The 72,089-nt window shown below is 32.3% G+C and overlaps 1 protein-coding gene across 1 annotated transcript; it reads right to left on the minus strand.

Moving 5' to 3' along the window:
• Positions 1-15,842: 15,842 nt before the first annotated feature.
• On the minus strand, positions 15,843-56,622 carry LOC127729945 (mucin-4-like). The gene is made up of 18 exons (XM_052237929.1): positions 56,003-56,622; positions 37,913-38,209; positions 35,344-35,481; positions 32,205-32,364; positions 31,390-31,641; positions 30,827-30,960; positions 29,895-30,055; positions 28,776-29,048; positions 27,109-27,371; positions 25,932-26,075; positions 24,950-25,108; positions 23,470-23,613; positions 23,127-23,252; positions 22,218-22,448; positions 19,716-19,913; positions 18,586-18,718; positions 17,638-17,727; positions 15,843-16,604 (listed from the first exon to the last, which is right to left on the minus strand). The coding sequence occupies exons 1-18, from the start codon at positions 56,231-56,233 to the stop codon at positions 16,520-16,522; spliced, it is 3,219 nt and encodes a 1,072-aa protein (XP_052093889.1). The 5' UTR covers positions 56,234-56,622; the 3' UTR covers positions 15,843-16,519.
• Positions 56,623-72,089: the final 15,467 nt, after the last annotated feature.

A 72,089-nucleotide genomic window follows, 5' to 3' on the forward strand; every position in this document is an offset into this window, starting at 1 on the left:
TCCCCTTCTCATAACTGCTCCTTAATAAGCATGTATGATGACTAATCAAAATGTATCAATTGGTATCGCATCCTTGAGAAAACTATATTAGAAGAGTATAGAATAGGGAAGATATTCAGGAAGCGTTTCTCTCCGACTATGTGGATTACCAAATAGCTTCCCTTTACATATCTGATAGAAAATTGATGTCAGTACAGAATCATAACATTTAATTTTCTTTTTTCATTTAAACTGTTGATGCTCCTTAATTTTTTCTGTGATTATACATGTTAATGCACCTGCTTGGCAATGGTATTAAACAGTTTTGTTTCATCCCTCCCGATCTATCCTTAATTTGCATACCTAGTCTAACACATAGTATGGATATTTTTTGCTGTATTTTTTGCTGATGGTATATTTTTTGCTGATGGTATGTTTGTAAAGCATCGTTAAAATGCAGTTTCATTTAAAATTAAGGGATCGAATCAAAAAAGGAATGAAACCGGATGCGTCGACGGAGTATGTGTCCTGCTATGCAAAACATTTTTTACAAAAGCGAAATAATTTTACATAACTTCCTATCCTTTTTTCTTCACAGAGTTTTACATTCCACTCTATATATGATGATCTGTCACTAATTCAAAACTAAGTGACTATGTTCATTGGACATACCCTATAAAACATACATGACATACATAAGACCGCCTCTGGGTGATGAATTTTTCTCGCTGCGTTAGAGACCAATTGGTTGCCTTGGACTGTTTTCTGCTGTTTGGTTGGGTTGTTGTCTCTTTGACTCATTCCCTGTTTCATTCTCAATTCTATATTTTGTTTTATCTTACACTTTAATTGTTTTGATATTATACCATATACTTTTTTATTGTGTCAATGCACAAGACGTACCGGTACCTTCTGCGACAAAATATACCAATTTAAAGACAAACATGCGATAAAAGGATCTTTATCGTAACTTATATTGATCGTCTAGGATAAAATTGAGAATGGAAATGGAGAATGTGTCAGAGACAACAACCCGACCAAAGAGCAGAAAACAGCCCAAGGCCACCAATGGGTCTTCAACACAGCGAGGAGAAATCCCGCACCCGGAGGCGGGCTTCAGCTTTCCCTAAACAAAAATGTGTACTGGTTCAATGAAAATGGACGTCACACTAAACTCCAAAACATATAAATGAACTAATATTAAAAACATACAAGACTAACAAAGGCCAGAGGCTCCTGACTTAGGACAGGCGCAAAAATGCGGCGGGGTTAAACATGTTTTGTGAGATCTTAACCCTCCCCCTATACATCTAGCTAATGTAGAATAAACAAACACACAGCAATAAGCACAGTAAAAATCAGTTTAAAAGACGTCTGAGTCCAATGTCAGAATAGGTAACAAAAGAAACTAAGTAAAATGACAATGATACATAAATTAACAAAGGACTACCAGTAGTTACTGACAAGCCAGCTCCAGACCTCAATTCAACTGATTGAAAGATTATGTCTTCATCATACGAAAATCAAGCACAATCCCTCCCGTTAGGGGTTTAGTATCATACTATCATAAAATATATGAGAAAAACATAACCCGTATAATGCCAAAAACTGGTTTTATTTCATATGCAAAGACCCGATGAGTGAATCAATATTAATACCAAAATATGCCATCTTTAATGACCTGACAACAGTATCGTAACTTTATCCCTTCTGAATAAGTCTGTTTTATGGTTTGGTTAGCTTTTGAGGTGAATGTCGACATTTTTGTGCTTTGTATAGAATATTACCATAAAAGATTGGATGTAAAATATTTGTTTGTTTTAGTTGACTAACTTAAGCGTAACATACATATAGGTTGACATGTACTTGTACTTTAACCGTTTCCTTAAATAATTTCATGCACTTGAAGATTTGTAATTTGTATGCTTTACATGTATTTCTACACTCATTTGTTATGACATAAAATGAATCTTAATACAATTATGGAAAAGTACTTGTCTTTCATCATTCACGATGACACATGAACAAGGAACTATAGCAGACCCGAACCTTACATCATGGTCCTAACCACTTGTACGTACAGTTAAATTATATATGTTTCCTTATCCCCGGCTTAGTATATTTCTAGGATTCTTATTGGTTAACGCACGTCGTTACAAAACCCATAGCCCCTGGGTGTTGCTAACCCATATACCCGGGCGTTGCTACCCATTACGCCGGGTAACTTCACGCGCGTTTTCCTGAGTTCCATGGTTGTTCCTTGTGAAATATCGAATTCTGTTGATTATCCATAATGTCTGTTATTTTAAAATATGTAATCAACTAACGATTTTATCTTTTATGTCGATCATTTGCACTCATTTAGTAAATGCATTACTTGGCTGACACATTGTCAATGAATGGGACTGCTGACCTAGCTATGCAAATGACCCACGTTGACGTCACAACGTCTATGATGTATAACATTAAGCGCCAAATTCGACCCATTCCCGTTTCCCTATATCTGGATTACAAACGTCCTATATTTGACTACCAGTAGGGTTCTACCAAAGGTAGTACCCTAAACCCCGTTAAAAATATGTCAAATTCCCAAAATTAAATAAAAGATTTTTTAAAAATGAAAAAAACGTTGCTTTCACGTTAAACTTTGCGGTCCAATGTCTCTAAAAATCGCCAGATTTGGACTTAGACCGGGGATAAGTTCGTTATCTACGTTCATATCCGTAGATATGGATATTTTAACACCCTTCAGTACCCTGTACACCCTTCGGCTTCGCCTCAGGATGTACTTGGATACTTCAGGGTGTTAAAATATCCATATCTACGGATATGAACGTAGATAACTTATAATAGCCGAGTACCCCAATTCTGTCACAGCACAAACAACCTACTAAGGTAAAACAAGATACCAAAACATACGCATTTCGATAATTGGATTCCAAGAAATTGTATTCTGAACAACTACACAAAAATTTGCATTTTCACATAATCCTACTTGTCGTTAAAGGTGCTGCAACCTGCAAGAAAATTTCGGACGAATTATTTTATTGCTGGCGTATAGTGTTCTTTCAGCAGATATTGAAGCACAAGAATATTGTTTGAATTTTCTTCTTTCGAATTATATGACTACCTTAGTAATTAGTAACATTTACATCTTCATCTAAATACAGAATTCTTTATCTTTTAAAATGGTCGTTTCGAAAACTATGGTGATCTAAATCAATAGGATGAATAAAAATACCGAACTCCGAGGTAAATTATTGATTGATTGACTGGTGTTTAACGCCACTTTCAGCACTTTTGTGCTATTTCGTGGCGGTCAGTTTTTATTGGTGGAGGAAGCCGGAGTGTCCGGAGAGGACCACCGACCTTCGATAGCGAAATTGACAATCCTAGTGAATTAAAATTGAATTCGAGCGCACCCCCCACGGTAATTAAAAAAGAGGGAAAGTTCTAAAAAACGGACAAGACAAACGCTCGCTAAGATCTACCAATATCACAAATGAAAAACAACTGTCCTAATGCTGACTTGGTAACGCCTTTTTTCTAAAGAAAATGGGTAAACCGGGTGTTTTGTCTTGTTAAACCTCCCACTAGTATGAAAGTTGTTTATTTGACAAAATTGGGTAAGCAAAGCAACACAAATAGACCCTAACCTCCAAAAAATTCTTTTTCAAAAGAGTATTTTGCAATGATGTTATCCCTTATTAAACTGACAAACAGAACTAAAGTTAACCTTTGTATTACTATGAAATTCCGAACTTTAACTGCTCCTAAATAAGCATTTATGATGACTAATCAAAACGTATCAATTGGTATCGCACCCTTGAGAAAACTATACTAGAAGAGTATATAATAAGGAAGATATGCAGGAAGCCCTTTACATATCTGATAGAAAATTGATGACAGTACAGAATAATAATATTTAAATTTCTTTTTCATTTGAAATGTTTATGCTCTTTAAAATGTTTTCTGTGATTATACATGTTTATGCACCTGTTTGGCAATGGTATTAAAAAGTTCTGCTTCATCCCTCCCGATCTATCCTTAATTTGCATACCTAGTCGAACACATAATATGGATATGTTTTGTTAAGCATCGTTAAAATGCAGTTTCTTTTAAAATTAAGGGATATATAGTCTTACAACTAGATATTGGCTAATAGTGTGGGTTAAAATTAGTCCATACAACAAACGAGATTATTTCAATTTTTTCAGTATGAACTTTCCATTTTCAAGTAGCAACATTGGAACATCACCTGCGTATGGTGTATATGATTCTGATTTCATACGATATTCCAGTACTTTCATATCCTGCCATTATTCTTTGAGACGGAATGGCTCCTTTAAATATAAGATATTGAACCAACATTTTTATGAAAGCCATCATGATTTTGATTAATCGTTATAATATATTCGTGTAGCAGAAAATAACCAATACGTTTCGCTTGTCATGACCACAGTACTGTACTTCCTTCTTCGGTTATAACATCGGCAAATGCGACTGATCAACCATGTTTGCCTGCCGTAGGTGACACAATGTATACAACGTTTGGAGAAGGAACATTTACTGCTTACTCTTCTTGAGCAGCTAATATTCAATAACGAAATGTGGTTTGATTGCTTATAAAACAACTATCAACTAGAAATCAAAAGACGTGGATCTAAGCACCTCTAGTTGACCGTACGGCCTTCAACATTAAGCAATCCTCGGGCCTTTTATAGTAAGTCATAAAAGGCCAAGACATGACAAGTACTAGGAAAACATTTCAAATGAGAAAACCGACAGTATGATTTATGATAAAACAACAAACGAAAAATAAATATGAGAGGCAACAACAAATAATAACCACTGAACTACAGGCTTCTTATTTCGGACAGGCAGATACAAAATGTGGCGGGGTTAAACATGTCTGCGACTGCTCAACACGCTTCCCTTCAATTTAAAAAGTGGTGTAACAAATAAGAACAAATTGTAAAATTCAGTTCAATAGAGCGTGACTCATCAGATTGGCACGAAACACATAAATCACAAAATTAAAGACAAAAAGATCAAAATACACAAAAAACGAATCTTAGAGGACCCTCAAGTATTGAAATCTAGATCAAAGCAATAACAACTAATAACTAAAGTATAAAAAACATAAGGTATAAAACGTGATGTTACCTCTTTGTAATGGGAAACGTTGCTGATGTTAATAGCATCAATGCCTTTATTAGGAAACTGAAATGGAAGGAATTTCCTATTTTCTTCATGAAATAGTTCCGATCTTACTTGTTGAAAAAGACGGAAAAAGCTACATTACAAATTATACTGACAAGTCTGTATATTGGAGAAAATGTATTTATGCATCCCTTGTCAAGTGCATAATCTCTCGAACATTTTAGAAAATTAACAGGCAGTGAAAAGCATAGTTCTAATGTAATGAAACCATAGTGAAAGAAGGTCATCAAAGCTCACAGGGGGCAATCTAGATTTGGAAGATTTTTTTACATTTGGTCGATGGTAATCAATGTGTTTGCCCATGACTACGCTGGGGTCTTAAGTTAGTATTGAATGAGGTCATTGCATTTACATCACTGCAGGCTAGACTTGACAAATGTACTTCTTCTCCTTCGATGTAATGATTGCAACCATATGTAAGTGAGGGACATCAATGTATGTGTCAAGTATGATAAACATAGGTTATGATACATAATTTGGATATAGTTGCTATCCACACAAATTAAATGTAATGCGGTATAGGAAAATACGTAAACAAGTATAAATTCCCCTTCTGTTAAAAATATAAATTTGTGAAACAATTTATGCATTTTAATTGTCGAAGATTACGTAACATGTTAATTGGAATTTTTAAATGTTTTGTAAAAAATCGTTTCACATGGCGAACTTATAGTGCGTTGTAGAAACATTTAGAATGACCAATCAAAACGTTTGTAAATCCATGAAAAAACTATAGTACAAGAGTATATATACAATATTCTGTAGCTATACTTTCCAGGTATTAACAGTTTCAGATCAACTGTAAGTATATTTAATGTGCAATAAGCTTTTAAACGTTAATGTTAGTGTCACAATTTGCTGTTATGTTCGGAACGTAATTGCAAACTTTTTCCGACTATGTTGTATGATAGTCACAAATCTGTAAAAAAAACACCTAAATCTTTGACAGTCGAAGAAGTCAACAAGGTTTGTTGCAGAATTAATATGTTTAATAATGTATTGAGATTTTCATGTTTGTGTCATCTGAAGAAACCATGTTCGTGTTTCTTTTTGTCTTAATCAGCTGTCCATTTACTCGTCGCTACACCAGTATGGTGTTCATTGGCTTAAGCTGTTAGTGCAGCACTACATATATACATGTAACTAGCTGATTTTACTATATTTTGAAGCTTATATTATAACCTGGTTTGTCTTGTAAAACATGATTTACTAGTATCAATTAGTTGCAATTTGCATTTGAACTAGCTTTGAGTAACTGCGCTTAGCTTAGATCGGTACCTTGTGGTTTTTGTCTTTTTGTTAGTTTTTTTGTTCGCTTAGTTCCGATCTGACGAGTTAAGTTATTTTGTTTATGTTAGCCACATACAAATAGTATATGTTTGATAAGTGTCGCTAATATGAACTCGACTGTACAAATACTGTTATATATATATTTTAAAAGGGGGATATTTGATACATAAATATCGGTTCACCTTTCATCAAATAGACGTTCTAACTATTAAATGTAATTGTAGAAAACACAAATACATATATACATAGCTATAATTAGAAGATGCATTGATAATGAGTATTAGATTCAAAATTTCAATTATTTTTACAGATATTTGCTTTTAATAATTGGCCGTCACAAAGAAGATGAAGTATTTCGTCGTTGTGTTGATATTGTCACTCTGCATAGCAGGTAAACAATGTAGATGTTAACTTTGTTTTGTACATAAGGAAATGCCTGTACCAAGTCAGAAATATGACAGTTGTTTTCAATTCGTTTGATGTGTTTGAGCTTTTGATTTTTCCATTTCATAACTTACTTTCCGCTTTGAATTTTCCTTGGAGTTCGGTATTTTTGTTATTTTACTTTTTTATTTTGTAAGCATACATATATAAATTATACATATACTCGTACGGTGGTAATATCCTAGGTTACATGCAAAGTTTAGAAGTCATCGAAATTATTAAATGGCATGAATTTGCAGTTATTTCAAGAATTAAAGTTAGTTAGAATAGAACAAAACCTAATTTGATCTGAAAGGTCATTTGGATCTGAACAGCTCCTAAAAAATGAAAAGCTCTTAAAAACTGAACAACGAATCAGTAAGTCATTTTTAGTTTTTAAGTCAGTCTTCAGACTTTTCTTACTGCTAAGACTATTTGCTTGCAGTCAATTAAGATCTGTTCAGTAGTTGCCGTTTACCTGTATACATCATCATCATATTCCTATTCAACATTTTCACATCAATTTGAATGAAAGCAAATTTACAATTATGTTACCTTTCATTAAGTTGTCACATTTACATAACTTTAAATTATCCATTATGCAATCAGCAAGCTTACTTGTGGAATTCCTCCGAGTAAATGTGTAAATATGTGTGCATAGATGGGTGAGTGTTATATTGCTCCGTTCTGTCAAGTTAATAGACTTTTCAGTAGAAAACGAGATCGTCATTGAGAATCATTATTAAAATCTACCTTTATTGACACTATTTTTTTTTAATATTTTTTAATCATTGGTTGCATACTATTTGGAATAGTTTTGCTAAATGGCTTGTGTATGAAATTGCATGTTAAGTTTATAAAACATCTGAAATGACAAGCCCTGTTTATAAAAAGAAAATGTGCCTACATGTATGTGTTTTTATCCAATTTCAGCTGAGGTCAACTGAACATAGAACCTACTAATTTCTGCAGGCAGGATATTCATACTACATTGTCAAAATACACGTGTTTTTCTCATAACAAACTTGAGAGAAACCGTCCAATCTTCTTCTGTATAAATCGATCAATCGAATTTGAGGAATATTTTTTTATTACAGTATAACAGCAGAGACATCTATTACATTATATTGTATTACATGTCTCTGCTGACAGCAACAGGAAGTACAATTGTGAAATTAGCTTCAAATGCCAACATGTACAAATTTAAATTGCCACTGAAATGTTGCTTAACTTTATTTTTTTTTTTTAATTTCATGTCATAGATTACAACAATATGTAAATAATTGTTTTTCCTGTAAGCAGTCTGCTTCGTATGCGTGCATGACTAGGCGTATTTAAATACACATGCCTTCCCAATCGGACACTCCATCAGGATGACTTTTAATGGCGGATTAGAAAAATCCAGATGACCATATTTCTACACCCAAATCAACCCTTTGGGTAACTTAATACGTATATTTTATAAATTGTAATAGTACTGCAGCCTTTTATATAACGTATACCAAATAAAACTAATATTTTCAGGATTGCATGCCAAAAAGGCGCATATGGGCAATTATGGATTCGATCAGTTTTGTCCTCATAGACCTCATAGATGTAATTGGTATTGTAAAGACTGGGGATATCATGAAGGAAAGTGCTTAGGACACAGGAATAGGGAGTGCTGGTGTTATTGGTTTGGAAGGTAAGTACAGTAAATGAAGACAAATTTGAAGTTACATGTTGTATTACTATTTGTCAAAGAATGGAGTATAATAAAAAAAAAAAAAAACATAAGGTGTATTACACACAAAAAAATCATTACACGAATTGCCTACAATCAATTCGCAAAACCTAAAGCAACCAAACCCCGGTTTCTTTGCAGTTCTGATAGTCGTGTTGAGTTCTTCAAGAAGGGGCATATATTTGACAATTTATTAAAATCCTTTTGCTATTTTATTCCACGAAATAAGAGGTAAATAGGAATTTCGAATAACAGGAAATTTTTTTTTTTTTAAACATGTACTGTCTGACTTTAAATTTTACAAACATATATATTTTATATCAATTATATAATCACAGTCTGAATGGTGTCCTGTGTTAAACGTGTCATTGTACATGTATTTCTGGTATGATTTGACTATGGTGTTGCATGAAATGATTCTATGGAATGTGTCTTTGTGTTACCAATAGGTATTATGAATGCATTGTTTATTGAGTGTTTCGGTGAAATGTGCCTCCGAATTTTTGGTCTATGGAACCATTTTTTATGCTGTCTGTTTAATATATTCCTATATAATAACGTAATGTTTTCGATATAGTTGGTAAAGTTTCGACTGGATAACTTTTTACTTTAATAGTACTAAACTATGGTTACAGCTTGCGCGTTCTCGACGATCTGTTCTGTGATTTTACTAAGTGTCATTGTTAATGTTCAAAAATATGTCTTTTAAAATATTTTTTGATAATCAAATTAGATGAAAATCTATCTTGTAACAATGGTTTAATTTAAAAAACGTTTTTGTGATAAACCTTTTTTAATAGAATGTAAAATATTTACCAGTGGCAATAATCATGCATCGCCTTTTGACGTTCGTCCGTAATAAGCTCCGAAAGGGTTTGTGTCTCTAATAGTTAATTGTATAGTTATCATAGACATTTCTTCCCGGTTCTTACCCGGTTTATTTCCAGTTGCTATGAGTAACACATTGTTGCTGCATTATATCTCAATTTTCAGAATAGTCATTCTTTAGTCGTCATGTTCAGCTCAAATAAATATGATAACAAAAGTCATTAAATTGATGGTTTTTAATATATGTTCCCTGAATGCGTCGGATATTTTTATTAAAGATAGTACTTGTTTGCACTTAAATAATATGAACAAAAGGAAAATTGGGTACTTGTAAATGAGATATCAATCAAAATACTTGAAAAAATGACATCTAGAAGGCAATTTAACTTTTCATCGGAGAGAGCGAATATACGGTGATGGAACACTAAAAAGAACAGTGATAGAAATAAATAAAATCATTATGGTACAGATAAGTAAACAAATACACAAAACTTCGATGCATTCAATAAACCAATTAACTAGTAAATTAAACAGCAATCCTGTATTTGTTTAAGTAAAAAACAAAGTCTTAGGTAAAAGCAAATAGCTTAAAAATAGGAAGATGCAATTCTAAGAATATTAATGGTAGAGTTTAAATGTTTCTTTACTGTAAAAATATATCCGTATTTTGCAACAACCAAATATGCATGTATGTTATATATGAAATATAAGTTTACTTGTTCAGTATGTGTTAACAATGTTAATTAATGGAAAGTTTATAATATTTTCAGAAAACCAAGTATGGCAGGAAAGCATAAACTTGCACATCATTAAATATTTGTAAACACAAATTTTGTATTGTTATGTGTAAAAAAATATCCATTTTTAAGCATGGTGTACTGTTAATGTAACCAAAGGAGGCAAAAAGGGGGTTCAAGTTTAGCAATTTTTTTAGGTGCCATGTAAAAACAAAAAAAACATCTCATTTTAAGTATTCAAGTCATCTATGAAATTTAAAAAGGAATTAACAAAATAGTAATTTTATTTTACTTGTCAAAACAATTTGAAGATCACACAGAATGTCTTGCATTTCAATAAAGCTTTTGTCCAACACAACATTTTTCTTTTGTCTCACTTTCCACTTAATCTGCACTATTCTCAACCGTTGATATATATAGTGTTCACCTCACAATTACCCCCAAAGGGTGACTGGGGAATAGAAATATGGTCACTACAGTTCTTCTTTCGACCGGCAGTAAAACCCTTGCCAAAGTGGGGCGTCCGTTTGGCTTTGCGAGATGTAAAAGTACGCAGCTGCGTCCGGTCAGAACGGGGACGTTAAATCCGATGCCTCGTACAGAGAGAGTTCCACGTTCTCTGTACGTTTAGAACCCTTGTAACAACTCTTCGAGGGATCCGTAGGTGGCCTGTTGCAAGGCAAAATTTCTGTCCCTATCCAATATACCCTAATTTTTCAGTGGCAGTCTAAATTTTTACGTCCTTCTTCCAGGACGGCCTCTATTACAGGACCTACTTATTGTATTTATTGTTAATTTGTTACCCGCCTGAACATGCATGAAATATTTGACACTGGACGTTAAGCAACAAACAATCAATCAATCAATCAATCACTTCACAAATCTGAAATAAAAGAAGTGAAAAAAGCCGAGAACCAAAGCAAATCCACCATTAAAGTCAAATGCACAGGTGAAGATGATTACTACATTAACCAATATAAAAGCACAACTAACACAGGGACGGCTGATAGAAAATTTGTGAAAGTACATGTATCCCTCTGTAGCGACTATCTTACCTTTTAAATTGCCACACATAATAAATGTTATACCGTCTTCATTCACTATACCAATCAAAGAGATAACTTTAATCTGAATTTATTTTACAAGAAGGCCATTTAGATAAATATTTCATTCTTTATTAAGAAAATAACTGTATCAAAGTTTATATTATGTGTACTTTGGTGTTTCAACAACATGCTGTTTTGACCAACGCTAACATTAAGATGTCTACATATACACTGCCTTTTTTTATAGATTTTGGCAAATATTAAATTGTCGTTAAACAAAATTACAAAACTATTTCAAATTATTTTATGGTTTCAAAATTGCCTTAAAAGTATTTCTCTGAATATCTTTCTTTTTACATACATATATAAATATATGCAAAGTTGTTGGAAAAAATTTAACATAATATTAGGACTCTTTATTATTGAAATTCAAGTAGGTTGCTAAAGCAGTTTGGTGTTACTAATTGGGCTAAACAAATACAGTATCATGATATGACATTAACGGAAGGATTACTTGTATGAAGCATCCGTGGAGCTCATCTGTCAATTAGAAGGTGGGTACCACTACTGATGAATTATCCGTCCATGTGGGTAAATTTAATGGATTAGTTGACCGATATGATGTGTCTGTTTCTCATCTCACTAGCGACATATATTGGATGTCGTAGATCTTTAGATACCAGAATAGTTGTCTGATCTGTAATTTTACCGATTGTGTTCCATTTCCTCATGTGACGTTTTAACTAAGTCTGGATCGCATGGCGGGTGATGCATGCATAGCAAGAGTCGCTTAAGTTCGAAAGTTCCAACTATTCTTTGTATTCGTACACTAAAAAATGAGACTACACGATTTTTTGTTTTATTATTAGCAGTATGATTAAGCAACAGTTGTATCTCCTGTTTTCTGAAACGGAAGAAAGGTTTTACCTCTTTGTAATATTGTTTACGAAGAGGAAGCTATTCATGTTTATTCTCCTAATTTCTGGTTTTGAAAACTGTACGTCCATGTCGATAATCTGGAATTTCCGATCGGCATCATCAATTCATGTGTGTGAAACCCTCTTTTCATCCTTGTATAGTTATAATTTATGCTTGTTCCAGAGTGGTGGTCATCTTGATATCCACAAATTATCAAATAGACCGTCATGCCATCAGCCATCCATAAAATAACTTCAACAGTGAGGCGATTAAGTGCAGAAACCTTTCACTGATATTCCAATGATGGGCCATACAGTTTCCATATTGACGGTTGTCCCTGATTTTATATCGACAACAAATGCCTTAGTTTGGTAACATACCATTAGAGGACAATATTTAAATAATTTTAGTTGTTCTTTACAGAACAAAACCATCTGAAATTCAGCAAATCAGAAGTACGCCATTCTTATCGATGTTTGTTTATAATACTGAAAATAAATACTGTTGTTCGAAGGAACACTTATAAAACATTTCTGTCCAAATAGCACTGTTTGGTCTCCACAAGACAAAGACAACAACAGCCCGCAAAATGATACAAATAGCTCGAGTGCCGATTTAATTTAACATTCTGTTGAAATGCTTTAGTAATGATCAACTACCCTTTACACAAGTATTCCCTATTCCAAACTAAAGGATAAATTAAAAGAACTAATTAAACTTTGTTTCATAAAAAAAGAATGGCAAACGTAAATACAAGTATCTTGTCTTAGGGAGGGATAAATCGTACTTTGTAAAAAAAAATCACTCACATTCAAACAAAAAATTCTCTGAAACTGAGATTATTAAGATGCTTGATTTCTTGATTGACAACATATTTGTTACGTTTCGAGGACTTGTCTTTCAACAAACAATCGGCATGCCCATCGGAGCCAACTGAGCTCCTCTTCTTGTTTACTTGTTCCTTTATTCACATGAGGCTGAATTCATACAGGAACTTCTTAGGAAAAATGAAAAGAAACTAGCATTATCCTTTAACTTCACATTCCGCTATATAAAAGATGTCCTCTCGCAAAATAATTTCAAGTTTGGTGACTATGTTGAAAGCATCTATCACATCAACTAAAAATAAAGGATGTAACAGATAAAGTTAAGTCTGTCTCATATATTGACTTACATCTAGAAGTTGACAATGAGGGTCGGTTGACAAAAGAGATGATTTCAGCTTTCCATTTCTATGTTAGTAACATTCCAGCAGCACCTGCATATGGAGTATATCTCCCAGTCGATGCGATATTCCAGACCTTGCATTTTCTACCCCGATTTCCTTGATAGAGGGTTGATGCTTACAAGGAAGCTATTGAACCAAGAGTTCCAAGTGGTGAAATTGAAATCATCCCTTCGAATATTTTACGGACGTCATTACGAGTTGGTTGAGCGTTATGGATTATATGTTTCACAGATGACGATAGATATTTCCAATTGTCGTAACCACAATCCCGTCCTCTTTGTGACGTACCGAATTAGACTTATCACAATGTACTTACATGAGCAACACGACGGGTGCCACATGTGCAGCAGGATCTGCGTACCCTTCCGGAGCACCTACGATCAACCCCGGTTTTTGGTGGGGTTCGTATTGCTCCATCTTTAGTTTTCTACGTTGTGTTGTGTGTACTGTTTGTCTTTTTGTCGTTTTTCGTTTTTTCCGATGGCATTGTCATTTTGTTTTCGACTTATGAGTTCGAATATTCTCTTAGTATCTATTGCCTCTGTTCTAAGATATAGTTATACGAAGGACATTTTACATCGTCGATTGATTTGATTTTTTCATCTTGGCACATAATTCCAAACTGGTTTTTTTTCCATTTGGTTCGAAGTTACAGTAATAAACAATTAATTAAAATCTGCAAATGAACATGGTGCATAAAGTCACTGTAACTTAAGAATATATGGTTGCATACGATCTTAAGATCTAAATTTACGTCTGCGATTTCGCAATTCTGATACATGCTGGTAAATGTTACTTTGGCAGAATTTAATATCACAATTTTACAAATCTGTTTTTTTTTTCTCGTTTATCAGTCGCCATCTTGAAAAAAGTGAATTCGTTTTTCTTGTCTTCTTTTTTTTATTTTAACAAATAAATAATTGTAAAAATAAATCCAGAAAAGCTCTTCCGACGAACGATATTTCGTGGTAAATGCACAAATAAGAATAAAGAAGCCTACCAGCAATGTACTGCTGTTACTATAAATGTTATCCGCAATGTGGCTTCTTTCACGCTGCGAGTGTTGAAGGTCTTCTGCCTAATCACTGGGTCAAAGCAAATACATAACAAGAATGTGTCCATAGTACACAGATGCCCCACTCGCACTATCATTTTCTATGTTCAGTTTACCGTGAAATTGGGTTCAATACTCTAATTTTGGCATTAAAATTAGATAGATCATATCATAGGGAACATGTGTACTAAGTTTCAAGTTGATTGGACTTCAACTTCATCAAAAACTACCTTGACCAAAAACTTTAACCTGAAGCGGGACAGACAGACGGACGAACGAACGAACGGACGCACAGACCGAAAAACATAATGCTCCTCTACTATCGTAGGTGGGGCATAAAAAACTGACTCTTTTTAACTAAACATGTTGCCTAGGTGTAAGAGCAAAGACTTGAAGTTCAGTGTCAAAAACTGATTCCGGATAAGGTGATATATTTGAGCGTTCCTGGTGAAGGTATTTCTAGGGGTCTGCATCGGCTAGACGAAATTAATTAAGTGTTATTGTCAAGTCTTCATGTGGACTGTCAACTCGTGAGCTAACCGGTTCAGTGTGTTGGTCAAGTACACGCAGGGTGTATTATTTTCTCATTAATATGTTATCACACAGAATGTACTTATCATAAATGGCGACGGACGTTAATCAGGCATCCTTTTATTTATATATTTTTATCTAAAAGTAAGTCGTTATCGATAACTTTATTTTGGAGTTTACAAAACTCTTAATTTTATAATTAATTGGTGATATTTCATATCGGTTTAGAATTAGCTTCACTTATTGGATAACAAGGGGCCACATGACATTCTTTATTCTTTAGTAAAAAATTCCATTGGTCTTTAACAGAAATACACGGACTAGAAAACCGGTCGTTAACGGACTTTTACATGTTAATGACCAGTGGGGCGTGGTTTCTTTGTTTGGAGTGATGTCCCTTTAATAAAACGCAATCACGATTCGTTAATTATGAAATTATAGAAAACTTTATTTTGTATTCATATACTAGTACTGAAAAATTGCACTTAAATGAATGGCAGTGACTTATTGTTATCACTATGAATGGTCTTCACTCTTTCCTATAGAAATCGTTAAATAACTCGAGTTTGCTTTGAACAATTTGAATTGATGAGAATTTTTAAAAACATGGTTCCTCAATGAAATAAACATAATAGTTATTGAAGAACTGGTCGTTATCGTGATACATGGACTGCCCACAGGACAGTGGTATTGACTAAGAAAGCGATAATGACTGAGCCGTAGTGGATTGTCCGGCTATACTTTAAATTATGCTACTATGTGTTAGCCTGCATTTCATTTAGGTTCTCTGACAGTTCAACATATGGGCCTTACGTACGTTTTACTGGTAAATTAAGAATGATTTAAAAAAAAACACCATGTATCTATCTTCATATCAAATTTATTTTCAACGAATTCAATAAAAATGGTTGTTGAGAAATTATAAACAAATACTACATTATCATCATTTACAAACATATATTACAGTCATATGAACTCTTGTAGACGTTTTAATTTATAATCACAAAAATACACATCATATTATTCTAGAACTGTTTATTTTATATATAAGTAAACTTACAGATGTACACCTAAGCACCAATCTAAATGCATAGCCCTAAGAATGTATTGCACGTGATTTCTTTGTTCTTGGCTAATGTTTGTAGCTAGTCTCAATATTTATAATCAGATACATTTACAGTTTATTCGAATCACAGTAACATTTATTTTAATTAAAAACGTAAAAAATACTTAAATTTGGATCCCTCAATATTATATACAAATAGTAGAAAGACACACATTCTCAACTCAGCAACATATCCCATTTCATGAATTATAAAGGACTAGAAATTCACAGTCAAATCTACAAAACACACACACGCACACATATGTACACATGTTTACGGTCAACACTACATCTACCACACACTCACACACGTCCGACTCGAATTCGTTTATTTAGCAATCCATTCATTCTTTATGAGAATCACACCTCAGAGTCAACACATCTAACAAAACTACTCTTTACATATATTTAGCACTTTGTGTAGCTTTCACGGACTAGAAAAACTCGTCAAATAAATCTGGATCCACAAAATTCGGACGAGGAATTCTGTAAGGTCCTCCTACATGTAAATGCCTTAAACTGAAAAATAACAAAAACTTAATAAATATTAAGCAGATAACTTCATTTCAAATCCGACTTGATAATTTTATGATATGGAACGGTTTTGTTTGTGTACCCACGCAGATACCTCTCATAAAACCTATAATGTTATTTTGTATTATTATCATTGAGTATTTGTCACTTCTTGTAGATTGCAAGGACACACACATATCCTTCCCCTCGACCTTTTTAGGGATTTAAAAGCCCAAACGTCAGTTCTTCTGTACTGACATGACATTGCTTTGATACTAATATTTGAGTAATTTATAAAAGGAGTTAAAATCTATTATCCTCTCGATGCAAGGGACATCCAGAGTTGGTTTTTGGGACATTATGGTCTTATTTTAGGCTTATTGCTCTTCGTATTTATGTATACTTTCGGAATCCAATATTAAAATTCGAGAATCCCTGATAAAAACTAAATCTGACATGTCAATATAATGCATCTGATAATCGACACCCTGCAACTTTGTATCATACAGTGCAATAACGTAGTGTGCTTTCGTCAAGTAGAGTTTCGTTTTATAATTATTTTCTTAGTCTTTGTATTGTGTGTAGTTAGGGTAGGCTCATATCTTGTTCACTAGTTTTTAATCTACATATTGTCGAAAAATCTCCGTTTTATATATGCCTCACGATATTTGAAATAAAATTTCGGATAAAATAATTTTAGGAAAATAGATAAATACATATTCGTCAATGTTCTTGTACTTTTCAATTCTACAAAAACGGCAAGTTTTCTGATGCGTTGAATTTTAACTTCAGTTTGTAATAATAATGAATGAATAAAATATCATTTTACTAAAATACATAAATATAACTTTTCTTTTTTTTTTTATAATAGCTAATTTGCTTATTGCTCTATTGGCAGTTGAAACGAATATAATAGGAATATAGTTAGTTTACTTTAAACAGATTATAATAAACATTATATTCAAGTTAATTTTTGTATATCATTCTTTTGTATAGCCTTATTTGTCATTGACTGTTAACTATTGTATAAGTAACTTACCTATCAAGAAAAGCCTGGTTTTCAAAAACAGACGTATCTGAATGAGGAATGTCAAGGTCTGGAAGTGGTAAAATATCTGTCAATGTTGACCTGGAATTACATTAAAAAAATCCTTGAATGTTTTTCGCAAATGGAGGGTTAAAAGTGTAAACTTTATAAACGTCATTATGAAAAAGTAAATTATTTTGGAATGTTACAATATTTAAGAAAAATCGGGTTACTGTCAAATCTTTACGAGATGTCGAAAAGAGAAGAAAAAAAAATATTCAAATGCGAGTTCAAAAACCATGTGGTAAATGATATATTCCATTGAAATAAACTGTGACATATTATATATATTGAAACTCATAATTGATTTGGCTTTCTGAAATGTTTTGATTCGAGTGCTGCTGATGAGTTCAATGTGAACGAAGCGTATGTCTAGCTAACTAAATTATAACCCTGGTATCTTTAATGACTAATAACAACATCTTGGCCGATTCGACCGTTTGTGGACATTTTCTCCCCGATAATACCACCAACCTATTAGTCAATACTATATAGCTGAAATGCAATTTCATTGATTCAGAAATTTTCTGTATATTTATTCCTTATTAAATGATAAAATCATTCGAAACAATTCAGATTTTTCTACCCCCCCCCCCCCCCCCCCCCCCCCCCCCCCAATCCGAGACAAAGATGACCATAACCAGAAATTGCTAATTTTTGGAATGTATGGTGTTGAATACTCTTCATCAACTTCGAATTTAATTGGCCTCCAAACTGTTTTGTTTCGACCGGCACTGATGAGTCTAATACAAACGAAACGCACGTTTGTCGAATTTAGTTCTATGCATGTTATCTTTGATGACTTATTGTAACTGTGCCCAGTTGAGGTTTCATATCTCAGAAGACAATAAAAGGACTGACTATACAAAGGCATATACTAGTAATATTTTTCATATTTACATTTCTGCATCTGGCTTTGGCACCTGTCGTCGTCGATAACATAAACAAAAAACAACAACACATATAAGAACAATTCCTGCTCCACCTGCAGATCCAGCCGCAACAGGCAAAATTTCCTGCTCTTTCCCTGTATCTATAAAATCAAGTAAGAGAGAACTTAAAGGTAACTCCTATTTTATAAGTAACTGTATAAACTAAATTCTTTGAGAACCTACCAATAACTTTTGTTAACATTAGTTTACCTTTTTTATTACTATTTCCTTATTATTCATATTTTAAGTATTTCTGCTACTGTTTTATATTGTGTGCCTATTTATGAACAATTAAGCGAGTGTCTTTTTTTAAAGAAAGAAAAAGCTTGAATTTGTAATTAATACATGTATTTTTAGGAGCATTGACTATCATATAAATGTATCTTTTACTATTTACGTTACGGACGGACGAAATTTATAAAGTGTTATATGCATTTTAGTAGCATGGGTTTGATACTACTGCTGGTGAACTATTAGTCACCGAGGGTATCATCAGCTCAGTAGTCCGTGCTTATGTACTTATATGATTTATAAGAAATTATACTAAAATTCCCAGTTTATAAATTAAGGAATTACTAAGAAACAAAGTTTCTAAGGCAAAGTTGACCGTTGTCGAAATTGGCTATTGCTTTAGATCCTCTTTTGTGATTGAGCGCCTTACGTTTCTACTTATTTATATATCCCTGGCTCTCAAAAGTTAGAATGTAAGCGTTCCTGATGAAGGTAAATCCAGAGAAGCGCTTCGGACTAACGAAATTTAATAAATTGTAATTTTCTTTAATATACATGTACTATTTAAATTGTAAGATATTTTATATAGTTATACCGTAAATATATTCTTTTCACAGTCATTTATGTCGTTGTATAAATGAAAGTCGAAGTCATATCTTTTGAGATCTTTTCTTTTTTTATGCAAAATAATTAACGCAATGTGTCTGGAGTCCTAAAGTTACCACTTTGTTCTGGTTTTCAAGCTAACATTTATACGCAGTATCCCATATTGACTAGACTACCTTTTTGAGTATACATAATATTTCAACGTAAATCCAGAAAGACAGTTAGGCTTCACCAAATTAATAAAGCTTTATTTTCACCTACCGATTTTTTCAGGACAGAAAGCTACCGCATTAGACCAAGTTCCATCTTCCAGGCAAATCCTCCGATGACACTCGTAACCATACGAACAAAGCATTTGAAATGATGGCAGACACCAAAATGTAGCATTATCCCCAACAGAATGTCCGCTAACTAATTTGTTGCCATTCTCCGGTGTTGCTAGGTATGGACATCGGATAACTGCAACACAATATTTTAATTATTTGTTTTGCTTTGGTAAAGGATTTCTACAACCGAATAGGCCACCCATTTTTACGATGTATTCAACAGAATGAGCTGTGGGCCCTATAGTTAAAAAATTTCAGAACAGTTTACTTACAATGACCTACTAATTCATTTTATTTTGTTTTAATCATAAACAATGAACCCAGTTATTATACTGACTTTTAACATATTGTTATGACTATTGCTACAGAAAATGGAAAAAAATGTCAAACAAATGGATAACGGAACGTAACTCTAAATTTAATAATACATTATAGGGTTCTGTTAAATTCGGTGGTTGAACTTGCACAGAAAAATTTGAACTGAATAACGTGATAAATAATATTGCATACCGTTATCTAATTATGCTTTATCTGAAAGGAGTTTTAAGAATCAACAAGGTCAAAAGTAAAAAGCAGAGTGGTATAAAAAAAAACTTTGTTATCAGACTTCTTACCAAAGAAATTACATTAAATTATCAAATTTACCTACATAAAATAAGAATCATTGCCATTTTTAATATGTTTCATCAGCGATTATATTTTAATGTTTATGTTGCACTTTTAGCTGGATAAAATTATCAAACTTAAATGTTAATTAATATGCCTTATTTCTGTAACAACATCAAGAATTTGGCGAGATAAAAGACACAGCTTAAAAGAAAATTGATGTAAACGTTACCATAGAAATGAAATCAAAAGACTGCACACACGTTGAGTATCATATAATAGCACCTCAAAAATGTATGCCATTTCTTAAATTGCAATTCAAATGTAACATTACCCATATCTCCTGCGTCTGAACAAGTAAATTAGTTAATTCATTTGAACTTTTTCATCTTTACACACACAGTTTTATGGTAAGTTGAAAAAGGTCACTTTTTGGTTCCTCGTGTTCAAAAAATCAATTCAATTAATAGATTATTTATTGAAAAGTGTTTCAAGTTGTCTTTTTAACAACAGCCGTGGATTTTGTTCAAACATATATGAATGTAATACACTCATGAACATTGATCCGAGATATTCAAGAGCAAGTTCTGAAGACACATTTGCAGATGGATAAAACGGGTCAAATAACTTTTATGATTTATTTTGTTATTTATTATATAACTTTCAAATAAACGTCACCAGCGTCTGAGCAGAAAGTTGATGAACCAGGGGTATGTCAAAAAACGTCTCGTCCTTTTTCTAAAAAAGTTCATCGGAAGATACCAAGAACTTGTTGATAAATATTCCGCATCAACTTCACAAATAATACACGATGGTATTGAAGTATAGATTTTGCGTACTGACGTTGATTATCACCTTTATAACGTGTTATAGTATTCTTTTATTTATCTTTATTAATATTACTTTTACTGTTAAGTCTGTTTTTTTTTAGATATCCATTTGACGTGACTCTGTGCTTATGTATCCCGTCATACTTTGAACGACAAAATTATTTTATTTATTATTATTACTTTTACTGTTGAGTCTGTTTTTTTGTGATATACATTTGACGTGACTCTGTACTTATTTATATCGTCATTCTTTGTACCACACAATTATTTTATTTTATTTATTAAAATTACTTTTACTGTTAAGTCTGTTTTTTGTTATATCCATTTTACGTGACTCTGTATTTATGTATCCCCTCATACTTTGAGCGACAAAATTATTTTATGTCTACCTGTGCGAATTTCAAACGCGCGATTTTACGCCAGTACTTAAAACCTTCCGTCCTTTATGGGTGGATTTTACATAGATAAATAAAATCGTATAATATAAGCAAAACGAGGATTTTAAATTTGATGTATGCCTTTTTGTGCTTCTTCGTTACATTTGTTTGTTTTATAGTGATTGAGATGATAACACAATGTTGACTGCTGTACCCCTATTTTTGACATTTTTACCTATTGTGTCTGTTTGTTTTGTTCACGCATCGTTGTCAATATAATGGAATTTGATGCGACTGTCATACAAGTGAGAGGTTTAGCTAGCTATAAAACCAGGTTCAATCCACCATTTTCTACATAAGAAAATGCCTGTACCAAGTCAAGAATATGACAGTTGTTATCCACTCGTTTGATGTGTTTGTTTTTTTGATTTTGCCATTTGATTGGGGACTTTTCTTTTTGAATTTTCCTCAGAGTTCAGTATTTTTGTGATTTTACTTTTTATCCTCAACAGTGCTGAAATTGTTCAAATTTTAATTTGTCCTGAGATTGTAATATTCACTGTTAAGTCATTCTTTAAAATCGGTTTCCTATTATTAGCGTGTAATAAATATGGAGTATCTTACCTTTCTCAACATCCTGCTGAATCTGTTTAAATTTCTCATCAAAAACAAGTGTACTTGCTGCTAGTTTTGAGTTGTTAGTAACTTGAAGGTCAAATTTACACTGTTGATTGTCTTTACAAATTGTTTCTGTGTCTGGTCTAAGATCAGATTTATTTACAGTGAAAACAGGTTCATATGCTACTGGAACTTGAGATGTCTCACTGAACAAATTTTCCGTTTCATTGACGCTCCCTAGAAAAAGAAGTCAGCTCTCATTAACTTATACAAGCTAACAAGTGCACAGATCTCTTATCCACCAAAATTATAACTTTGTGCAATACATTTGATCATGCAAGATAATTAGAAAGCAGTCAAAAGTAGGTTTTAAAACATTTACAAAAAAGACAGAGCTCAAATGGAGCTCTGTACTGTAACATATTTTTATTAGATCTATACATGTATAACACATATTTTACAACACGAATTTGTTTACAATTTCAGATTTTCATTGTAAGAAATTCTAAGAAGGACATATCTACTATCTGCGTTTATATTCGATTAGCTCATGTTCAGGGCTTTGACACTAGCTATTGAATTTAACTTAGATCCATACAACGGTTCGTGCAAACATATCAGGATATGTTCGTTCTGTCGACGTACTTGGTCTTACTGCGTTTGTAGTTTCCTCAATAGAGAACTCATATATGACGTTGCCTTTTGGAACGTGACTGATGCAGTTATTATTGTTACAGATATCATTTACGATAAGCCTGAGATTGCTAAGATTTTTATCTGTGTGAACCTTAAATTTCAATCTGGTTTTTATCTTTTGTATTTTGTTAACACTGTTATTGAACTAATTAAACAAAACAAATCCTGTGAACTTTTGTGTTATATAATGTATTTTATGGTAATTAATAATATGCTTACAAGTCATTCCAAACTGATGATGAATTACATCCATTGGAGAGGATGATGATATAAAAGATTCATTTCTTGCGATGAAATCGTCGGATGAATTACCATTAAAATTACCCAATAAACCTCTAAGCGCACCTAAAATCAAAGTTTTGAAACAATTATAGAAATTGCAAGATGTTTCCATCCAACTAAGAAATACAAAACTATAAATAAACTGTATATAAGTTCATATTATTAAATTTAGATAATTGCATGTTAATTGTTATAATCCTATTTTGAAAAATTAAGGAAGTAATGTAAATAAAAGTGTAAAAAAAAATATTTTCTGTCGAAACATAATTGTACAAATTACCTTTTAATGATTCTTCTCCCATCATGACTAGTATGTTAATGAGATCAGTAGACACTTCCAATGATATAGACAGATTGATTACCTCGGACACAATCAATATTGTATCTACATCTTCATTTGATTTATTTCTTGATATGGTCACATCTGAAACAATATCAAATCATTCTTGAATTTAAAAATTCTTTAAATGCACATTTTGAAAATTGTGTTATTTTACAACATGTACTTAGGTTGCTCCTCTCTTTGGGGAGATTTGTGGAATATAAATGAAGAAATGAGGTATCATTGCCAATGAGACAAATCTCCACCAGTGTCCGAAAATGTAAACAACTATAGGTCAATTATTGTTATTTATCTGTTAGGCTCTGAATGTGTTAATGGTATTTTTCGCTTTCTAAACATAAGGCATTTGCCTACCTGTTGTGGTTACTCTTGAACTACATATGTTGCCCAATAAAGCGGATTAATGCATGAACCTTTACTGTATTACTAAACATGCTAAACTATAGTTGTAGTTCGATGATAAACACCTTCATATGAAAATGTGTTCCTACATGGTTTTGATTTATGGAAACCAAATAAAAACGAATTGCAAATACGTACAACGTTTTGTGAAAGAGAACAAAAATACAATGAATGTAAAGACTGAACTGAAACTTGCTTTTGCTGAAGCAAAGTTTGTTTACTTTTCTTAATATTTGTCATCAAATACATTAATCCTTCAGACTTTCTTTTAATATAAATTGAATTCATATAAAGAAAATGTGCATGTCTCAATAGATAAGGAAAATGATTATATCAATAACACAGTTCCCATGACAGGTATTTTCCATAAATAACTTTCAATAATAACGTCTGATGATATTTGAAATGTTTTGATGACAAAATATGTAAAACATATAAGAGCAGCTGAAGCAAAATGGCAAACAGAACAGTAATCAAATTCTTTGTATATGAAAAAAAACAAATTTGATCCACCTGAAATCCTAAGCGCATTTCCGATCAGGAACAGTGAAACCAATAAAAATGAGAGCCAAGGAAGTATAAATACTTAAATATGTGCGAAGGTATGAGACTAAAATGTACCTCAAAGATATATATGTAACGATGCTTTCATCTTGCATTGTAAAATTAAATACAAATTACACTGTATCGCTCAACAAAACGTTAAAAGTCAATATTTTGAATTGAGTTATCCCTCCTTGTTCATTGTTGTACATAGAACAGATGTAATATTTAATAAAATGTTTTTTTTATAATAATGTTGCACAAACACTTTATTTTGTAAATTAAAAGTCGAGTATATATCATTAATGATTTGCTTGACATTGGTGATATCTATGAAATGTTCACTTCACAGCACTCTGTTGTGTGTACTCAAATACAGGTAGAGAAGATGATTTACACGTTTTAAGATAACTATCAAATGACTACAGATGAAAGGTTTAAGATATAAATCAATAATTTTGAAAATACTAACCTTTTAATTCTGAGGTAGATACACTGTCCATTTTGTGCGTTTTACCATTTACAAGAATTCTGGCTTCTCCTGTTTCTGTTTGATAAACTTCAACTATATCAGACAAATTACGGACCGTAAAAGCTACTGCAGAGAACACTGTGGCATTTTGTGGTGTACCTGTTTCAAATATTTGTTTGATACAAGTTAAAGAGCTTTTGTTAACACATATAAACAAAGTATACATGTTTAAAATATTTTGTCATATGTGAAAGGATTTTGTGAACACATTTATATAAAAAAAAAATTTGAAATCGAAAATCTATATCAATACCTGCTATGTGACCCATTTATTTAAGTATTTTAGGGAGAAATGTTTATGTATTTAGAAAGCATCTAAAATAAAATGTAGAAATAATATATGACATTCAAACGAATTTGAAACCAGCCTTTAAAAAATAACCCTCTGAATTTTGTAAAGTCGTCATCAGCATACGGGCTGACATGACTTCTTGCAGTAGAGATCATCTAAAACCAATTTTACATTGGTTAATTTTCATTTTTTTTCAAACTCATTTTTTCAACTTCAATACAAATTTAAATGGCATAGATGGACTTAATCAGACTTGGCAAAACGTTTGAGGAATTTTTAGACTTTCAATGTTCAACTTCGTAACTGATTAGACCTTTACGCTGTTTCGATTCGAGCACGATATCTTATTTAGACAAATCACGCTTTTGATGTATTAGAGGTCTCGCTCCGTTGAGAGCTCATATAAATCCCTTGTGGTTTATCTTTCATCTTGGTTTGTTTATCATAAATATATTTTCGATACTTTAGCACTACTGTTGCCTCTAAGTTATTTTTAGTAGTATCTTTTCGATACTTTAGCACTACTGTTTGCCTCTAAGGTATTTTAGTCGTATTTTTTCGATACTTTAGCACTACTGTTGCCTCTAATTTATTTTTTAGTCGAATCTTTGATGAAGTTTCTGTTCTTACCATTCGGATCTTTTGCTTGAACAGCTCGCACTTGTATAACAACACTGCCATTTGTGTCTTCAACTAATATAAAATCGTCAATACCATTAAACGTATAATCTAATCCATCAAGCGTTGTTAAATGTGGATCACCAGCTGCTTTAGCTGTAACAGTTAGAAGAACCAATTATGATATATAATGAGTTGTAAAATAAAGAAGAAGTGCAAACATCATTATCAGGTGAATGGTAATCGTGAAATTTAATGTGTATATGATTAAGATCATTCTTACATAATATCATATCACATTTCTTCACCTTTAAGCCAGTTTCCTGTTTATTTATTATTTTGTTTATATTTGTATTTTTCTGTGTCGGTGATTGGGGAGAAATAATCACGTGATACTATAAGGCAAAGCATCAGAACCACTATAAAACGTTCGATTCATCTTATGGTGTGTAAATGTCTACACTGGTTCGAAACCTCGTTTGCAGTTACGTCTACGATTTCACAATCTAATTTACATACAGATCCTGTGTCCACGCTTCGCTTACAATGATCTGGCAATGCACCGTTTATTCCCTGACCTGATTTTTTTTTCGTCAAGTTTTCGTCTAATTGACGTATATGTACGTCTCCTTTTATGCATGAGTATTCATTATTATGCAATTGGGTCCACTGGGTTACTTCTGTTTTCCTTTTTATGTTTTACTGGCTTTGAACGCCTCAAATTAGGAACCTATGCATTGTTTGAATCACAATTATTAGTGCAAAATTCTACTTTCAAGTTTAAAGCAATAGGCAATTTTGTATGATCAAATTCTGATTTTTTTCTCATTTTTATGCAATTAAATCTTATATTCATTTGGCTTTCAGACCTTTTGGTCTCCAGCTCACCTAAAGAAGGTACGGTGTTGGGCGCTCTGAAATCAGTATCATTGTGATCATATGTATATATCACTTCCACTGGGTCGAAAAAGTGGTCTGCACTTCATCTTATCGGCTGTCAGTACCAAGGGTACCAACCTTCCAGTCCTTTAAATCAATCGAGGGAGGGGGTTGATGGTGCTGATCATCTCACTTAACATGGTTTTTATTGCTTTCTTGGTGTCGTTTAACACCATCTAAAACTTTGCCGTAAATTTCATTTTTTATGTTCACAAAATGACGAGACTGATACATATCTGAAGTTACTTACCAGGTGCAGGTGGATTGTATGATTCACACGTCGTTGGAGGTCGTGACCTCTGAAAGTTTTGGCACATTTGTGAATTTTTAGAATACTGGCAACAATGTAAGTAAGGCAACATGTCCTCGGTAAAAAATGAAAAATAAGGCACAATAGTATCTCCCTGAGATTGATAGTGGTATCGATTGTGTGTGCCACCACTCGGATTATCCCGAATGTCTAATAGTTCACCTTCCTTATCATAGCAACACAGTTCTCCTGTAGATGTATGACTGAAAAACAATAAACTAGAAATAAAATACTAGTACTTGTTAGATGTATTGATTGCCCAATCGGCCAATTGATCACGAAAGTAAGACCAGTTGACTAATCGACCAGTATATCTCTAAGGTTAAAAATGCATGCTTCATTTAATATATCAACACTTGGTTGGTTCGTTTCTATCACTACCCTCACGAATATAATGGATCTGATAACGATTGTTAACATCATTTTATAAACCTTTTAATTGCATCCATATCAGGAGATATACTCATGGTAAACAGTAAAGAAAATTACGTAGTCGCAATGCATCATAAAATGTCTGAATTATTTTACATTCTGGGTATAAGAAGTTCATTTGTGCAGATGTGGGGTCTTAAGTTTTCACAATCACAACACATAGAAATGAAAAGAACTTTCGATAAGACTTTTAATTGATACAGTATGTTTTAAAACATTATCTACATTGACGGGGAAAGTACCCTAGCACATTAAATTGCTATTTGTCCTTGACAATAGTTCTTCAAAATCCATACAAAGGGCAAGAACAATCAGATGTGATGTAACACACATAAATGAAAATTATCCTGTAATCAGCATTTTCTATCAAATACTAGTGTACAGATACTTCTATGCGATATTCGTTTAGTCTACCAGTATCTTCATGTTAAGAACGAAATAAAATAATCCAATTACTGTTCATGTCACAGTTCATGTTGGTCTCCTATTCGCGGTGCGGATCTATCCATGTCTATATCTTTAAAAACACTATGCCGTAAAAACTCATCATAGATCCAAGGCGTATAATTTTGTAAGCCAGGCACGCGTTTCGACTACAAAAGACTCGTTGAAAAAACGGAAATCGGTATCGGATGCTTTTTTTTACACAGTCGGAAATTACAAAAGCTCGTAAAGCTTCACTTGTCTTCCCATATCCAAAGATCGTATACATAAATTTGTATTTTCCACCATGTACGAATATTTTAACAATTGTCAATCTTATTTTTAAAGCAAATTGTGCGGCTCAACTAGACGCTAGTTTAAAAGTATGAAAGAAAAGAACCAAAAGGGTTTTTTTCACATATACTTTTTGCAGTGTACCGTAAGAGTGTTGTTTCTTGGATATCAATGTTTCAAGTTCCATATTCTCCAAAAGGTGTACAAGTCTAAAAACAAACTGCATCAGTACGAACATAGATGACGACACCACACACTTAACAGTTGCTAAAACATTTTTGCAGATTTCTGGATCTTTTCAAGGGCATAAAAAATAGCAATACTTAATGCAGCTACATACTAATGTTTAGTTTTAATTGCAAATTGCTTTTCCGGGTTACTGCGACTGGTTGTTTGGTTATTATGGATATCATGGGTATCAAGTAATTAAACCAAAGTATTACAATTTAAAAACTTACATGTTAAAATTCCGTCGAATACAGTGAGAAGCATTGGAATGATATATACAATTTGAAACACTATCTAAATTGTCCAAATTACACAAAGGATCCGCGTGATAACGTCCCACATCGCGCACTGCTTGAGTTAATGTACATGGACATGAAGATGAAATGTCAGTTAGATTTGATCTTTTCTTTTCATCATTTAACCATGCGTTACACCACGATACCGACTTCCCAGAATTCTTCCATCGTACTGGGAAAAAATCGGACCAGATCATAGGAGTTATCCTGCAAAGAAATTACACGTTAAATAGGGTATTAAACCTGGTTCAAAAAAGTAAATGTTCGACAAAAAATACCTTGTTCTCTTGATGTGTTTTTTTATTTACTTTTTTTTACTTCACTGAAGCGCTTCGTATCATGAAAACGATACAGCACATTTCTAAATTAACTGGGAAAAGCATACTTGTATCCCATTAGAAATGCAGAAAGTTTTCTTAACAGAGGTTGATCATACATGTTGTATTTATTCAATAGAATTTTATTCTTCTAGCATTATTGTTTCTCAGACAGTATGTTATCCTAAATCTTAAGCTTCCGAAGATTTCGATACTGAACATAAACATTTTTCAGCATATACCATTAATTTATATAACATAGATGGTATCAATTCAAATTTTCACTTTCAAAGTCTGCTTTTGGTTCGATTTTAGACTGTCTATTGATGGGAGAGTCGATATGGTTTTTTATAACTATTCTGTGTATGTTCCTTTGAAGTTTGTTTTTTGTGATAATTTTTCATATCATGCTGCTCACTTGAGACAAATAATTATCGCTAGAAACTTAAGGTGCAAGTGCCGTTGTCAATGAAAACATCAACGACGTCAAAGATAAAACATCGATTAAAAGAATAGCAATGGTCTTTCAAATTCGGGGATGTTCCTCTGCCACATCTCATCTCGGGGCTGTCGCCCTTCAATGAGATTGTAACTGAGAAACACTCTCGTTTGAAAAAAAAACATCGATAATCTATAGATATGGAATGTTGAATTTCTTAAAGGATGTAGATAGATAACGTGGCGCATCAATTACCATACGTTAATAAAAAAAAATTGAAACAAAAAGTATACTTACAATTGTCCGTATGAGCTTTCATTCCATGAAAGACGTATAATAGCAAGAGAATGATCATTCAAACTCTCGGATAAAACAAATTTGTGTTCACCATTTCTGGCATCGTTTGCATAAATCACATTAGATTGAACTGTATTCAAACTTGGCTTATATTCATTCGACTGTAATAGAATTAATTAAAATGAAAATTAATATATATCATTAGTTTTATATAAAATAATATATGCATAAAAACTGTATTTGTATTGATGTCTGTTATAAAAACTTATCAAACCAACCAGTCTTTTGATTTTAGTAAGCCAAACTCGCGTTTGCTCTGCATAAGACTCCTCGGCGACGTTCGAATAGAAACATTTTGAAGGTAAAATTAATTATGAAGTTGAAGAGCATTGAAAACCAAAAATATAATCCCATAACTATTGAGTTAGGGATCAAACTATGTAGATCACACCATCGTTAGAAATAGTAGTGCGTGTTTCATTACACATTGCCCCAAAATAACATCTTTCTTTAAATACACAAATGATCGATTAGTTTTTGGTTTGTTAAAATCTCCACAGTATTAGTTTTTCAGTCAAAATCAAATTTGTTGAAACTACAATGCACTGAAGTAAGAGAATGAACAATACATATTGTTTTGACAATACAGACATTTGATTTAAGGTTAAACAAAATCGGTATTTTCAATAAGAACGAGTAAAATTCACTCGAAAAGGATTATACTGACCGCAAGCGGAATATACCAAATGTACTATATTTGTCACAATGCACAAACTTGAATATCCATAGTAGGATTCAGCATGACTTGACAATTATTTATTACGTTTTTTATGCTTCTGATCAAAAGGCATGTTTGAAAAATTCATTAACAAATGTACTCGTTTTTTTTAATCTTAACCCCCCCCCCCCTCAAAACTTATAATGATGCTTACATAATATAAAACATCTAACTGTACAGACTGGGACGGAATTAAACTAAAATTCCAAGATAAATTGACACTATCACCAATAATCCAATCATCTGGACTTCGTCGTATTAAATCATTTTTCTTTTTCATTACGTTAGCTGTAAAGAAATAACAAATGCTATGCTGACAAAAAGACAATCATAATGGGTCTTAAGACCATGACGAATAGTAAAAAAGACAATATTGAATAAAATGTATCCATACAACATATATAATTATGATTACAAAATCTCTATACATTTGTTAAGGATTTATTTTTTTTTACTGTTAAAAATCTTTTTATCAAAAAAAGTAAACTTGGATAGATAAAAAGCTAAAATCAAAGATATTCCTATTTTTACAATTCAATCATGTTTTATGATACGTTTTCCCATTTAGGTTATGTAAGGTGTTTGTCCTCTCTCACTGATTTGTATGTTTGTTGCTATTCCAAAAATTCTTCTGTAAGTACCAGTAACCATAACAAGTTTAGTACAGACAGTAGTTACTAGTATGGACCATCCTATCTACGATGCACAATTACTTACTTATCATGTACAAAGCAGAATAGTTCCAACCCTCTTCGTAAGGGTTATATAGAATCGTTATCTCGCCAGTTCTAAACATTGGCGGGAAAACGCATGCAACAGTATCATCAGAGACATGTGTGCACGTGATATTAGTGTTTGTTTCCACAATATAGGCCATAGGTTTATACTCTTGATAAGCACATGGTCCAGTAATGTTAACTTTGTTTCCACCAAGCATGTTTCCATACGACGGTGATAATACGATGTCTTCTGCAACAACAAAAAATCATGCACATTAAATTTTCATTGATTTGATAGGTTGGAATTAATCACATAAATTAATTCATCCTAGTTATAATTTATTTAGAACGACATATTTCGTTGTAAGAACGTCCTCGAATAAAATATTTTGGCTGGCAGATAATCCAGTACTTTTTAGAAGCTTTCTCAATACTGTACGTAGCTGTTTTGTACTGGTAAATTACAACTACTGAACAATCTGAACATAGACTTAACATATTAATCGACTGCAGGCAAATACTAATAGTCTGAACAGTATGGCATTTATTGCATTGGAATTGTCCGAAAATTGAACACGACTTGATATTTCATTGCTCAGACTTTCAAGAGCTGTTCAGATCAAAATGACCGTTTCAGTTTAAAATTAGTTTACATGTGTGTTTAATACATTCACAAAATTGTATGAATCGATTGTTGATTGTTATTTAAGTCACATCAATTCATTCAAAGAAATAAACAAAAGAAAGGTCAAATGCATCTATAAAAGGAATATTTTATTTGCTGACTTTGGCAGTTATATAGAATGCACTTACCAACATTATTACATTTTTTATCGTCTATGTCGTCGTCAACTTGGAATACCCACTTCCCTTGTATACCAACATTACTTGTTAAAGTAAGGTTAATAACAGCGTCGGTCTGGGCACCTTCTATTGAGTAATAGTTTTTCTGATCCCCAGCATTGAATCCAGCCTACAATGTAAAAGAAAAATTTAGAGGAGTATCTAAAGATCTGAAAAAAGTAGTGTTACTTTAGAATTATGATGCTGTAAGCTTTATGCCCCTAAAATTTATTTCAAAAACAAATGTAATTTTTCAGAAACATCGAATCTACTAGTTGCTTATAGGTTTTTTTATAGGGGATGTAGGTATTTTTTCTTTGTTTCTACATGCAAGGATGTCTTTTTGGATGTTATATTGTGTACATAATACGTGTATAGATTATTACAATGTTCTGTAGACATAATAATTGTAATACTGATATCAAGTCCCTTACCGTATGACTCAATATGGTGTATTCATTATTAAATATGTAAATTTTTATAAACATGGTTTTCCTTAAATAGAAGTGACGTAAACATTCAGCATTGTCGGAAATTTGTAAACTTTTGCGTCCTATTTATGAGTTTGTCCATTTTAAAATGAAAGCAAATATGCTTTAACAGCATCTTTATTGTTTTAATATTGTTACTTGCTTTTTTTAAACAGTGAAAATTAGATATCTAGAAATAAATTTAATCTTATTCATGATAAGCGCAACATCTAATATCTTGGTAAATTGAAACGACGAAAGACGAAATATAAAATTGTCATAGTCAAGTATTTTATTACAAGTCAAAGGAGTTCTTAAAGTTAATAATCATGTTAATAGGACAAAGTTCAATTACATTTATACATATCATTATATGTATGTCAAAAGAAAGTTTTACCAAAGTGAAACCGTATATTCAAATAAAAAATGGTTTGCACAGAACAAATTCTGGCACGAATTACAGCTACGTGTACTGAACACACAATACAATAAAAAATGGAGTGACCCTTTGACAATGATTCCATAACGAATTGTAGAATTGTATTCTGCCCATATATACTATCGTTTGTTTTTAAACATAATCAACCTTCATGTAAGCAAATACCTATATTTTAAAAGCAAATTGAGAAAGACAGCAGAACACATTCTATAGTAACTTTGTGAAATTCCCGCTTATAATTCTTTTTCCCGCCTTTACACAAAACAATAACATATGACTACTTTTACCTTTCGATACTCTCAACTATAGAAATGAATTGTTACATAAGAAGGGTGTTGTATTTACCCTCCTTGGAGCTTTTGTTCGGGCCTAATTTGTTCCGAACAGATAAATTATAATTCACCAGGCTAGGAGGTAAGATGTCCCGTGATAATGACGTAATGACTTGCACAAACTAGTAAGGGCGTTGGCACAAGTTTTATTTGCATAGTAAAGAGCATTTGAACAAATACTTGTATTGTTCCTGTATTTTACGTTGTATTTGAAAGAGTTTGATAAACAAGAAGACTGCAAAAAAATTTCATTATTATGTATGAATATGTCCTAAGTGATATATTATTATGTGACAAGAGCATTGTTGTTAACTTTTGTTGATTGCCAATTGAGATGGAAGAGTGTTAATTTTGAAACGCCCTTTCTGTTTTATACACTCTATTCATTAACACTTTCTAAAATATCTTTAAATTTATTTTTTATTTTCCCTTTCATGAAAATTCAGGAATGAAATTTATAACCTGTTTTTTTCTGTCAAAGACCGAAAAAATTTGCATATTTGTTTCGGAATTTGCTATGTGATTACATTTTTCAATGTTTGATTTCTTTTAGTTTCATTGTATACTTGTATATATTAACATGATTAATAAAATAAGAATCGATACACGATAAAAAATTAAATAATGAAAAAAATAGCTAGACAAAAGAACAGCTGTATTGTTGCATGCACTATATTGTTGCAAGGATGCAGTAAGGGCGGACAACTTTTATAAACTTGACCCTGTGCTTATATCCGTTCTGTGTGGTCTACTTAAAAATACATAGGATTTATTCAGCCTAAAAGTTTTGCATTACCTCATATTAAAAATCAATGATGTATTATAAATCATCGGTATTTATTTTTAATACGAGTTGCTAACGAAACTTATCGTTCAAAGAAAAATCAAGGGACATTGAATATAAAAATAAGGAAATGTGGTACGATTGCCGATGAGAAATCTACCATTCGAAGTTCAAATGAAGTGGATGTAAGTAATTATAGGCCATGGTATGGCCTTCAACAATGAGGAAACCCCATTACATATAGTCGGCTATAAAAGCCCCCCCCCCCCCCCCCCCCCCCCCCGCCGACATGAAAAATGTGAAACAATTCAAACGAGAAAAATGACGGATTTGTATATTTAAAAAAAAACCAAATATTTCGGACATGAACCTTCGACAACCACTGAACTACAGGCGCTTGACTTGGGACAGGCACATAAACAATGTGGCGGAATAAAACATGTTTGTGAGCACTAAATCCTTCCCCAAACACGAGACAGTGGTGTAACAGCACAACATAAGAAAAAACTGTAAAAAATCTGTTCTTTTTATAATGCTGAACAGAATTATAAATGATGGTTTCTTTTATCATTCTTACAGGACCAAATGGTTAAATGTGGTAGTTACTGAACAAAATCATTTGTTTTCCAAATTATATTCAGCCTTTGAAATAACTCTTCACTAATATTTGTATTTGAATTAAAAAAAAAACGGAGCTATGGCATTATATCTGCCAAAAGGGAGGCAAACTTTTATTTTTAAATTTTCATCTGTAAGAAATAAATGTTAACTTATTAAAGTTGTCTCATTTACCATAAACAAGATAAATGAGACAAACTAAATATATGTATGTTTCCTGCCTCCCGGCCAATTCAAGGTTTGATCGCTGACCCCCAAAGGTTGTGTTACCTTTCTAAAAAAAATATTCCAAGAAGCAGCGCTTAATATTATCACTTTTAAAGAGGATCCAAACCGACCGACCCTACTTATGGCTGGAGAGAGGACACAGACATATATTTTGATGGCCTAAAAATGATCGTGGCATACACTAAAAACAGAAACTTCTTGCGTCTTTTTCAAGTATGATCATAGTGTAAAACCTTACCTGAGCAGGCTGTCCTCCTAATCCTGTCAAAGTATTACCTCCACTGTTAGAACCCGTGGTCCACTGTATTTTGTTGTAGTTAAATATCACGAAAGAGTGTATATCGTCAGCTACCAATACAGCTTGAAACGTATTGCGCTAAAAATAAAAAAGATGAATAAAATAATTCCGTCGAAGCTTTAGTTATGAAAGCAAGTGGCTCATATTTTGAACTCCTCTCGTCAGGCAAAATAAAACCAAAAACACCTTGTGCTAAATGGAGTGTCCATTGGACTGTGCAAGATACATAAGAGTTCAATCTCACCCGATGTAATGGAAACGTTAATGCGGATTCCTCGTGTATGGAGAGTGCCACGCTCTCTGAACGTTAAAGAACCTTTGCAACAACTCTGCGAGTGGTCCGTCCGGTTATGGCCTGATGCAAGCACAAAATTTCTACCCCAATCCATCATACCGTCATTTTCAAGTGAAAGTCCACATTTTACGCTGTTTATTCCTGTCGACCTACCTTGCAAAGCCTATCAATTGTAAAGCTAATTTGTTCTCGTCCTTCAATTGCATGAAACACTTGTTACTGGACTTTAAAAGGGCACATCTAAACAATCAATGAATTAATGAAAACATTTAGAACTTTTAAAAAGAATGCATGCATACGTGTAGTCGACCATTTTTCAATTAGAATACATGTCATGATTTGTTACTGTGATAATTAAAAATTGGCATTACTTTTTAATTACATTCTATTGAGAGGGAGACAGTGTTTGTATAACAATATTAATTTATTATGTGTTTCTAAAGTCAAAACTTCTGGTCTTCTCCAAAATTCAACCATATATAGCCGCTTATTGTTATTTATAATAACTTTGAAGAAATGTTGTTATCAAATGAAAATCTTCGAGCACTTTTTCTGATAGGTTCATCAGTCATCACATTAGTTTAATATGTACCATCTAATAAATAAAACTATTACGGTGTGTTAGTGTTATTTATTTAATTATTTAATCATGTTAATGACTATAATATAACTATACAATTATTGATTGGTATGAGATTCATATCAGCCATAAGACGGTTTAATCGGTATGTAAAATACCCCGACGTTGAACTACTGAACAATACAGTGTCAATACAGCTAACCTCGAATCTATACATCTTTAAGAACCAAAACAGAAACAGTCACTTAATAACACAACTTAGATTTTTTTTTTTTTGAAAATATGACGGATTAATTTATTTGATATATGATTAAGTAGGTGAACTGCATGAAATCATCTTATACTTTTTAAATGAAATGTACATTCACCATGGTCGTTTTTCATATTTTGATAAATTTTAAAACATGACAATCCGTTATCTTTTAAAATAATGATATGCTTTTTATTCAGTTGATATTCGGATGATGAAACAATATTTCAAAGAAACGTTTTTAAACTTTTGAACTCAGCGACATAATTTACATTCTTAACAAGAAGCTAATATTTGAGTTTTTGAACTATGTTTAATTTTTTCAGGTAAAATAAATGACATTTCTGTTAAAAATGTACATAAAATATTAATAAATATTTCATAGTACTTAAACTGTAAAGAAATGTTATCATGACTCCGTCATCATGGTCATGTACTTTTGCATTATTAACGAGTTCTAAAGTTTTATTCACCTATAGCTAAAATATGATGTATAGTTTGTTTTTTAATAAATAATCTCTAAACCCGGTGTGTTTATACTTTCAAATATAATTTGTTTTCTGATATCGCGTGTCTAACTAACCACTAATACCATAAACATTCTACATTCCAATGAATTGTTTTTTTAAAAGCAACGTACGGTTGTAAAACATGACGTAAAACTTTGAATCTCCAAATATTTAAGCTGATTTTTTTTTTCAATCACAGTTTTCAAAACTAACTATACCTCCAAGGCATTTTAGATGTGCAATGTTTACATCTTGATAGAAAATTAATAATAATCCAAAAAACAACAACAATTGTCTTTTGCTTCATATATATAAATAAAACGAGATATGGGTCATATAAGTCAATGAGCATTATGAGAGAGCAGCCCAACGACACAACACCAAAAGATATCTAGTGGTCAACATGTGGTTTTCACAATAAACAATTGTCCATAAAATATGCTAAGCACTAACTTGCCCTACGTCTGAAAGTGTGAATAAATCTTACAGAGTTTAGGAAAACTCAGCCATCGCATTTTTACGGGTATTTGTATCCCGTTTATGCAATTCAATAAAATTAAGAACCGAAAAATCGTATCAATTTACATGTTAGAATACATGTAGAATTCTGTTGTATACTCTCTCGACTTCATACTCGCAAAATATTTTATAAATATAATCTTTTTAATTGGCATCATTTAAACCAGATAGATTGTTTTAATTAAAGTTAACTTTACCACAAAAAAGTGAAAGAACTATATACATATACAGAGGTTTACAATTAATAATTTGGTGTTTCGTGAAATACTATAATTTAACTTTTTGGTTATTTTGCTTATGATGAAGGAATAACAAATTATTTACCATTCACGAATATCTTATGAAAACTGACTTACTCTATCTCTGCCCTGGCGTGAAGCACCGTAATATCCTACATTTTCCCACGTCACGATGAACATCCACTTAGCTGTAAATGAACGTTGTTCTCGGAAGTAGCTTCTTAATTCTTCTGTTGCTTTGTCAAGAAAAGCTTGTTCAAACGTTTCTCTGAACCAGACGGTTCCGCCAATGTGTTCAGTGTCTACATCCGCCCAAAATGGAGCAATGATAGATCGGTTTTCTTTGGACGGAAAAGGTTGTGGTTTGTATGTTTCCAACTTGTTTTTAAAAGTAAGTATCCCGTTATTGTTCACCTGAAAATACAAAATGAGATGTTCTAAGCTTGTTTTTAAAATACACAAGGAAAGATCATGGGAGGTGGGGGGTTAATTCAAAACATAGTCTTGAAAGTTTGCATATTTGACCATTCTTCCTGTGCGACATAATTCTGTTCTAATCAGCACTAGATCTGGTATTTGCTTTTAAATACCTTTACATTCCACAGCCTCACCAAGTCGACAAAAAAGGGCAGTCATAATTAAGAACAATCTCGGACTAAGCTAATACCTATTGAAAGAATTAAATTTTTCATAAGTGTATTTACATACAAACTGACTTTTATTATATCAGCCTTATCTTATTTTAGTTATGAGTCTAGGTATTGGATGCGAATTTATTAGGCCTTTCCACGTTTCCGTTCTGATATTGTTCTGGTTTTATTTTTTATTTTTCTTCCACCACTTTTCTGAAATGTCGCTTTGTTTCCCAACATGTAAATATTTGATGTAAGATTTTGAACAGTTATTGCGGTTTTGAAACTCAAGTATTTTTAACCGAACACTTTTGCATATGGGAGTTATCTCCGTGTATACAGTTGTTGTTTTTGTCATGTTATCGCTTCACCTCAGATACTTTAAAAGATACCGTTTAAAGTTTTTATATTGCAAAATGTTCGTTACTTTCTCAGGATTATCTGATCAATATGTGATCCAGTTACCTATATTAACAGTCATTTCCTTTTTTTTTTTACATACATGTACATGGTATGTCGGTGTAAATCATAAACCTAAAGTCATAAGAGTCTTTTGGAATGAGATTCGTGGACAAGTAGCAGACAATTGAGTTCCAAGTCAAAGGTCAAGAGCATACGATAAATTTTGAACTTTTTTTGTTATCTATAAGTTATCGAAATATTTTTTTGGTCAGATTGTAAGTTACGACCTCACGCAACGCCAATACATTTGGGTCCAAGTACTCTGGTGACTTTCTAAGAGTGTTGTCCCCTCAAATATTCAAAATAACCTGTTTGGTATGATAACTTTTTAATTATGCATTTATTTGAAGAAAAAAAAAACAAGTTATATATTTTGGGAATCTGTGCAAGATGTTATTTTCTGGCACCATTTTTAACGAAAAATACTTCTTTTTGTAATTAAACAAGCATTCTGAGAGTATTGCTATTACATAGTCCCCTACCGGTTAAAAATTCATTGTACTGGAACAAAATGCTAATTTGATCTATAACTTTTCATGGTGTAAACAATATAACAAATATCAAGTCAATATCTTCAAGCATGACGAAAAAAGTGTGGAAAACTGATTATTTGAGTGAATTTTTAAAGTCCAAGGACCATAACTCTGCATAAAATCATCAGACCGGACCAAAATCTGAACTTGATCTGTAACTTGTCATTATAAAACAATATACCAATTATCAAATCAATATCTTCAAGCATGACGAAAAAAGTGTGGAAAACTGATTATTTGAGTGAATTTTCAAAGTCCAAGGACCATAACTCTGCATAAAATCATCAGACCGGACCAAAATCTGAACTTGATCTGTAACTTGTCATTATAAAACAATATACCAATTATCAAATCAATATCTTCAAGCATGACGAAAAAAAGTGTGGAAAACTGTTTATTTGAGTGGATTTTATAAGTCCAAGGACCATAACTCAGCACAAAATCATCAGACCGGAACAAAATTCGAACTTGATCTGTAACTTGTCATGATAAAACAATATACCAAATATCAAATCAATATCTTCAAGCACGAAGAAAAAAAGTGTGGAAAACTGATTTGCCGCACTGACGGATGGACAGACAGATAGAGTGCAAACCTATGGTCACCTTCGACTTCGTCGGTAGGGAATTAAAAAACAGGTTCTAGCATATCTGTATAAAAGTTCGTTTAAAATGTTTAAACCTTTATATTTATTATATCAAAATGTGGATGGAAAGGCTTTAAATCGTTCTCTAAACAAGTGATTTTTAATTCTGCATTGTATTGGTTCCATATCTAGTTATAAGAACGGAGGTAGGAAGGTGCATATAGATACGTGTGAATATGATCGATATGAATGAAAAACACCATTATTATTTAAACAGCAAACTATAATATCCTATAAATACCAAAAAACGAGTATACAGTATGACATATTTCTGTTGTTCCCCGTTTTTTTTATTACTCCAAATGCATGTGAATCATGAAAAGGTAAACAAGGTTATCACTAATAAAGACATACTTTTTTCAATTTGAAATTTAAACATGTTAAAATACAAAAAGTAAATACCGTTATCTTTATTATAAGCCGGATATTCTTTAACAAAACGTAGCAAAGCATTTAAAGACCTTGACCACATCCACATGGACAATTCATTTCAATTCTTCACGGAAACAGTCTATCAATTTATATCACAGTGTTTGTTTACCCTTAGGTGAACCAAATAAGGTAATCCCTTAAATCAAACATATAAGGAACACGTGTCATGTACCGCCTGTATTTATTGCTATTTTATGGTCTACTCCTAGTGTAATACACATGATATTTAACACTGCTTTGGTCATGTTGGTCAGAAAGTGGTACATTCAAGAAATTCCACACCAGTTCATATGTATACTTCGTCTAAATGTTTAATCTAACTGAAATAGCCCTAATTCTCAAATTGGTCTTTCTTTTGGATATAGCTCTAATTGTTGAATCCTTCAGGATATAAAGATGTATTTCTTTAACTTTCTGTGGTACCATAATTAAATGCAAAATTGAAAGCTTAACAAGTAAACCAAAATTAGCAAAACATTATTTAGGATGACAAATTAAACCAAATCTTTATCACATAAGTTCGTCTTGTTTGGTCTTTTACAACTCATTCCTTTTTGGGGGCTAGGATGAAATTTGAAAAAAATAGGCAGGACAGGAGTTTTGAGTATAAAAAAAAGGCAGGATGAGATTTTTTGCAAAAAAAAAGGCAGGATGATAAATTTATGTAAAAAAAAAAAGTCAGGATAAACTAAAAAAATAGTCAGGACCGAATAGAGTGAAAAATAAAAAGGCAGGACCGAATAGAGGGTAAAAATAAAAAGGCAGGACAAAATTTTTCATCCTAGCCCCCCCATAAAAATCAAATGGTAGCTTCCTAACTTTTATGGTCTCCTACACTGTTATTGTACGTTTAAATTCATATTTACTTATCATGATTTTTTTTATTTAATTTGTATTGAATAAAAGACCCTTTAAAATATAAACGATTAATAGCTGTATTTTATGCCGTTATAAAAGACGTGTTTGTAAATAATTTATAAATTATATATTTTTAATGTGTTTTATTGTAAATTTAGTGTATCGTAAGTCTATATAGGCTGGGAATTGATCTTTTATTTTATTTTAACTGTTTTGTGTATTTTGATAAAATAATCATTATCATTATCATTATCAATATCATTATCATTATCATTATGTATATTTAATCAAAACAATGAATTCAAAACTTAGTGCACATCTTATTTCACTTAGGAACTACATGTATAAATGCATAAGTGTTTATGTGTATACTATAATAATATTTTATTTGAATTCAATTTTTAAAGGAACGGATAATACATGTATATGACACACAGAACATTTACACAATTTGATAAATATGATAGACGGAAAGCTTTGGAACGTGTTCATTCTTAATTTCATTCATTATGCGAGCGCTTTGTTCATCTATAAATAATTCATTTAGAATACTTCAAGCTGTTAATTTTTCTATCATGTTTCAATTGAATAATTTTTGATAGTGCAATTTATAGATGAGGTCATCAGTTTACGAGATAGACCTCTTAACACATTTTGGGTATTTTAACCAGGCGCGTAGCTACGTTAACGTCAAAACGCCCGGGCGTACACATGAATTTTGGAGAAAAAATATTTTAATCTAAATAAATTAAAAGATCTGGCTAAAAACACATGAGCCTTGTAGTTCTTTCTACACTTACTTGTAATTGAAGATAACAGTCGGACGAAATTTACTTTTTAATCAAATGGAATCATATTATTTATTTGTTCGTTTTCTGTGAATATCTGAATCTACTGTGAATTATCCTCCCTTTCCTATAGTTTAAAGTTAACCTCATGCTGAGATACGATATGCGGTTTTGTCGAGCCTGCGAGACATAGCGATCCTAGATTCCGTAATCGGCGTTGGCGTCGTCAATATTTATGTCCAGCCTGTGGTTAAAGGAGAAGGTCCAGTAAGGGTTTATTTTGGCCTAAAATTTGAAGTACATCGGATGCATTATTTTTTACATTTTCTAAACACTGAAGTGTTTTCTTCAGTCGATTGAATTAATTTATGTACTAAGAGATTTGGACTGATTTGGTCACTAAAGACGCCTAAATTCAAGCTTTAATATGAAAAATCTATCAGTGTAATGCCAAAAACAGCCCATATGTATATAACAAAAGTATTCTTCTTTCAAATAAATAGCTAAAAGTTTACATTTTTAACAAATTTTTGAAATGCTATATTCTGGGGCCAAAAAGGGGTCTTACCGGGCCTACTCCTTTTTTTAAAACATCAATAAATTTGTCAAACCTTCATGAAATTTTACAGAATATAGGCAGAAACTTTTTTATGATCAAAAGAGTATACAGAGCATAATTATAAAGATTTACTTTAATTTTTTCCGCATTTTACTGAAAAGAACATTGTTTTTATTAGTTAACAAGTATAGATACCGTTTTTTACGCATGAATTACTTTGTCAAAACTTCATCGAATTTTATGTAAAAATGGTAACACCAACTCTACCATTTTTTTTTGCACCACATGCGCATTTCGACAATTAATGTCTCATCAGTGATGCTCGAGGTCGAAATATTTGAAAATCCAAAACCTAATAAAAACATTTGAAGAGCTGATCAAAATAAAACGTACCTAAAGTATAGCCAATTCCGGACAAAGAATCAGAGCTTTGGTGGGGGAGATATATTCCTTTATTTTTAAATGATTTCAAGACTTTTATAACAGTCAGCAAATTTCAGTCTAAAATTTTTTTTTTTTTTCATTTTTCAGTATTTTACCAATTTTTTTGGGGTAATTAACAGACGGTCTTGGATTAAATATTTTTTCACCTGCTACATTTGTAAACTTTCATAGATTGTTATGAAACTTGGACAGAAGCTTATCTTCCAAGATCAAGAAAAAACATTTAAAGAAAAGTTTGATTTCTTTTAAATCCTGTATTTGACTGATAAATAGATTCACTTTTTACAGTTTAATCGACAGCAGCAATCCAAGGCGAGACACGGGATTCCACGGAACCCTTTGAGTATGTTCATATCACACCGGACCATCTATGAAAATTTATTATTGCATGTACTTTTGTCCATTAACGAAATTTGCGCATAAACTGGGAGAAAACTAGATTAAATCATAATAATCAAAAGAACGACACCATTGAAAATGTAGACTTGCTTTTTTTTATATTTCGAAAGGTTTTGATCTTTGGTCGATTGATTGTTTTACCCCACATCTCCTTTTAAACATATTTCATAGTAACAACTATTGGCCATTAGATTCCAAATCAACACAATGAATAAATTATACATGAAAAAATCAAGAAATTAGACTCTAAAATATGTTGCTACTGATGAGTTTTAATGACAGAAATGGTATCTCTCTCTCGATAAATCGTTAGCTTCCGTCGGACCCCTGCTGAGAGGTCCCTTGCCCTGTACCCGCTGGGGACCCTCAAACCCCTCGCCGAGGTTCGGGCGTACACTTAAAAATGGCTTAGCTACGCCACTGTTAACCTTATTGATTGGTGTAATATTTCTCATTATCAGTTAATCCAAATATTTCTGTTTACATATCAAGCTTATGTAAATACCTAACCTATACATCCCGTCACATCGAACGGCACTTCGCCGCATGTAAACATGGGTGGAGTAATTTAGCCTCGACTTCGATACAAAATCCATACATATATGCAATCCAAATATGTGTAATATAAATACTGAAAATTCTAGTCTTCATCGTATTCTAAGTTTTATTTGGCTTTTCTAATTATATAAATAAATATATAAATACTTGATAAATAGATGTATAACAATCCAATAGATAAAATGTCCGCTAGGTAAATAAAAAATAGAGATATCAAATAACAAATTCTTTCTCATAGTTAAGATGTCAAAAACGACAAGAAATTAAAATTTTATTGTCTTATCTACATGCAGATACACTAAATCATAATTAATCAAACTAATACTAAAGGAACAACCATTGAATTTGATTTTTGGAGTTTTAGGATCTCGGAAATATTTTACAAATTAAATTATCAGTTTGTTGCCTAATAATCACGGAACACAAGATATCTTTTTGTTATTTGTTTCGTTGGGTTGCTGTAGTGTTGACGTATTTCCCACATCTCCTTTTATTAAAAAAAATACGGAATTCGCATGTGATTGTTTTGTTTGGGTTTTTTTTCAGTCATAATGTAGGGCCAATTTCCTGTTTTGTCACACTAGCACACTTAATGGATTTTACTGGAATTTGAATATTAATGAGTCTTAATTATCTAAATATTTGTAAATATTTTCATCACAGGACGTATTTAGCCATAATTAATTTGTATCTGAAAGACAAAACATAGCTTACATTTTTTGTACTTCAAGTACAGTGTACAACTTTTCTGCTGGTCAACCATGTTCATATTTTACATTGCCGGAGAACTATTCAGAAATTGTTAAAACCTATCCGATTCATGGATTCGGGCTATCTTACGTTGTCATTATGCGTAAAAAATTGAACCATTTCATTAGAAATCAGTCGTATTGTAAGAACCCTAAAGAACTCACACGAAGCTGTTAAATATCGAATTTTAGAAATGTTTAAAGTCCCTGAAAATGACCTTACAAGGGTATTAATGGGCCTCAATCTTTATCAATAATAATAAAAGAACATAAACATATTCTCCTTCAGACTTCTCCTAGCAGCTTCAATTTCTACTGCTAGTAAATACCCTATTAAAAAAGTGGGTTTTTTTATTTCAATTTTATAAAATGCCGTATATCTATTAAAAAAAATACGAAACAACGATGTAATAAAGTAGTTTTGAATATTATATTTTGTCGCATTTGAGTAGGTACGATTAAAAAGAGTTTAGTCTTTTTTCTTTTTTGATGTCTGCTTCATCATTAGATTAGTATACCATTCTGCAAGGAAAACATGAGAGTTGATTCTACCATGGAAATAAAATGTTAATATAAATAATACTTCCATGATTCAACCCTAAACCTATTAATCGGCAAAAACTATCAAAATCACTGTAATAATTCGCATCAATCTGCAATGAACGTTGCTTTTTTAGATCATTAACCTAAAAATATAATTCATATAAAAATCTTTCATTTATCAACATTTAAACCCAATTATTACTTTACAAGTAAATTACTATTCTGCCAAAATAGAAAATATTACTGATACAATTGTATAGTTCACTAACCGCCTAACACGGTAACGGTAATTAATAAACTTGCTCTAAGTTATGGATGAAGTAACGCCCAATACACAAATAGATATTAGAACAGTAGCATTTGACCCGTCACTTTAACATGTCAAAGAAATCATTACATTTGCTTGCAGCAAATTAGTCGCATTAATTTAAACGAAACGTGTGCGACAGGAAGTCATTGCGCGATCTATTTTCTGATAAAATAATCGGAATGACAGACAGAAACTAATTAGAGTTTATCAAATTCGATCTAGTTTTGCATGATTTAAGAGATATGATAATTTCTCTGCATTTTATGACTGCAGGTAACGGATTAGAATTTAAGCATGCAAAATTATGTTTTACATGTATCAACAACAACCCAATATAAACAGTTTTGCGGGGCATAAGACAGAGAAAATTAAATATGTACACCTTTATGTGTCAGGGTACAACAATTTAAATAATATACAAATTACCATTTTATGAAAAAAAGAGTCAAGAGTGCAAAAAGCTAATTTTTTTTTTTTTTTAATTTTTATTGATGTATTGACTATATGTATAAATTCATTAAGCCAAAACAACAAACGGCTTAATGCTACCGTTTACCCTTTAACCTATAACTTATTTGTTACACATTATTTTACTTGATAACAAACAATTTTTTTATAAGGAAAATAATCTTGTGGAGACTATGCTAAGTGTTTATGTTTCGAGGGGTGCTATACACTAGCGTAGCAGGATCTGTCTACCCAACTCAGTGTTCTTTTTTTTGTGATTTTTGTTTGTGAGTTTTGTTTGGAGGACAACATAACAAAAATACTGACCAGACAATCCGTAAAGAAAATCATAAAGCTTAACGTGTTATTTCTTGAACAACCTCAAATGGTAGATTTTTTTATTTAAGTGTTTTGTATACTGTTATTTGTCCTTTGACTTTTCCTTTTTGCCATGGCGTTGTCAATTTATGTTCGACTTATGAGTTTGAGTGTCCCTCTCTTTTACAAATTCCGTTGTGTTCTGTATAACGGTGGTTACATAGGATATCGCTGCTCCTTTCTTTTGATGCATGAGTACTGAGTTGATGTAATAAAGTCAGTAAAGTGTTGAAATGCAAGTCAAAATGCAGTGGTTTTTAACAGATTTTTTTTTTAAATGCCACTTGTGAACTTTAGAACAGGCTTTGTATTCCTAATCTATAAATATGATCTATTCTGTTTTGCGTACTGTTGCATAATATCAATATCAAAAAAATAAAAGGTAAGAACACTGCACGGCGGAACAGGTGTCTTCGTTTACGTCGGAATTTATTCTGATTATTACAGAATAAACAATCTATATTTATCTTGTTTTGGATCAAAGAAACTGTCGAATTTTTATATGTTCGTAATCATACGTAAAATCATCACTGATCATGGTTAATAATAACAAAATTTCTTTTTAAATTCAAATATATATTTTGTGTTATTAAAGCTTTCATTTTCCTGGATATCCCGCGAAATGTCTTATAATTAGTACAGACGTATTGTGTTGACCTTGGGGCAGATCAAGAGCATGTACATTGTACTTCTTCAAACATTTATTGTCTGTTTTGATTAATTATCAAATTATACAAGCATTCTGAACAATCCTTTAAGCTGCGGAAATTACAAGACTCGAGTGAAATTTTTTAATAAATCTCTAAAATATTACAGTGACACGGGCATTGGATGTACCTAATCCGTAATCATTTTAATCAATACCAGAATGCTTGCCGGATTCATCCCGAAATCGATTTGTATTTAATGCACGGCTTAGCAGGTGTACCAAACATGACAACGCCCAACATTATCAGTTGAAACAACTTAATATCTGATAAATTAATAATGAGAAAACAACATTGGAGAATTTCAAAACGAATATTGTTTGCATTAATCTTTGGTATATAATAACAGGGTGCAATCAGACAAATATAATCGACTTATAGTATATGTTTAACAAAAGTTTTGAGACATGTTTATTTTCGTGAATTTATTTTTTTAAAGACCGGCAACTTCTTATTGAAAATTATAATCGAACTGATTTGATTATTACATGGACCACTGCAGTCTGTTGATAAGCACAGCAAGCAAAGGCCAACCCACATATATATCACGAAAGAAGAAAAGTCTATATGATGCTTTGAAAAACTAACCTTGCATGCCACGAAGCATAGAATGTTGATTATTTCGTCGTAGCATTTAAAGGTTTTTTAATTTTTTAAATTGATATGGTTTCTGCGATGTTCCTTAAAGTCTCGTTCTTTGGTCTTGGTATATGTACAACTTGGGTTCTTTCTTTAAGCAATTCCGACGTCAATTTGATAATCCTCAACCTCTGACGACAAGGAGGTCAAAGCCGGGTAAAAAATAAGCGCAATTTTAGAATGTTCATCCTTTTCATTCTTTCAAATTATATATTATGATATTTTAACAGATCTTTGTAATGTGTTCAAATATATATAATATTTACTCACAGGTGTACTAATTATAACCATTTAGAAATTATCAAGACTATCTTGTACCAAGTTCAGGCTTCTTTGTTAATTTTCAAAGAGTCCTAATTGTTGACGTAAGTTATAAATTTGGAACGCGTTTATTTCTTCTGTGAATAGTTGAAAGTATGATATACACGTATTCCTACTTTATTAGCTCATTGTGGCTTTGTATTTATACATAAAACTGACCCCCCCCCAAAAAAAAAAAAGATACGGACAAACAAAAGTTGCATCGTCATAAAATTCCTTGTTTTTTTTTTCATCTGCCTCTTCTTCTCCTTTATCTTTCGTTTAGAGAGAATGGCATTTTACGAGACAAAATGTGTATCCTTATCCATAATATCGTCTTTTTCCAGTGACAATCAAATTCCCGCCCTTCTGTAAGTTCATCCCAGTCAACACACTTTGCAGAACCTACTAATTGGATTTTATTGTTAATTTGGTCTCCTGGATATGCATGAAATATTTGCAAATGTACTTTTAGCAAAAAGTCAATCAATATATTGATCTTCTATTGCAAATATCACATTGCATTACGTAATAACTGAATGAATCGAGTTTTTAAAACGGCATGCATTTTTAAGCAAATATAAAAAAAAGATGTGGTATGATTGTCAATGAGACAACTCTCCACAAGAGACCAAATGACACAGAAATTAACAACTATAGGTCACCATACGGCCTTCAACAATGAACAAAGCCCATATGGCATAGTCAGCTATAAAAGGCCCCGAAATGACAAATGTAAAACAATTCAAACGAGAAAATTTATGCACAAAATAATGAACGAAAAACAAATATGTAACACAGCAACAAACGAGATCCACTGAATTACAGGTTCATGAGGTTCCTGAATTGGGACAGGCACATACAGAATGTGGCGGGGTTAAACTAGTTTGTTGGCGCCAAACCTGGGACAAATGTCCATCAGTTGTTTTACTACCCTTATTATTACAAAACGTATATAAAATCCAGGCAATAGGTGAAAGTTTTTACTTTATTTTGTCTGCAAAATTTGTATTCCAATCAAATATGTGTAGTCTTCTTGAAGTTTTTTGGGATCAGGGAATGATCTTTCGTTTTTTAATAAACGAATTTTTTAAGTATGCACCGACCATTCATCTTTAATTTGAGTGTGTGTGGAGGGTCATAGTTTAGTTTGGACTTTAAAAAAAATATGTAACAACTTGCTTACAGGAACAAGATTATTTATTTAAAAATCAATGTTGAAGTTGTTTTTTTTCTTATTTTCAATGGCAACAAACAATATTTTGTTCACCTCCCTTTTAAAAAAAAATCAAGAAATTTGAAAAAAAAAAAATATTTTTTTTAAATCCATTTTGTTTTAAATCACGCTCTTTTAAAATTTGCCTCTTTAAGATAACAAAAAAATGATTGTAAAACGATGTAAATCTTATAATGTTTATTAAGTTTAACACTCCACCCATAATTTGAACACAAATTCATTTGTATAACATGCATGATAAGTTTTTCCGTCTGACTGATTCGAAGATATGACACCCTTTGCCGACTTCCTGTCGCATTAAGAAGTTACACCTATGTCAAGAAGTGCGGTTGTCATGTACAAATCCGGCTTCAGGGTAAATTACAAAATATGTGTACAGTATCTGATGGTCAATTTCAGGTGAACAGTTACAAAAATATCTCGAGAAAGGTGGCCGCTTGCTCGAAAAACAAAAAGTATGATAATAATCCATGTTAAAGTGCACAAATATAAAAATAAGAAGATGTGGTATGATTGCAAATGAGACAACACTCCACCAGAGACAGAAGTAAACAACTACAGGTCACAGTACGACCTTCAACAAGGAGCAAATCCCATACCGCATAGTTAGCTATAAAAGGCCCCGAAATGACAAATTTAAAACTATTGAAACGTCTTTTTTTTATTCACCTGTATATACAGTGATAACTAGATGCTATCCTGAAAGGAGACCCTGATTCGGCAGTTCAAGCAATTTTTTCAATACAATTTTATTATAATAAAAGTCTTCGTGATTTCTGAGAGAATTCTTGCTGTTAAAAAAACTAAAAGAGCTAGTATCGTTCTCAGACTCGGAATTAAACCAATTTAAATACTATAGATTTGGTGTTTCGAGCACAAATTGTGTATTCCTACATGTAGTACCGAGTAAAAGTTTATGACCACAAGGCTTGGCCCAGAAGAGCAATCTTGTGTTTGTTATGAGTATGAATAAGGTCATTTAAATTATTCATTTTCTGGTGGTAATTGAAGACTGAATTTGAACAATTTATGCTAATTGTCCAGAGCATGCATGAACTATTTACCACTGGACGTTAAGCAACCAACAATCAATCAGTAAAATTCGCTTCCATCGTATACCATTTCAAATTCTTAAAGACTTTCTTTAAAATTGAAATGCACTTTTACTTATTTTTCAAATTAACATTAAAAGATTGAAGATTTTTTAATGAACTTGAACTCGTCAGTATCGGACTTGTTTCTTAGCAACTGCATGGGTCGTATTAAACTTAGCATTACATGTATTGTGGCACCATTGAGCATAATTACTAGTTTTCCCCTCCCCTATAAATTTGTTCTTAATCACTTTAATTTCAATCATTAAAAATCACTATGTTAGTTAAATTGCATGTGATGTATAATGTTAGAATATTATATACACTTATTTATGTGTATTGATTAAATTCCTTTTTTTTATTGATTGATTGTGAATAGTTTCTATATACGTGAATGTAGTCATGTTATTATTTTTCTTAAAAACTTGTCTTTTGAAAACTAAACCACATTATTTTTTTTTAAATAGTCTAACATCATCATGATCATGCTTTGAATACTTAATAAAACTCTATGAGTTTGTTTATTACTGTTTTGAAAATCCGTTTTTTTTTTTGTTTTTTTTTTTTTTGCATAATATTTTTCGGAATATGAATGTTACGGATGTCGACCATATTAAATCAATTTAACATTTGTATCGTCTCCACGGATAAGTAACTATTAAGTCTGGGCGTATCCGCAGTAACATTATTTTCCTATTAACGATGTTCAGGAGCAGAACCTGCAGTTTGACGTCAATAAACGGTAATAAGAAAATACAATTACTTAGATTCTTTCTAAACATCTTCGGTGTTGGCACAGAGATATTTAACACTGAATGACGTCGATAGAAATTTCGTAGTTTTGTCTGTGTTGGTGTTCTGTTATTCTTGCAAAATAAAAAAAATAAACATAACGATGTTTTCATCTATTTGTACAATATAAATACAGCGTGAAGCCTAGAGTTAATGACCCTTTTTAAATTGCGTAAAGTACATATGCTATGACTAAATTTTTGAAGGTAAAAGAGTTCATTTACAGACGAAAGGTTTTGAATGTTGTTTTTTTTTACATGGAACATTATTCATTTATACACCTTATCTAACTACGATGAATATTTTGATGCTTTGTAAACATTTAACAGAACACGTAGATCCAATCTTTTAATTCAATGTAAAAAATTTCGCGCATGAGTAATTTTAATCGACTTTTCCTGCATTTGCGTATTTTAAAATGCACATGTCGAAATTGGTACCATGCAGCGTACTTAACGGTTTGTGCATAATTGATATATGAGATACACTTTAATTATTAAATTTACAGATTATGATCTATCTAAATGTACTTAAAAGAAATTTTGTTGGAACTGCATTTAAAAGCTAACTAAATATACCTAAATTATTTTTTATAGTGACATGTGTTTTCGACAATTATTAAAAAACCCGACCCTTTGGGCCTACAAGTCACTTTAAACATTAATGTCAATAGTATGACGAACAAAATAAATCAACTTCGAAGATTTTCATATGAATAAGTTTTTTTTCTTCCTGAAAGCTAACAACAGCAGTTTTTCTCGGATGTTGACTTGGTAAATATTTTGACTGTTGGGTATGTTTAGATTCTTTCTTATTTTAATAATAATAATGAGCAAAAAGCAATCCAACATTGTCATATCAACACATTATGAACATTTGACGTATTGTAACATATCTAATAAAGCCAATGAAGAACTACACTCCAGTCTTGTTCACTGAACTATTGTTATTATTATGTATAATTGAATTCACATGTTTGTTCTTTAGTATCTTTGAGCATACTATATAGATACACTCCTGCGGCGATAGCCTGATAAGGTATCTATAATTCACACCATGATATTATAGTTCATGCAAAATGATAAATTTTAATAATCTAGGAAAGGGGAGTCTTCCAGCCATTTGAACTTATTTTATGGTAAGTCACGATGAATGCAGCAGGATATTCAATAAAAATATGATGGCATTATTGTGTAAATGATAAAGAAAACTTATGTCATGTATGTCTTATCCTTTCGTTGTTGTTTTGCACAATATAATATGTTAAAACTTAACTGTTTCATTATTGTCCGTACATTTCCACGGATCGGGGATTGAGTAGTGCTTTTGCAAGATATGTCCTTATACATGTATGCTCTAAATGCCCCTTGTGGGCCCTTAATTGGTAATAAAACATGTTCTTGTACTTTTTCTTGTTTTCTAAATAGCAGTCATAATTGAATATTTAACTCATGTTTGTTTTCAAGAACAGAAGTCAAGGTCTTGTATGCCATCGATGACATTCATTGTTGGAAAAAACCTTGAAGACAGGTTTGACAACGTTCTTGATGAAAGTTTTGCTTTGTTGACATAAATAATGAATTGCAGGCAACATATACTCTTCATAGAAGAAAAATATAACGTTTATATGACTACATCTTCCTACCATTGACTTTTAAAGACGACAACAACTACTGCATGAGTCGATGCCATTGCTGGTGAAGGTTTCCTCCCTGAGGGTATCATCATGCAGCAGAGTAGTCAGCTATACTGTGTTGACATGAATTATCATTGATATGGTCATACTTAGTTATAAATTAACTGTTTACAAAAATGGTTTACAAAACATAAAGTTTTTCGAAATAATAACGATTTGCTACCCCAGGATAAGGCTACCTTAACTGCATTTGGCAAAACCTTTCAGATATTTTGGTCCTAAATGTTCTTCACTTTTGTTCTTTGTTTGGTGTCTCTAATTTTTTTTATTCGAGCTTCAATGATGAGTCTTTTGTAGACGAAACGAGCGTCTGGCGTACAAAATTTTAATAGATAGATATAAGAAGATGTGGTATGAGTGCCAATGATACAACTCTCCATCCAAGTCACAATTTGTAAAAGTAAACCATTATAGGTCAAATTACGGTCTTCGACACGGAGTATTGGCTCACACCGAACAGCAAGCTATAAAGGGCCCCAAAAATGACTAGTGTAAAACCATTCAAACGAGTAAACCAACGGTCTAATCTATATAAAAAATGAGAAACGAGAAGTACTTATGAACCACATCAACAAACGACAACTACTGAACATCAGATTCCTGACTTAGGATAGGTGCAAACAAATGCAGCGGGTTTAAACGTTTTAATAGGTACCAACCTTCACCCTTATCTGAAACAATAGTGTAACATCACAACATAGAAAGACACACTACAAAATATCAATTGAAATGGCTTAACTCAATCAAAAGACATATTAACACAAGTGAACATACACTGAACGAATAAAAGCCTGTTATCTTTGATGAGTTTATCAATGTTTATCTTATTGAAAAAAATGCCACATTTTACTTAATTAGGATGAGGTAAATAAATAAATCGATTTAAAAGTTATTCAAACATTCAACAAATTCTCGGAAGTCAAACTTTAATTTCATTATCTTACACTACACTATTTGACGTGATATCATTTAAAACTATCCATTGTATTGGGAATATTCCATACTTTCGGATTTCAAATCTTTGGTTTCAGAGCACCACTCACGAGACTTGTATCAAAATAACTTCACTTCGGTATTGAGTTATTTATTGTTTAGGATATTATTTTCAAAAGCGTACACCAAAATGTTGTGACTGGTCAGCAACATCCTTAGCTCTTCGACCAATGGCGTAATTTATTTTCATTTTGGAGTACAAACAATGAAATTATACATGTTATAAGTAACCATAATCCTTTGGGTTATGAATGGGGGAATTTAGTTGTCTATGTTACTCCTGGTATTCTACAAGACTTAGTCCTTGAAGGTATCACAAGTTTGGTATGGTTACTCATCACCAGCTTGATAGCATCACAGGTCAGTGTTTTCCGGCCAGCGCTACTTGTGTGGTTTTACTTCGATACTGATACTAAATTGTACTAGCAAAAGATGCAGATGACTAAAACACGTAAAATGATGTAAAATTCGATTATAGAATCTAATATTCTTATTTCCTTCTTTTATCAATTTGGGATTTTGCTCTTCACGTTTTAGATTTCGCTCTTCCACCTTTATAACATTTCTATATCGTTTAGAGCATAACAAAAGACAACATTTTTTTAGGAATGAACAGATGGTTGCCCCTGATCCAGATAAGCTTCAATTATCTCCAATATCTTGTAATTTTATATACATATATAATCACTAAACTTTGATTTTAATATCTTATTAATAACTCATGATGAATTAATTTTTGAGACAGGAAATAAATTTGTAGGTGTAGGCAATTAATACACCTACGTCAGACCTTGATTGTTATTGACTGGCGGAATGTATAATGATGATAATAACTATACACTGTAGACATTTCAATGCCAGAAATATATGTCATAATTCTTCACAATTCCTTTCTCATACACATACAGTTAAAGTTTAACAAATAATTCGTGGCACGTAAAGGACATGTATATGGCAGTTTATAGACCGAGCGGTCATCTCCCTAAACTATACGGACCTATACGAATCTGACGAAAGACCATAATTATGTTACATAAACAGACCTGTGGCTCGAAATGACTTTATTTTTATTTTATACTACTACTACTAAACAATTAAAGAATTCATACATATATATAATTCCATTAGTCTCATGTAAATTTTCATTCGGGTTTGCATGTTTTGTTTAAACATGTTAAACGGAACAAAAGCTTTCGAAACACAATAATGCAATATCCCTTTTCTGGAATGCATGGAGGGTTTATAAAATGATGTTCAATATCGTAAATATTGTATGATTAATAAACCTTTTTAAAGAAACATTTTTAGCTCTTTTTCCAAACTTTTTTCGTTTTCATTACAATTTAAATTAATTATTCTTCGGCTGTCCCGGTCTTATTTATAATAATATTTGGACCGGTTGGTGATCAGAAGATAAACAGGAGCAATAAAAGCAAGAGTAGGTCCAACCAATAAGCCAACAGTATGAAATATGGTTCTGTGAGGGAATGACAAATAAATACTGGCTGCCATACAGAATTCATGGTATAAAGATACACTGATATCGTAAACTTTGGAAAAAAACTGTATTATTTTTGGCTAAATAAAAGTGCTACTGTCAAAATTCTGTATGTCTTTCGTCTTTGCGAAAATTAAATAACGTGAGTTTTTAGAGTTTACCAACGAAAACCTTTTGTTTGAAGAAGAGGAATTGAACCATAATTTTCATAACGTAAAATGTTGATTTTGTGTGACTCATGTTTTGTGTTTGTTTATATATTCAGTAAGCGCTTCCTTGTTCATTAAACAAAGGATGGGTGCATGGGCATAATGATAAACTTCAATGGCAAGTTTGATCAATGTTGGATGAACAACATTTATGCATGCAATCTAAAGAAATCGTTTATGTAATGCTGCATTTTGCATCATGCACCACGTGCAGTGCTTGTTGACACGTGTATCTCAGAATGCAATATACTAAAACCGTGGGTGCACGTGCCAACCACTTCAAGAACACATACTAATACTTACGTAAAGATTGGTGTAATTTTTTCCAAAGAATTTGAATGTTCTTTTTAATTTAATTTTATCGGAACCACCGTCGTCAATTGTTGGTGTTAGTTGGTCTCCATACGTTGAATTGAAGGGGTAGAGTTCGGAAAGTGAAATTCCACTACACAAAATCGCACAGTTTACTATAGTGATTAATGAGAATAAGAACTTAACACTGAACCGATTAGTTCTTAACACATTTGAACACATTATATTTTAAAAACGGCATTGATCTTGAAATCTTACATCCTGACGAATTCTTTTTACCATTCATTTCGTCAGGAAAATGATTTCACAAAAATTCCACGTTTGAAATTAAATAATCCATACTTTAAAACATTGTAATTCCAAATAATAAACACAGTCGCAACTATTCATCTTCCGTTTTAATTTTCCCAATGCATAACATCCTATATCATGGCCTAACTTATAACCATATGATTGTGTAGTTAACGTGTAAATATAGGTCATCTGGTAATGTAAAAGGCTGGGTGTGGTTACATTTTATACAACTGACAGATGTTTCTAAGTACTTCATTTTCGCTTGACGCGTTAAACAAACATGGCGGAGGGTGATTAAAAGTCTGGAATTGGTGTATTTGCTTTATTTCGATGTTTAATTGCACTGTGAGTTTGCACCTATCAGACATCATGATCAATAACATATTGATGACGTCACAAACATTTTCCCACAGGCATGAACAATATTTGTTGAATCAAAGACATACGGCGTAATATCAAATACCATAACTTCATGGGTCAGCGGTTACACAGAAAAAAATGAATGGACTGTTAAAGTATTTATTGTGTATTGTTGTAAAACAATAAATAGATGTAAATACATTATTGTTTACATGGGATATTAAAATAGATCGACGAATTTACATTCATGTGTAGGTTGACCTGTTTATTTGGCAAATATTTAAACCACTGAGTTTGACAAAGTACCTCTGCAAAGTATAATCATGTATATGTTTAAATACAATATTTATGTACAATTGTACATCTTAACAAAACATTATGTAACTTATGGATAAATGTTGCCATCATAAACACACATCAAGAAATACCTTCCTGTTAGTATTGATTCGTCAAAAGTGAAACTGGAATTTTCAATTTATCTTTAGATTAAACATCAAAACTCAACCCCTTTATTACAGTACATTTTTTTTTTTTAATATCCAATTCTCGTAGTCATGGTAGTACAGCATTCTTCAGCAAGTTTATACAAACCCGTATTTATTTCAGAGTATACTACATTGTAACAAGATTCCACAATTATATAACACCACCACAAAGTTTACATTATATTGTATTTATAGATTTAAGCTACTATCTAGAAAAATGCTCTATTATATGCGCACATTTATTTCTATAAGTTGAATTAATTAATTCAAGTTTCATTTTGTTTTAAAAACCCACTTTGTACAGTCACTTGCAATACAAATAAATTAAGGAAGTAAATAACAGCCCCAGAGCAAAGGCCTGCAGACATGGAAATAGTACACGTGTCCTATACTTTCCGCGGTTATATCGATGGGTCACTGAACTTATATTCATGCCAAAGGTGGTTGAGCAGGCATATATAGTTTTCCCTTTAGGATTAATACTTCCTAGTTTATTTGAAGCATTTTGCTTTGTATTGCAAATAACTAATTATTCCTTCAATCTTTCCTTAATCTTTTTCGCTTTTATTCAGTATTTCGTATTACTTATTTACTTTTCATTTTCTTGTTGTTGTTTTGTTTTTCGTTTTCAAGTAACATCTTCTGCAAAATTCATAAACAAAAACAACTTCTTTTTTTTTCCCTCAAATAGAAACGTGTAAAAGTGGTAATTGATATGAGTGTTTTAATTTTAAATTTATATGGTGTATAAAGTCTTGAAGTTGGGAATAATTTCGAATACATTGTAAATTGTAGTTTTTTTCACACAAATTATACAAGATAAGTTGAAAAATCTAAGATTAAGAAAAATGAAAATACATTGTACATAACTATGATTATGAAGCATTTGTTTCTAACTGTGCTAAATGTATAACTACACTGTCATGAAATAGAAGTTCCTTCATAATATAAGTTCATAATTCTTATATGATTTGCATATCTACAAAATTTAATACTTGAATTGGATTGGTCGGTTAGCATTTTCCCCTTGGTTTACACTTCGATAGACCGATGTTGCCGAAACTATTTTCATAACATTCATTGTGATCTATACAGTCCGCCAAAAGTTAAGCACCACCTAAATATAACTGGCAATATTTTTTTAACTATTGCGAAAAAAATATTTATGTTTGGTGTTATGCATTACCTATAACATACACTAAGAAAATTCATTACGACAAAAAAAAAAAAAACTCCGATAAACACGCCAAGCAATTTTTTATTAAAGGTCATCTACAATTTTTCGAATACACTGTTTCGATGCCTTTAAATCATCTTCCTACTGTCCCTTGCACAGGTGAAATTTGACCTTCACCAAGTCACTGTGAAATATGGCAAGGGGTAAGTTATATGTGACTGAACCTTGACAAGCAATTGACATGTTAAATGCCGGTAGGAGCACTAGTTGCATAGGTAACCATATCAATGTTAAACACCGTCATTGTCAGATTTTTACAACGTCATGTTGACACAGGAACTGTAAATGATAGACCAAGGTCCGGAAGACCCCGTTTAACTACCGATCGTAATGACAGACTCCTTATTGGTTGTGTTTAAGCCAACCCATTTACTCCTACCCCACAACTTAGACACCACTGGCGTCAAGATGGTCATGTTAGAGTTCGAACATTGGTCCGTCGACTTCATAGAGGCTACCTAAGAGCACGTCGTGTTGTCAAGAGACCTGCCCTAACAGCCAGGCACCGGTTTCAAAGGGCTAATGACCATCGACGCTGGAACATGAGAAGCTGGCAAAATGTTCATTGGTCAAATGAGAGTCAGTTTCTGTTACGACCAATAGACGGCAGAATACGAGTTTGTCGTGGAAATAAAACTGCTAATGACCAAAACAACATTTGCCCAACGACTGCATACGTTGCTGGTGGTGTTACAGTATGGGGTTTCTTCTCATACTGTTGTAAGGTATGTATGCATATTCTGCAGGATAACATGAACGGACAGACATACAGGGATTTGGTGCTTAGAAACATTGTAGCCCCTCATTTTGATAATCCTCCACTTTCTTTAAGACCCTTGTGCATGTACGACAATGCTAGACCACACAGGGCAAGGATTGTAACCGAGTACAAAGAGTACAAAGAGCAAGAAGCCATTGACACTATCTTTTGGCCTTCCATGTCTCCAGTCATGAACCCTATCGAACATGTCTGGGATGCCATTGGCAGAAATCTCAATCGCAGAGGTCCACCTATGCAAAATCTTAGCGATTTAAGAAGCGCAATTGTTGCTGAATGGAATACATTTGCTCAACTAAAGTTCAGAAGGCTTGTACAGAGTATGAGACTCCGTGTTATGGAACTGTACCGGAAGAGAGGGTGTTACACATCCTATTGACTCAAATATTGACATTAAATTTGCCGAACATACCAAATATTATTTGTAGAGACTTTTAATGATATTGGGTGATTAATTGTTGTAAAAAAATAAAATCACAGTGAAACTTAAATTCCGTTTCTGATTTGTGTAATTTTCACTATTCCTATGAACGCAAATTTCAAATGCATAGTACCTGCATACGTGAACAAACTTAAGTCTACGGTTTGTTTATGGTATATGTTAGCAAAATTGCTACATGAATATTTTCCTTTTTTTCGAGAATTTACTGATTTTTTTAAATGAAAAAAATTTCGCTGCAATAAAAATAGGTGGTTCTTAACTTTTGGCGGACTGTATATTAATGAGCGATACAGATGCATGGGATCAAAGTGTTCAAGCAAATTGAGATTGAAAAAAAAACCAAATACATAACTGTTATTTCTATTCTAATGAATAATCAAAAGAAATTGTTGCATTAAAGCTTGGAAAATGTATAAATTTACAATAATATATAATTCCGCGAAATTTCATGAATGAGCTTGGCGCATTAACGGCATGGGACAATTTGACGTCATGCGAATGAAAACTCTCAAGATGAAGATTATTTTCCGTTTCTTTGTCTTATACGCTTCAAATTAAAAAAAAATATCTCATTAAAATGAATTTTTTGAGGTAGGTGTTATTTCATTTTAGATTCTATTGCATTAATCGAACATTTATGGATTTCAGAAAGTCAATATGGCGGCTTACTCCTTAGTTACGAAATGTCTATTGTGTATTTGATGGTAAATAGTAGCCAATGTACTAAAAGCTGTTAATAAAATATTGCAAATGTTTGGGTTAAGAATTATAAGGATTAAACACATTTTTTCTAGAGGTTATTGATGTGCAAACCGGGTCGCTGACTAACAAACTACATAAAAGTCCATCGGACTTTTATTCAGTTTGTGAGTTAATCGCCCCAGTTTACACATCAATAACCTCTAGAAAAAATGTGAACGGAACAAGTGGTATAAAATATATGTTCCAACAAGAACAGATATCATAACATTGTTTATAAAAAAGTTTCACAGGGAACTTTTGTCAGGCGAAACAAATATACGTTGACAACCTGGCCTAAAGGGTCAAGTGAGCTATTGTTTACACTTAAGCTGTTTATATGAACTATATTGTTTACTTATATTTTGGCATTGCACAAGGTCATACGTTTCTAAGACGTCTTTATACTAAATCCATTGGATGTGTACTGATTGATACTTTAGTCTGGGAGAACATGACTTATCTATTAGTTGTAATTGGCTTTGAACTAGCTTTCAGTAAATGCGAGTACTCTTATTTCGGTGCATTGTCTGTTGTTTTTATGTTAGTTGTTTTTGTGTCTCGTACCGATCTTTTGAGTTAAGCCAATGGCAACTGATTTTTACAGTTTGTTCATATGTTGTGCTGTTACAACACTGTCCCAGGTGAAAAAGGGGGAGGGGGGTTGAGCGCTTACAAACATGTTTAAACCAGTCACATTCTTTATGTGCCTGTCCATGTTTCATGTCGGGGCCTTTTATAGCCGACAATACGGTGTGGATTTTTCTCATTGTCGAAGGTTTAGGCCGTACAGTGGCCTATATATTGCTTCCTACCACTTTTCATTTGAACTCTGGTGGATTGCTGTCTCATTGGCAATCATACCAAAACTCCTTATTTTTATACTCAGAATCTCATCACTTAACAACCGTCGTTTGTTGACGTCCATCGTAGGCCGCTAACTTTTGCAAAACTCTTCTCTGAAACTACTGGACCAATTGGAACCAACTAAGCCACAATCATCATTAGAAAATCTAGTTTTAAAAATGTGCCAGATGATTCCGCATTCTAACCAACTTGGCCGATATGGAAAAATATAGAACATTGGGGTGAAAAACAAGTTTTGTCTATTATCTAGAAGCCAAACAAATAGTAGAGCCTCTAGTTTCATGGAACAATTCACTTACGTGGTACGCATAATTTCTCAGAAAAATAAACTTTTCTTATAGGAAAAAAAAAACAGACCGTTAACAGTAGTACCCTTAATTGAATCAAAAGGAGGAAAGCATCAGGCAGAAATTTTCATGATTTTTTTTTCAATGAATGTGCACCATGCCTTTTCGTTTCTTCATGATATATGAGCTGTGTCGGATAGAAATCGACCTTATGCAAATGAATATCGATAAATCTGTTGACCGATTTCGGGTTTAAAAAATCTCTATGGAAAGTTTGTAACTGTTCGAAAACTGAGCTGTTATAAGAAAATTTACAAAACAGACCAAAGTTCATCTTTTATTTCGTATTTGAATGTTTCAAAATCAATCAAAGTCTTATATGTGTACATGTATACGTGCACTTGCATAAGTTCGATTTCTATCCGACGCAGCTCATATGTTACACAAACTATTTTAAGTCCTAGGAGTTTTTACAATACCATAGACAAGCACCGAGCATTAACTTAACTAACAGATATAAGGATATGAAATCATAAAGAACACTGATGAAAAGATCCACGAGGATTGATAGTGGCTTTTATAATTTCAACAAATAGGAACAAATACACCATTGTATGACAATAACTCAGTGATTGACAAGGGTTATAATATTTATTTGAAACATGGTATAAAACGTTACTTTTTAGTCGTATTAAACTTTATTAAAATTTTCCTTTTTTTTAAAACTATATATGTCTTCATCATAAAATCTTAATTACCTTTTTTGTTGTTTGACAAGACAATCATTATTCTCTAAGGGAGCAACCATTTAACTTCAAGGGGTGGTTATTTTTTGTCTGATTCAGATTTTTTTTTTTATTTTTCGACGCTATCAATCAAATTATTTTTTTAAAATTTAACACTATTAGGTATGGGGAAAATCTGGTTTCATAATATTTTTTTTGTCATCTGCTTGACCGCAATATTTTTTTCATCAAATTGGGTATCAGAATATTTTTTAGGAAAAAAACCATACCCCCCCTTTTGAAGTTGAATAATAAATATATTTTTACAAATAAATATCAAACTGTTGTAGTTATCATTTTGAATAAGTTCAAGGACCTCGGAAAAAATGGGATGTTTTTAAACTTAGGTGCTCGGTTTGTTCAAGCCGTTCATGCTGTACTCCTTGCAACCATAGTGTTTCTCATGAAAAATGTTTTATACCCGTGGTAAGTCGCATTATTTGCTAATAGGTATAAACGAATTAATGAGGAAAGCAATTTGCTAAACATAAGAATGGAAAGAAAACAATGAGGACATTGACGCCAACTCGTCTATTTATAGTAGAGTTTGGCTCTTAACCGCTCACAGTCGGTTTCTTGGTGTGAGACGAGTTATCAAGCAGACTTAACTGGGTCTGATGTATTTTCAATCCCTATAGTCACGAAACTTTTATCATTGTTAACGAAATTAGATATTTTCTTTCAATTGAACCGGTATACAATACTTATCATATTCACTATTTCGTTGTTACAATCAAAACAGTTTTATTGTTTTATCACTTTAATTTCATTCTTGTTTTTCTGTGAAGTTCAATTTTATATTCTCATTTTTTCGATAATTTTAAATCGAAAAATTCTTGCATAGACCCGCAAAGTAATAATGCAACATGCAATTTATTCAAAAGTCAAAATAATCAAATTTTATATTTAATTAATTGAAAAAAATACAGAAAATATATTTTTCTTTCATTTCCTTATTTCAAAAATGTACATATTTTAGATAAATTAGAAAATAATTATCAGAATAATTTCAACGTTTTACATGTATAAGCATGTGAATATTCATCATGCAGATTATTCTGCGTGCACTGAATAATATCATTATATAACTAGTGATAGGCGACTGCATGTGTAAACTAATCCAAAGATTATATTAAAATATCATTTTGAGAAAATGTTAATTTTTACATTCCTTATAAAACATGCATGCCAAAGGCAGAGTTAACTGAACACAAACAAACGTGAAGTTATCCTATTTCTAACTACACCCATATCATTTATCATTCGTATTATGTTCAAAGGTGGTTGTTTTATAAGTTTTAACCAATAGACCATGAGAAGTGATACTTTTCAAACAATAAGTGTAATGATATGCAAACAAGTTTTATTGATGTCTTCCTTGTTTGGGAAAAATGTTTATTTTTACTACTATTTATTAAATCTTATAGACAAATATCCTATATATATTTACTGTATATTTTTATAAATGAAATATTGCCAATGCATAGTATGTAAACAGGTGATCGTTTTGCTTCTTTTTTTTTTTGCCTTTTTGTTGTTGGTTTTTTTTTCTATATTTGTCATTTCGTTCATCAATAGATTTGAGCTCAATGTCCTTCAAGTTCATTTAAAATAAGATTAGAAAACATGAACATTTAAACTTTACAAACGATTAACTACCCTGCAATAATAACGAAAAACCGGAACTATATGGTACTTATCGAAAGGCGTTTTCTCCGGTTTCAGTCAACCAATAAATTTTTTGAAAGATACAAAGCCATCTCTAGTGCTAAGTGAAAAAATAGTGATTCGTCCAATTTAATGTCTTGAAATGAATTGATAAAAGTAAACCTACAATCAACCAGTCTTAGTTGTTGATGAGCTCAAGATATATGGAGTAGCATTAGTTTAATGAAGTTTATCTTATAATAATACCTAAAAATCAAATTTGGCAACATACAAGTCTGGTACAATCGAATTTTTTATAAGTTTTTATAATGAAAATATTAGCTTTGTATGTATGTAATATTAGCAGAACCGCCCTAGTCATATATCTCCCCGGTGCATAACCGGTTACTTTGCCCTGTTCTCAATAAGGTCTGCAGAAGAGTTTATAACAAAAATGGCGGGCGAGGGAGAAATTAGTTTTGTCAATGTCGAAAAAATAGACCTAGTGGAATTTGTTTTTATTCATTTCAATTTTCATAATAATAGACAAAAAAGCAAAATTTCGGTAAAAGTCGTCATTGAAAGTCTGCTGATCATTTTTAATGTTTCCAGAAAGATCTTAAAATTCTGAGCATTCATGTGCCTGTCAGGTTTTCTATATCTGCTATTATTTAAAGATATTCTATAATAAATTTAACTTTGCATTTAACCTGCGGTTATATTTTTAGTTAAGGTGGACATGTTGGTTGATTGACAGAAACACAAATAATAAACTTTATACTAGATAGCATATTACGGAAGCGTATTAGGGACATAGTAAAAATAAAATTGGCATTGAACTTTTTTGTTCAAAGTCAAAATTTTGACATTTCAATGTTAAAAACTCGAAATTTTGTCTTTTCAAATCTCGAAATTTTGACTTTTTAAAATCTAGAAATTGGTCTAGAGGGCTTCATGATAAAAGAAGATTTTTGAGAAAAAAACATATGGCGACGACGAACTTTCTGCTCTCTCTCTCTCTCTCTCTCTCTCTCTCTCTCTCTCTCTCTCTCTCTCAATAGAAATCACACAGTAGCGGATAAACCATCGAAAAACGGTACTGTCATGTTAGTTATCTAATCCTCTAAAGTATGAAAGCAATAAACGGTCTTTCTGTACTTGAGTCTTTCTGAGAATTCAGTTTGACCGTTTTCCAACTGTTTTTATACTGGTAAAATTCCCAAGTTCTGTTTCAATGGGATTAAGCATGTAGATTTAAGGAAACCAGTATAGGTAAACAAAACAAAATATCTATGATAATCAGTAGACTTTTTTAATCATGATGGCCATTTATTTTAGGGCGTGTATGGGTATAAAGATTATGTTGATATAATTTTTTGTCAAACTTTCAATTTTTATCGATTGTTTCGTAAACAAATCGTAGCTCTTGGCTTAATAAAAAAAATTCATATTTTAAATCGATTTTTTTTACATTTTCATGTATGTTCTATTTTTAGCAATAACGAGCATATTGGTGTGAAGTAATTCTCCGAGAATGAGACAATCCAATATTGCTCCTAATTGGCGTAGTGGTATCAGAGGAGAAAATTTTTAAGAAGTGACAACAGACGACGGATGCAAACAAATATCAATAACTCACACTGGCTCTCTTATATTATTCATGCAGGTATATTTCTGAAATTATGTGTTGTAACATTGCAGCAAATTATTGATGGCTTGCTTGAATCTTAATGTGCAGCGACAAAAGAAATGTTTATTCAGGTCAATATCAAGTTTATATCATATGAATAATATCATTTCCTGTATCGCTCAGGACCAGCTCTAATGATAATAGTCAGCACGAAGATACATCACATTACCCGAATACAGTGCGAACCGACTAATCTCATAAATTATTATTATTATTAATTATTATTATTATTATTATTATTATTATTATTATTATTATTATTATTATGTAACGCTTCACCGAGACAACCAATATAAAAATAATGAGCTGTTGTATGATTGTCAATAGGACAACTAAATATCTACTGGAGATCAAATGACGTGGATTATTTTTGAATTTATTATCTCATAAACATGTATGTCTTATCCTTATTTGCACACAACCACAATGCTTTAGAGTTGAGAACGGTGACCGTACCTACACAATGTATGTGTAATTTTACAAATGCCAAGTTAACTTTATGAGTAGTCATTTAATCATGATAGTCATGATTATATATTAACAATTATCAGTGTAATGATTACTTCTTAGGAGCGGATTCAAACGGGAGAGCACCCAGCGCCTCTAAAAAAGAAACAAAATGTATATTCTCAGGAGCCCCCCACCCCCTTTCAACACACACCAAATCCTATGATGGATTCAGTCTTCAATGAACTATTCTCAACAATAATGCTAACTTAACACTAAAAGTAAATGTTACATATCATAGTTTTGTGGGAAACACTTTCATTGGATCCGGAGTGGTCATTCATCGGTTAAAAAAAAGAGACAAGATACCAAAACAAATAACAAGTTAGAAAAGGGAGACGATACCAAAAGTGGCATTAAAAACACAAGTTAAAAAAGGGAGAAGATACCAAAGGTACCAATACAATACAAAAGTTTAAAAGGTAGAAGATAGCAAATATGGCAATACAAAACACAAGTTAAAAAAGGGAGACGATACCAAAGGTGGCAATACAAAACACAAGTTAAAAATGGAGAAGATACCAAAGGTGGCAATAAAAAATACAAGTTAAAAATGAGAGAAGATACCAAAGATGGCAATACAAAACACAAGCTAAAAATGGAGAAGATACCAAAGGTGGCAATAAAAAATACAATTAAAAAAGGGAGAAGATACCAAAGGTGGCAATACAAAACACAAGTTAAAAATGGAGAAGATACCAAAGGTGGCAATAAAAAATACAAGTTAAAAATGAGAGAAGATACCAAAGATGGCAATACAAAACACAAGTTAAAAATGGAGAAGATACCAAAGGTGGCAATAAAAAATACAAGTTAAAAAAGGGAGAAGATGCCAAAGGTGGCAATACAAAATACAAGTTAAAAAAGGGAGAAGATACCAAAGGTGGCAATACAAAACACAAGTTAAAAATGGAGAAGATACCAAAGGTGGCAATAAAAAATACAAGTTAAAAATGAGAGAAGATACCAAAGATGGCAATACAAAACACAAGTTAAAAATGAAAGAAGATACCAAAGATGGCAATACAAAACACAAGTTAAAATTGAGAGAAGATACCAAAGATGGCAATACAAAACACAAGTTAAAAATGAAAGAAGATACCAAAGATGGCAATACAAAACACAAGTTAAAAATGAGAGAAGATACCAAAGATGGCAATACAAAACACAAGTTAAAAATGAGAGAAGATACCAAAGATTGCAATACAAAACACAAGTAAAAAAAGGGAGAAGATACCAAAACAAATCACAAATTAGAAAAGGGAGACCATACCAAAGATGGTAATTCAAACACAAGTTAAAAAGGTAGAAGATTTCAAAGGTGGCATTACCAAATACAAGTTAAAAAAGGAGAAGATACCAAAGGTGGCAAAACAAAACACAAGTTAAAAATGAGAGAAAATACCAAAGATGGCAATACAAAACACAAGTTAAAAAACAGGTAGAAGATACCAAAGATGGCAATAAAAAAAAAACAAGTTAAAAAAGGTAGAAGATACCAAAGATTGCAATACAAAACACAAGTTAAAAAAGGGAGAAGATACCAAAGGTGGCAATACAAAACACAAGTTAAAAAAGGTAGAAGATACAAAAGATGGCAATACAAAACACAAGTTAAAAAAGGGAGAAGATACCAAAGGTGGCAATACAAAACACAAGTTAAAAAAGGTAGAAGATACAAAAAGTGGAAATACAAAACACAAGTTCAAAAAACCCAGAAAAACACCATGGCAACAAGAAAAACGAGGTAAAACAAACAAGCGTTAATAAATACAGCTTTGAAACGAAAAATGGAACGACAGAAACTCAACCAAAAAATACCTGGGATAGACTCAGGTTTTATGGTAGGGTCAGCAGTTTCTGCGTCACTAGTGACACCCCGTCGTATAACTACCGTAACAATCAATTGTTATTACTCTAATGCATACTTAAGGTATACTTTGGTGACTAAGTTGAACGCATCTATCCCATCGAACTTAAGATAAAGGATACAACAGATACAGTTAAGTCGGCCTCATATCTTGACTTACATCTAGAAATTGACAATGAGGGTCGGTTGAAAACAAAAATTTACGACAAAAAGGATGATTTTAGCTTCCCATTGTGAACTTTCCATTTCTATGTAGCAACATTCCAGCAGCGCCTGCATACGGAGTATGTATCTCCCAGTTGATACGATATTTCAGGGCTTGTATTTCCTATCATGATTTCCTTGTTGGAGGGTTGCTGCTCACAAGGAAGCTATTAAACCAAAAGTTCCAAGTGGTGAAGCTGAAATCACCCCTTCGTAAGTTTTACGGACGCCATCAAGAGTTGGTTGACCGTTATGGAATATCCGTTTCACAGATGATAGCGAATATTTTCCTAATGTCGTAACTACAATCCCGTCCCTTTTTCCCGAATGTGACCCACCAAATTACACTTATTACCGGGTCTGTACTAACATGAATAACACGACGGGTGCTACATGTGGAGCAGTGTCTGCTTATCCTTCCGAGACACCTGAGATCACCCCAGTTTTTGTTGGGGTTCGTGTTGCTCAGTCTTTAGTTTTCTATGTTGTGTTTTGTGTACTATTGTTTGTCTGTTTGTCTTTTTCTTTTTTATGCCATGGCGTTGTCAGTCTATTTCGACTTATTAGTTTGAATGTCCCTCTGGTATCTTTCGCCTCTCTTTTTTAAGCTTTTGCTATCATCTATTTAAGACTAGTGGTCCATCATCCTGTGAGAACCTTTCTTCTTTATCTATTCGAAAGCGTTATGGTTGGTATTATAGTAAAATTAAAAGTGATCTACAAAAAAATGGAATTATAAGAACTTAGCCTTGAGTAATGGCTATTTCTGATAGGCCGGTATTTCTACTCTCTTATTATTATTTCTTCAGATCTTTTTTTAAGGTATTTATCTCGTATGAAAAGCCATTTTTCAAGTAATTTTGTTGCAGTAGTGATTTGCTTTTACATTTTATCTTTGGTTAAGATTGTCTTTTCTATTAATTATATTTGCCTTACGTCCAAAGGCAAATATTCCTTGAATATTCAGGACAATAAATTAAAAATCAACAATTGGGCAGGAGAATTTTAACGTTAAGGAAAACTATTGATATGTTGGATAGGGCTACATTTTGCCTTACTTACATGCCATCTATGGAAATCCCAAAGGGTTGTTGGAAGGGTTCATCAACATGCAGAGAGCGTGACACTCTCCCTTCACTAACCATTTCGACCGGGCAGAGAAGTAAACAATGCTCACAAACTATACCACATATTCTGTATATCTGTAGAAAGCCAAGAGCAAATAGTCTAGTTGTTTGAGGTAACTTTCTTATTTATATTGGTGTCTCGACTCACTAGCGAAATGTTTTTGCCGTCTTAGATCTTTAGATGCAAGAATAGTCGTCTAATTTGTAATTTATCGATTGTGTCGTCCATGTTTATCTATCATCGCTAAAGCGAGATGTGCTCGGATGAATAGATTGGTTAATGATCAGACGGAGGAATTGATGAATTACGGTAAACGATAGATATACATCAGTTGTTGACTGCCGTATCAAAATCAAAATGCATTTTTTTTTGTTATGAATTTCAAATGAGTTGATTTGGGATTATTTAAAATAAAAAGATAAACAAATATGATTTTAAATTACTACATATGTTATATATAAAATTATGGAGATGTGGTATGATTGGCAATGAGACATCTAGACCAAAGAGCGAAGATGTAAACAACAATAGGACACACTATAGCCTTCCACAATGAGAAAACCCCTCACCGTATACTAGGCTATACAAGGGCATGCCATGACAATAATTTGATACAATTAAAAAAACAAATTAACCAAGACGTATGCTAAAAAAAACTTTTTCCCAATGCTTTGCCCAAAAAAAGAGAAACTTTTTTCGATCAAAAAAGAGGGAAGAACGTAAGCCCTCTACGCCCAACCTGAACCCGACATTATCATGGATATCATCTAGTATATTTTTAAGTTATAAAACCCATAATTGTTAAGGGTCTTCACTGCGTATAACGTCACAGTACCCAAATTGCACCGAGTACCCAAATTGCACCTTTTTGGCAAAAATAGCAGCAGAAATCTTACAAGTTTTCTTAGAGACTAAACCATTTGCATTTTTATGATTTGGTATTATCCACGTCTTTCAACATGGCTAAATATATTTAAATTTGAACAAAACTTTCACAATATATATCAACAGATGAAGTGTTCACTGGAAAAATTAAAATCTATTGAAACGTCGCCATGCGACGTCCATAAAAAGTCAACTTTTAAAAATGAGCAAAGAAAATATGTTACAGACATCCATTTCTTAAAAAATGAATAGTAAGCATGGACTAATGTCAAATTGTTTTAAACATTTGGAGAAATAAAACAAAACATCAATTATTTATTTTTTACAGATGTGAAATTAAGCATGGACGCAATTTGGGTACTCCTCTTTACAGAATCATGGATCGTTTAGAGGTCAGTTCAAACTCATTTTTCTATGATTCTATATGGATTCAAAATTATATTGGTGTTACTATATACTAAATAAGGATACACCTTCAAAATAAATATTCGTCCTGAACATGCATGAAATATTTGCCACTGGACGTTAAGCAACCAACAATCAATCAATCAAAATAAATACAGAATGGAAACTTTTGGTTGGATCATAAATAAATGTAGTTGAAAAAGTTGTCAAAATAGGTGCAATTTGGGTATCCTCACGTTAGAACGAATTATGACATTTTTCTCTCTTTGCCGTATCCAAAATGTATGGATTACAAGCTACAAAACATATACGCAGGAATTCGGTAATTTATTGATATTATTACATGAGGGCCAGAAGGACCCTTTTCGGGACGTCGGGATTGGGCCTTAAATCTTGCGGGAATTCGGGACTTACACCTATCGGACTTGGGAATTGATGATTGATTTTTTGGGATCCGGGAAAGAATGATTCATTTTTTTCGGGAATTCGGGATGACATCCCCTCCTACCGCCCCTCTTACATAATGACTCGTCACTGACTTCAGTGAAGAAAGTCTTCTAGCTGTAGTTACTGCTTAGAATTTGTAAAGCCTACGATATTATACAAGTGACTTGTATTCTTACTTACCTTTTCTATTTTATTAAGAAAAAGGAAGCATGGCGTTTTACCTGCAGGCCGAAAAGGATAAAGTAGATAATAACATTTTAAAACGCATGTTTTGAACAAAGCTAGCTAAGTCAAAATTCTAACATTGATTTTAAACAAACCATATACATTTATTTGCATTGCTCAAAAAGATAATGCATTTGTAAAGTCAATAAAGTATCATACGGTAGATAATTATATGTTCAAACTATTGAAATAAAGTAGTTTGATGCAAATGATCTTTCAAAGAACTCAAAGAAACAAGATTGATTGTTGTTTAACGCCACTTTCAACACTATTGTGCTATTTCGTGGCGGTCAGTTTTTATTGGTGGAGGAAGCTGGAGTGCCTGGAGAGAACCACCGACCTTCGGTAGGAAAACTAACAGTCCTAGTCAATTAAGAATGAAGTCGAGTGCTCCTGCCACGTGCTGGATTCGAACTCATAACCTCAGTGTTAACTGGCTAGTGACACTGTAGTTCGACTTCTTAGACCACTCGGCCACCGAAGCCACCGAGAAAAAAAAAGAAAGATTATTTGTTTTCATAAGCGTGCATGGAAATTTTCATGTACTAATAATTCCAACATGGTCAAAGCTTGTTTAGACAAAATTATACATATTCGTTTCATGTTAAATATTCTTATACGTTTTGTATTTTACAATACTTTCAAAGTTAATGGGAGATCTCGTAACTTGTATAGACTTAGCGGCGACCTATATAGTTGCTAACATCTACGTCATTTGGTCTCTGCATGCTGGATGGTTGTTTCATTCGCAATCATACCACATCTCCGTATTATACATTTATATGAGAGCGATGTAG

The sequence above is a fragment of the Mytilus californianus genome, unplaced genomic scaffold (assembly GCF_021869535.1).
Source record: "Mytilus californianus isolate M0D057914Y unplaced genomic scaffold, xbMytCali1.0.p SCAF_2, whole genome shotgun sequence".
Classification (NCBI taxonomy): domain Eukaryota; kingdom Metazoa; phylum Mollusca; class Bivalvia; order Mytilida; family Mytilidae; genus Mytilus; species Mytilus californianus.

Excerpts from the sequence above, each read along its gene's own strand:
- LOC127729945 (XM_052237929.1), bottom strand. The coding sequence starts at position 56,233 with ATGTGTTCAAATGTGTTAAGAACTAATCGGTTCAGTGTTAAGTTCTTA. Across the intron at positions 35,482-37,912 it reads CACGCCAGGGCAGAGATAGA|CGCAATACGTTTCAAGCTGT; the intron begins GTAAGTCAGTTT and ends TTTTATTTTTAG. Across the intron at positions 30,056-30,826 it reads AGTTAGATGTTTTATATTAT|TCGAATGAATATAAGCCAAG; the intron begins GTAAGCATCATT and ends ATTCTATTACAG.